Below are 72,089 nucleotides of genomic sequence, written 5' to 3'. Positions count from 1 at the left end.
AGAACATGGGTAGCTAATAAAGAGTTTTAGTTTTCCGATGAAATAACTCAATACTCAATGCTTATTAAGGGTTACTTGTCGGAAAAGGTAGAGTTTTTAGGAGTGGCTTTGAAGCGGAGTCGGTTAAAGATCGACCGCGCGGAAATCGCTCTCGAGCGGAAGGGTCCGCGATGGATCCCTTTTTAATTGTTTGGGACAACGCGGCTGAAGGCGGCGACAGCGGCATTCCATTATTATGTACTCATTTTACAGTTCTTATGACATTCTGTTAACATTTCCGTAGGTGATGTTTTCTAGCCAGCTTTATCATACTAGGTATAAGTTACTTCACTTCACTGTCGCATCTGGCAAAACTAGTGCTGACTGTTATTTCAATGAAATGTAATGACGTGTTCAAGGTAATGACAAAGACTGTTTTCGAATGGGCGACTACGAAAATAAAGACTGTCTTTTTTGCACTTTTTTGTACGTTTAAAGATTAGAAACCCGTAAAGCCATTTAGAAATAAAAAGCTCTAAGTCTAGAGCTGCCCCTATTTTATCTGATTTGTCATCCCATTCGTTTTCTAGCTGCGTAATTTTTGATAACTTGAATAATTTAGCGTTTCTATAGTAAGTGGTTGTTTCTTTACCTACTTTTATTATAAAACTAGCTTTCCGCCCGCGGCTTCGCCCGCGTGGAATTTTGTCTGTCACAGAAAAACTTTATCGCGCGCGTCCCTGTTTCAAAAACCGGGATAAAAACTATCCTATGTTCTTTCCCGGGACTCAAACTATCTCTATGCCAAATTTCATCAAAATCGGTTGCGAGGTTTAAGCGGGAAAGCGTAACAGACAGACAGACAGAGTTACTTTCGCATTTATAATATTAGTTGGGATAAAGAAATTACGCCTAAAATCGAGATGGTTTGCTTGAGCCGAGCCAGGCAACAACGCATTTGTGTTGAAGATCAGTGTTGTAACCTTTTTGAATAAAAAGTAACCTNTGAGCCGAGCCAGGCAACAACGCATTTGTGTTGAAGATCAGTGTTGTAACCTTTTTGAATAAAAAGTAACCTTCATACGGGGGGGGGGGGGGGGGGGGGGGGGGGGGGCGGGGTTTGTGTAAGGTTGTTCATGAATGGAAAATGAATACAATTAATCATCAATCGTTTACCTAAATTCGAAATTTTGACCATTCCTAGACCGAACAGTGACCGGTTCGTATAAAACCGTTTCATGGTTTTGCGTTTTATTATCGAAAAACATTCGTTAAAACTCATTTTCTTTAACAAATAGTAAATCAAATTCATGTTTAAATGCAGTTTATGACATAATTTTTAAATTGTCACTTTTAATATTTTTAACTGAATAACCTGTAAAAGTTAATTCTACAATTTCTGAAAAATCACCTACAAGTAACCTTTTCATTAGTGTAACCTAAAAGTAACCATTGCAGTTCAAAAGTAACCTAAAAGGTTACAAAAGTAACCTTCTGGCAACACTGTTGAAGATTGAAGTGAGTAATCTTATGATATGTTGGTTGGTCCATAGCGGCGTCGAATGTAGTAGCAGTGTAGGCGCGAGGGTGTCGGTGCGCCGGTCGTTAGGCAGACGCGCTAATCTCCGCGCGCTAACTCGGCCGAGGCAGCCGGCTGTAATGATGTCACACTCCGATTATCGATCTCTGATACACAAATTGGGATAGTTGCCGTATCGTGGATTTGATAGATGCTAAGTAAATTAAGGTCTGGCTTCGATATTATAATTATCACTTAGTCAAGGTTTTATTGCAACAAAAGACAGCGCTTCTTGGTCTTACCGGACCACTATGCCTTAATTCGCGAGGAGTTCAATCTCCGCGTGATTACTAAAAATTGTGTGCACGAATTATTTATCTGTATGTAGGTAATAGGTATGGTCCGGGTGTTTCTTTTTATACATATAACATCTCGTTACAAAAACGAGTTTACCTTATTTATAATCATCATGTAAGTATCATTGCAGAATGTAAAACTTGTATAATTTTGTTACCTATTTTAAACCGAGGGTAACGCAAATATCGTAATCGCTTTCATTGCCGTTAGTCGGGTGTCGCATTCGTTAGCCGTATGATTGGCGGAAGCACGGCGATGCAATATTTTAGTGTTTGCTGTCTGTGGACGCGAGAGCTGGCCGCCGGCACAAACGGCCTACTCAATATTAATTAAAACTTGTCATCTCTTTCTTTGTGGCGATAGCAGTTTCTAAAAGGATTAGGTTCTGTTTACATAGTCTAAGGCTTAAGTCAAAGAGCGTTTTATGCGTTGTTTATGACCATTTCTCAAATATTCTTTTATCCACAATTTCATTAGTTGATTTCACTCTTTATTCGAGAACTTGACGGTTTTTAAGAAGGTTTTAGGTATTATAATAGGTACATATCGTCCCTTAGCTAACAACACCGCCTAAGTCGATTTTTGGCGGTTTTGACATTTTAATGCCATTGGATAGATCTGCTCATCGCGCGTCTAACCATTGGTCACATGTACGCCAATAAGAAGCCGTAATTTGAATTTTAGTGACACCGCGCAAGTCGGTTTGCCTCGCAACACCGCTCAAGTCGTTAGTCTGCCATACATTTCTCGTCGTCGGCCGTTTGGTGTAGTGGTTCAGAACGGACTACTATGCCGAGAGGTCCCGGGTTCGATTCCCGGCCGGGCAGAAATTGAAATGATGAATTTTAATTTCTGTGACGGGTCTGGGTGTTACTATGTATAATATGTATGTATTTAAAAAATAAAAATAAAAGTATATATAGCCTGACCAGGAACATAAAAACCCTCGCCATGTTGCGGAAAACTAATGGTACTAATTTCTTTTAATGGCAACAGTAACTGAAAACTTCATTGACATGTCACCTTTCATGTCAGTCTATTGCTGTCAAAGTGTAAACAAACTTTATTTTAAATGTGCGCAATTGGTTTTATGAATTAAATTGCTAAAATATTTTTATAGTCGTGTAAGAAAAGTGGTTCACAATGTGTTAAAGTATTTGTCGAAGAGAAATACTAAGGGNCCACTGTATCGCGTCGTAGCAAGACTCGCATTTATTTAAATGGTCTTGCGGAGTAATCCTTCTGTACCTGTACTATTACTTATTCTGTGGTATTGTGTCGGGCCAATCTAGCTCTTGGGTCTTCGGCTAGATTTGTAACAGGTGTGAACACAGTCGTGTATAATTGTCCGTAGAACTTCTCAACCTCAATATCTCAAGCCCCGACGCTATTCCCGGTCTTCAGCTTGGTCATTTGGCTTTGGCCAACAGACAGACTGATCTCTTACGAACACCTTAGAGCCCTTGCTATGCTCAATCGTCTGTATTACGAGTATATGCGTAGGTCGCGAGTCAAAAGACTTGGAGATCTATCTGTTAAGACGCCGATACTGAGTAGCATCTTCAGATGACTGCAGATCCATGTTTCGTCTCTCTTCTATAAGGTTGTTGATGAGATCAGAGATCTTTTTTGTTTCTCTACGGACCTCTAACGACGGGTTTTAAAAACCTTAAACCCACTCATTTGGACAATTCCCAAGAACCTGCCATTGTACTCTTCCACATTTTTGCAATGTCCTGGCATTGGGAACGATTTTGCAACTCAAGTTGAGCTTTCAGGGTTGGTTGGACGCTGGGCGGAGTGTAGACTTTATCAGTCGACATCTATCGAGATTCGGACTTATATTTAATGTGGCTCTTACCATTTGGTGATTGCTTCCTGTTTTGACCAAATTGACCACACAGACAACATGCTTCTACGTCGACAAGATGAAGTTGATCTCAAATTTCATAGCGTCATTGGGATGCAGCGAAATCTACTTTCGCTGTTTTGGCTTTCTGAAGAAGGAGTTTATCATCCCTCTCCATAAAGCCAGCCAGCAGTTAGCCACGTGCGTTCCTCTCTCCGTACCCAAATTGCCCCACTTCCAGCTCATTGTCGTTTCGTTTGCCCAGCTTCGCGTTGAAGGCCCCCTATCACAATATTTCGCACGTTCATAATCAAACCGTCACTATACGAAATTGGGAGAAATTGAGTTAACATCGCCATCTATCAGCGCTCCGCGAAAAGTGCATGCTGTAAAAATCCCAAGCTTAAAGCTCAAATAGTTCGGCAGATATCACTAGTGTCGTTATGGAGTTTAATGGGAAAACCGGCATTTGTTGTGAGTAACAGTGACACGTTTTAGTAGTGACGGGATCTGGACGGGCACGCTGTGATAGTTATGTAAACTCTGTGTTGAAAAACGTCATTTTTAGCATAAAGACGCTTTTACTCCAAAACCATAAGATAAGTCACAATAAAGTAATACGAAAAACGCCTTAAAACAAAAAGTGACAATATTTCTCTTACATTTTTAAAAAGATTGTTCATCACTTCGTATAATATTGTGCTTATCCAAATAGTGAAATATTAAAACAACAAGAAATATTTTTAAATGACTAAGTAGTTATAATTTTATCTAACAAAAATGCCACCAGTCAATCGAAACACTAGTAAAATCAAAGAAATTATCAAGGTAATTACTACTTTGTCTAGCGTTTGTGGACTATGAAAAAGCCTTGGATTCGATCGAGATCTGAGCAGTGCTACAGTCTCTCCAACGGTGCCAAATTGACTATAGATACATCGAAGTGTTGAAAGGCTTGTACGAAAACGCCACAATGTCGGTTCGTCTCCAGGATCAGGACTCGAAACTCATCCAGTTGCAGCAAGGGGTGAGACAGGGAGATGTCATATCTCCGATACTGTTCAACACCGCCCTGGAAGATGTTTTCAAGCTTCTGAACTGGAGCGGATTCAGCATAAATATCAACGAGTACATAATCCACCTTCGATTTGCGGACGATGTCGTAATCATGGCTTAGACTGTGGAAGATCTAGGCATAATGCTCGATGGCCTAAGTAGAGCCTCTCAACAAGTGGGCCTGATGAATGAGTATGAAAATGAATATGGACAAGACAAAAAACATGTCAAATGTCCATGTAGTATCCACTTATCTGGAGACTCTACACTCGAAAGTTTACTGACCTGGGACAAACAGTCCAGTTACGCAGGTCCAACTTCGAGAAAGAAGTCAATCGTCAATCCAACTTGGCTGGGCAGCTTTCGGGAAGCTTCGTGATATACTCACGTCCGAAATACCGCAGTGCCTCAAGACAAAATTTTGATCAGTGTGTGTTGCCAGTGATATTTTATGAATCTGAGAGGTCACCCAAAAGGTGATGGAGCGTGCGATGCTCAGTTAGTTTCCCTACGTGATTGAATCAGAAATGAGGAGAGCCACAGGAGAACCAAAGTGACCGACATAGCCCGCAGAATCGCTAAAATCAAGTGGCAGTGGGCGGGGCACATAGCTCGCAGAGGTAATGGCCGCTGGATAATGATCCAGAATTTAAACCTACTTCTCTGAGCCTTTTTCCCATGAAAAATCACTATCTAGTTCGTCAAGTTCATCGAGGTCATCAAGTTCTGGTTGTTTAAAGGCTGCCTGAACAAGAGAGTACCTTATTTTCTACGAAGTTGATTTATGTGATGTATTTATTTCTGATCGAGAATTTACATTTATTACTGTTACCATTGGTACCACATAATCCAAATTATTAAGTTTTAAGTTCATTAAAATTACTGATTTTTCTGTGTTAGTTTTATTTAATAATAATCATTTTTTTATTTTTCATCGTCAAATTTATATGAAAATAGTGACATTTCTACCGGAATTAATAATACAACATTAACACGTTTTTAATTGAAAACTGTCACTGTCTCAATTTTAGTGGAAAAGTGACACTATTTTTAGAGAAAAAATTAAATATTAAATAAACCATTATTATAATTTGAAAGATAATTATATTTCCGTAAAAGCCAAATAAGCCACTACTGATCTTTAACAAAAAACAAAACATTTAATAGCATTTTGCTCATTTTGCAAGGGTTTTAAAATTTGAGCATTTCAAATGCTTTTCCTGAAAAATCGACTTTTTTGTATAGTGACAGTTTGATTATGAACGTGCGATTTGATCTACGCACTGTGATTCTTAAGATTTAGGTTAAAGATACATAGGTATAATGATTGTTCAATTATTTTTTAAATAATTCTTAATAATTTTTTTCTTTGTAAATCATCTATTAATACCTTATTTCTTTACATTTCGGCAAACAACACCGCCTAACTCTACAAAAATATCAGTCAACACCGCTCAAGTCATAAAATATAGGTTAAAATAAAGTAAACCGTCAAATTAAGTATAAATAATTATTTCTTAACCGCTAAATAAAGTATTTAATAAGTAACAATAGGAAAAATCCACCGACTTTTTAAAATAAACAGTTTTTTTCGTCTCCTGAAAAGTTGCTAAAAATGACTTACGCGGTGTTGTTAGCTAAGGGACGATATGCATAATTCATAATTCGTTGAGGTCTCAAAAGTCATAAATCTATGACGTGAAATAGGAGCTATGACGTCTCACAAATCGATGGGAGACAAAATTACAATATGAAAGAACAAGTTATTTTACTGCCAAAGAAAGTGCTTAATATATAAACTAGCTGTGCCCGCGACTGCGACGTCGCGTCGTACGCGGGAAAATAGGTACATATGTAGTTTGAATAATATTTTCTGTTATTGCAAAACTTTTCTTGACTGCTCCGCCCCTATTGGCTTTAATAGGGTGATGGTTAGACTTCCTCGATAAATGGGCTATCCAATACAAAATTTTTCAAGGAAACAAACAAACTCTTCAGCCTTATCCTACTAATAATATAATCCTACTAGTATTATAAATGCGAAAGTTTGTATGGATGTTTAGATGTCATGATGTATGTTACCGTTTCAATATTATAGTGCTCATTTGTCCGGTTCCACAAATTATTTTTTTGAAACCAAACGATGGAAATGTGTTTTTTAAGTTTGTACAAAAATATAAACTTTATAATTAGTAACACCCGCGCTCTCGCTGAAAATCAAAATGACCAAACTAAAAAAACCCTACTTACATTGTTCAAGGTGGTGGTCAAAACAATAGACGGTGCATAGAGTAGGTACACAACGTCGCTGCTGCAGAGACGGATGATGCGCTTCCCCAGATTACACGTCGCGTGTGACTGACGCCCCTCCCCCGCCCCGCCCCCGCGGTGCCACTCATTATTCATCCGCTAATCTCGCGCAAGCTCTGCACTTGTCCGGGCTACAATACAATATACACTTGTTTCGGCCAGCTGCAGTGAGCGCTCTAAATAAATAATGGGGGCCAGCGTGACAAGCCAATTAGCTCTAAACTTACAATCAATCCAAGTAGGAATACCTATTACCACTTCCCGTTCCCACCGCTGCAATTCCTGTGTAGCCAGCATCTACAGCTTGACCGCCAATAAAAACCCAACCAGTGAAGGTCAAGTTTGTCCCGGGGGAAAGTTAAACTGTCATTGGACCTGCAACGAAATTAATCAGAAGAACAATGGAGGAGTTCGAAGTTAAGGTTCGACTTCCCTCCGTTGCAAAGCGGATGACAGGTGACAAACAAAGGTTTACCTTTATTTACTAACCTTTATGAAAAGACTAGCTGACCCGGCGAACTTTGTTCCGCCTTAATGGCAATCAATAACGGGATAAAAAGTATCCTATGTCCTTCTCCTGGCTCTAAACTACCTCCCTGACAATTTTCAGCTGAATCGGTTAAGCCGTTCTTGAGTTATAAGTGGAGTAACTAACACGACTTTCTTTTATATAATAGATATGCACCCACGGACAATGCACCGTGGCATATAGCAATTTGCGTGAATTTAAGTTCTCTACAAACCTAAACTTATGTAATACTCTAACTAACTAAACCTTAGTCTGTCTGTGATGCGGGTTACCTTTTAAAGCAGAGTATAATTTTCTTTTATCTGGTTTCTAAAATTTGACACTTGGCTAACTGAAGATTACAAGATATTTTTTCAAGCAATATTGGCTCCGTGCACGATTACAGCGCCAACTAGCGTCCACAACTTTGTGGGCTCTGTCACATTGACATTTAGGTCGTATATTTGTGAAAAAATATCGAAATGAAAAAATAACAAATATTTTCAACTAATAAATTGTTGTGATACCACGATTTGGGTGGAAAAAAGGTTTTGAAATCATTTTGGTCATTCAAATCAAATGAGGTAAGTCCAAAAAGTGTGTTTAATTTTGATTGTGTCAGGGTTTGTTTACTTCATTTATAGTTGTAGTTTTACAGTAAAACAAAAAGAAAAAGCTACTTTAACGGTTTCATTATATAACAGTAAATATATTTAAATGTTTCTGTATCGCTAGTAATAAATTAAATATCGTTTTCAGATCGAAATGAGTATCGTTTTGAAGACCGGGTTTGTGAGAGTTACAATATCAAATTCCAACCACAAACCGTATTTAAAGGAAAGTTGTTGGTATTGGCTGGACTTGAAGTCCGAGATGTAGAAGAATTAAGAACAAAACAAGGGCAGAGTTCAATAATTCACGCTCTCATCATAAGGCAAACATCTGTGCACAACAACTACTGTGACTCATTTTTGTACTACCACGTTGTATAGTTTAGTTATTTCCAAATTGTAAACGGCTATTAAAACAGCCCTATCGAAATACAGTCCACTCTTTTATTTAAGTTCCCAGTAGGACCCTTTTCATGCGATTAATTAATGACATTAAAATGTGTTAAGTAGAATCGCTTTGCCATTGACAGATACATCTGATGACAGAGCTAACATTATTTCTACTTTTGACCACCATGAGCGCTGCGATAGATTATGTCCCCCCCACCTAGTACTTCGCACCCAGCGAATAGGCATTCACAATACTTATTGGTCGAATGGCTCGACACATTCAGCTTAGCTTGTATTTGCTTACGCGCGACTGGCGCGATATCGTAATCGCTGTGTGTCCAGACGGACGGCGCATTGTATGCGGGCGATGTTACAATTTGATACTCCACCAATTCAATGACATAAGGAATTTGTTCCTATTCTACATTGTTGTGATAACCGGTAATCCTGTTCATAAATAAGTAACGTTATTAATGCTGCTTTCCATTAAAATATTGCCTACTTACTACCTTTTTATTCACAGTGTGATTGTAGGTACACTGAAATGTGTTTATCAATGAAACTTCTGTTAAATATTAAATATTTTATTTGAAAACAAACTTCGGTTTATGTATACATAAAGTTTCATGTTTTACATACATAGTCTCCACGTCTGCCTCTACTTAGATCGATTTATTGTAAAACCTTTCTATATTATATTTACACTTGTATTCTATACAAAAACGTGTCAATTTGTTAAGTCGTACTTTACAATTATTCGGTAGATCTTAATGTAAACGTTTTAAAATAACGCCTGAACAGTTATTTATAAATTTATATTAATTAAACACGAGTGGTTAGTTTCTTGAACAACTTCATTTTAAATCGTCATTTTACCCTGGCCATTGTTAGTTTTCATGACCGACAACAATTTTCAATTAACTCCGTCTAATCGTTTTTAAACTATATTACCCGTAGTTGCGGTCAAAAAGTGTCTCTTTGATTAGTAATCAATCGAGGCAGAGAATAAACAAACCGTGAAGTTAGTCCGTCGTCAAACGCGGCCGATCGTCTCGCTTTCGAGCTTCTAACCAAATTAATCACTGGATTGATTGAAACTAAACTTGAGGGGAACAAATACACACTTTCGAGGCTTTAGGTAAATTATTTCAAATTAGAAGATATTTAATATGATTTTCACTTATGAACATTTTTTAATAATGACAAAGCAAATCAAGCTTTAACACTGCACTGGCATCTTATAAGTAATATGCTATCGTCTGTACAGCTCCAAACTTTCGGAATATCACATTTCCTCAAATGATTTGAGTATTTTAGTTTACTAAAGATTCAAAAATTAAAATGTACCTACTTAGAAACAAGTAAATTAGCGGTAAATTAGTCGCAACTTGCAACGGCAGTTGATTCCTCTCACAGTGTAGCTCTTACGAGTTTCCTGTTAGACTGATGACGTCTGATATAACTTCAGTCAGCAGGTGTCTCTTCTTAATATAAATGCTTTGTTCGGAGCCAAATTAATGACAAACGGTTACCACAGTCAGATGTGCTTACATAAATGATAGTAAAAAATTAAAACAACTATCCGTTTAAAAAAAAAACTAACCACTCGCATTATCATCAACAAATTAATCTATTTGGTGAATCGAACTAAAATTCGATATCTTGCTAAATATTACAATCAATAGTCTGCCGTTAAGTCACGACCTTGGTAAACGTATGGCCAACTCTTTGAGGTTTCTTCAAACAAATATTTATATAAAAAAAGCTTGAAAAATCAAGAGGTAGGTAAGCGTTGAAATTAGTAGGGTCCCTAAGATTAGTTGTTCAATAAAAACTTTATAATTTCACATTAATATGCAAAAGAGGATTTTAAATAAACGCTGTTGCAATCATTACGTCGGTTATGCAATGATTGAGCTCTCAACCTAAATGCGGGTTTGATTGACCCGGCGAACTTCATACTGCCTATGTTCATCAGAAATAAGGTAGGATTCCAATTGTGATTTTTTTTTCAAATCGGTCCGGCAGTTTTTGTGCCTATTCAATATAAACATCAAATTTTTCCTCTTTATAATATCGTGTAGACATCATTAGGACATCAGAAGTAATACAAGACTAACCAGAAGTCTAGTGCAGAATATGTATAAGAGAAAATGAAAATATAATATTTTAAATTAACTTTTAAACAATGTCAAATAGCTTTAACGAATACAATGCGTGTGAAAATGCCTCCAATTTAAATTAAGCCTGTCAGAATACAATAGTGCTTTACAAAAACTTCAATTCAACAATTTATTGTTCCAGTACATTGTTGAAATAATCAGTTGATTTATTGAAAGTACATACTACAACCACCTCTAAATAAAATAGAAAATGTAAAAAAGTTCGGACAAAGCTTAAATTGTAGGTACATTATCGGCCTCGTTCACCATCTCCGAGTAAGGTGTCAAGTAGGCAACATGTTGCTAAAAGTCACGAGTACCAATTTATCTAATTTTGCCATCTCTGAATAACGTTGATTAAAGATTAAAGAATAATGTTACTTACTTGTGTAGCACATAAGCAAATGTGCATGTAGGTACTCTTAGCTTCGTCTGTTGAGTAATGCTTTATTTGACCTTTATATGTCAATGTTTGAAGTTTCTTATTTCTACCAATTGAGTAATTTACTTGCCAAATAGTGTTAATCAGGAAGTAGCTTCTTAGAACTTTACTCGGACATGAAAGAGGCCCTAAATGTTATAAGATAAATCAATAAACGACAAATCAGTTCAAATAAAATCAGCTAACAAAATTGTATCCGATTCCTTAATGACATAGTAAACATTCTAGCGTGCAACAGGCACAAGCCTGCGCTCGCACTCGCTGCTTGGCAGAGCCTTTTAAGACACCGGACGAAACTCCATCCACTAACGATAGTACATTAGTTAACTATGGCTTATAACCTTCTATAAGTTTTTCATCTTAAACATTTATCAAATTAGTTATTATTTACAGTCTCCAGTCGGAGCAAACGACAGGAATGTACAAGAAATAAACGTTTGGATAGGTGAATATACATAACATTTCAAGATATTGGTGTCAGATTGATATAACCCTTTACTTGTGGAATCACCATTGGCTACTTTTTGATACTTTTAAGCCCGTATTATAAAGCGATGCTCAAAATTCGATTATTGAGTTCAACCTATAATAATTATGATAACAGCTAGAGTTTGATTCAAGTGCTGAGTGTCGCTACAGAATACGGGCTTCACAGATGGCGAAATTAATGAATCTATAAAAGTTATGTAGGTACTTTGATGATATTTACATGCACACAAGATAAAATAATGTCACTAAATGCAGATCAAATTCTTGCACTTACAAAAATTGTCGATGAATGGACCTGGTTCCAATCTCACATCAATATAATCGGCCATTATTTACAGAGTGGAGCTAGACCAGCCTGTGTCTTCATATGCCACGCTCAGTCAGAGTCAGTGCTCATGACGGTTATTATACTCAGATACATTTGTCATAATACCTATAACATTTTTGCATTTAAAATGTATTTTTAAAAATTCCTTTCTTTTAACTGAAAGACATTGATAACTTCTGAAAAATAACTAGGTAGCCAAAGATCACAAGAAATAAAATAAATTCGTTAATTTGTTTAAGAAATTAAATTGTAACGTACATGACATATTGCAAGTTCGACTTGGGAAGAATTCAGTCAAAATCTTATTTATGAAACGTTAATGCCGGTAAGTGCAAAATAATTTTATTTCCTTTATCAAAGAAGATCTGTGAAGTTATTCGTGGTCGCGCTATAGTCGCCGCGTCGTGCGCTACTACTCGTATAATAAACTCGTATTATTCTGTGGTGAAACGCTAATTGGACGAGCCAATTTGCTCGAGATAACTAATTGTGAGTAACAAATTCTGTTCTTTTTGCTAAATTGCGTTCGCAAGATTAATTCTGAAGAATGCTTCATTTGAATAGTTCTCTAATTGTATCTTGAAAGCTTTAGTTGCAAATGTTTATTAGAAAATTAATTATCGACTAATTTTGAAACCCAATTTAGTCTGAAAATGAACAATTGCTTTCGAGTATTAAATGCTTATGCAAGTAAAGTGTAAATAGTCTGATCTTCTGTCTGAAAACTGTGGCATATGAAGTCACAGATGATCTGTGAAATGCGAGTGCTCTGAGATCTGGCGATTTTCAGCCAAAGTTAATCACAGTGATCTTATTACATACTTTGCTCTTCATAAAAATCTTATATTATAATAACTAACCTCTTTTAAATAATTTCATTTACTTATTAGTAACTCGAAAACTAAGTTTTCGCTTAAAATTTATTTAGACGAAAAATTTCGTAACATTCATTTAAATATTTTCTATGCGCTTCGAGAGTCACTGAGAGTTTACGCACTCGTGCACTTGTATTGTCCGAACACGTAGCGCGCTTCTCGCCGCGTGGGCCGCGGGAGCGGGCGGGGCAGGGGCGGGCCTAGCGCGCGGGGCGCTCGCGCGATCAGCTGGCCAGCTGCGCGCGCAGCAGCCGCGCGTGCAGCGCGCACGCCGCCAGCAGCGCCAGGATGCAGCGCGAGCTGTTGGACAGCCCCGCCGACCCCGTCTGCATCGCCGCCGGCCGCTCGCCTGCAATCACAACGTCTCGTTCAAACGACGTCAAGTAAAGCTTAATTAATATGCTCGAGAATTAGCTCACAAGAGCCTGCAACGGTTATCTATGTTGTGCGTAGCACGAACTCCTGGCGTAGACGGCCGAATCGGTTGAAAACGCCGAATGCATCTCTTGCATTACTTGCGCTGAGCGGTCGCTGCAGGCGTTGCTAGAGATATTTAAATTTAAAATAGGCATGACTGTAATCTGCATCTCTTGAGGTCACGTTCTTGATGTACTCGTAATTATGCGGAATACTAAATGGCAATGCCAGATTTTGTATGGAAGGTGGCGTCTTTTTTTTTTCGCGCGGCCATCGACCAAACTTTGTTTTTCGATTACAAAATAGTGTAATAAATCAAACTTACTACGACATGTATACCTCTAAACTCAGTCTGAACTGAGTTACGAGCGTTAGAAGTTTGATGACTTACATACTAGATTTGCTTTTTGCGCGCAAGTTTTGTATGAAATTGCAACATCTATAAAATTAAAAGAATTATCCTCCAACTCCTAAGCATTAAGGAGTTTTACCTTCTATCATCAGCTCATCAATATGAGATGATGATTTCCAGGAGCAAATACTTGAATAACTTAAGAAAAAGTTTGAAAAACGATATACGTGCCTATAAAATTTGAGGGTTGCCCTTGATTTCCCTAGGATCCTATCATCAGATCCTGACTTGGTGACAATGGGACCACCTCATCAGAAGAGTACCCTATCGAACAAAAAAAGAATTTTGAAAATCGGTCCACAATTGACGGAGTAATCGGTGAACATACACAGAAAAAAAAAATACATACAGTCGAACATATAACCTCCTCCTTTTTTGAAGTCGGTTAAAAACAAGGTTTGGTCGATGGCCGCGCGAAAAAAAAAGACGCCAATTTCCGGCATTGTCTTTTGTAAGAACATACAAATGAGCGTGTAATGGACTTTCTCTTGCGTAACGTCCGTCCGCACAGTCCGTCGTTCCAAATGCAGAATGCGAGATGCATTCCAGAGGCGAGAGCGGGCATTTCTCACGGTGTCTATGCACACGTAACTGTGTTTAATAATAATCACAGAATAGTGACCTAGTAGAAAATGGAATCTGTTTAAAAATAATAGTAACTTCCGGACAGTGATTTTTATAATTTAATAGATCGGAAGATGTAGCGTGGACAGGCCTCCTACTAGATGGACCGACGATCTGGTAAAGGTCGCGGGAAGAGCCTGAATGCGGGCGGCGCAGGACCGTTCACTGTGGAAAACCTTGGGGGAGGCCTTTGTCCAGCAGTGGACGCCATTTGGCTGAAACGACGACATCGCCCAAAGCAAGATATCTAATATTTTCACACACATTGCACAAATACATGCAATGCAATGTGTGTCATATTAAAAAAAATGCATTCAATAGGCGTGCTCATATACCTGTAAAAGGTATTGTAAGGGAACGTCTTTACGCCTAACGACTGATTCAATAGGTGCCTTCAGCGAAGTCTCCAAATGTAATACCTAAATTACAGGATGAGACAGCCCGGCTTAGCTCGAGCTCCTCGCGGCCAGAGCCGAGTTGAGCGAACGAATGGCGACGCTTTGTGCGCCAGCAGCATCCGCCGCAGAATGGCGCCTGTATGAATAAATTACAAGCGCTTCGGCTATGTTAACATTATAATTAGTACGGTTGTACCACTCACGGAGGGGAAAATAGTTTTAACCACTTTGTGAATTAATATTGCGGTCCGTTTCCTGTTTTACTTTGTCTCATGCGATGTAGTTATACGCCCGTATTCACAAACGATACTTGCTTAAATGGAGCAGCAAATTGAATGAGCGTTGAATAGAGCTCTGTGATTGGTTGTGTGTCACCCTGTGCGTCCACGCGCACTGTGAGACCTCATAGTAATGTTTGTGAATACGGTCTCGTAGTTCAAAAGAGTACGTTTAACAATCGTGCGTTCCTCGCTGCACCAGCGGAAGAGGGTGGTACCATAGTAAATACAAATGAGTAGGTCATCTTCATAGAAACGCACCGAGCGCGGTTTGTATGTGAGCGCGCCAATACGTATGCGGCGCGAACGCACACACTGACAAAATTTTGCGTGGATTAGGCGATTATCACACTGTGCCGCGCTCCGCCGCGGTGCGCGGGACGACAGATTTAATCATTGTATGCAAGTGCCTCAGTTTGTATAGAAAACACGCGCGGCACAACACACTGACAACGCGTCTGCGCGCGGGATTTTTTATATGAAATCGCGCTCGGTGCGTTTCTATGAAGATGACCTACTCATTTGTTTACTCTTGCGGTACTGACCGTTGGGGCAGGAAAGTTCTCGAGTGGCGACCACGGGTTGGAAGACGTAGCGTGGGCAGGCCTCCTACTAGGTGGACCGACGATCTGGAAAAGGTCGCGGGAAGAGCCTGGATGCGGGCAGCGCAGGACCGTTCATTGTGGAAAACCTTGGGGGAGGCCTTTGTCCAGCAGTGGACGTCATTTGGCTGAAACGAACTGACCGTTGAGCACGTGCACGCGCACGGAGGCCACCTCGGCGTTGGAGGGCGAGCAGGAGTAGCGGCCGGAGTCGGCGGGCGCGGCGTCCTGCACCAGCAGGTACGACGTGGTGGCGGCGCCCTTCTCCGTCACCACCGACACGCCGCCGCGCGACGAGTCGTACGAAATCACCTGCTTCACAACACATTTACACCGTTACACATTTAGTCGTACAACAACTAGAAATTAATTTAACTAGAAATATAATACTTCATTATTTTTTATTTATTTAGGAATAGTACACAGCACAGTATCAATCAAAATATGTAGTTTTTTTGAGCCATCCATTTATGAACCAATTAACCATGGTTTGCGTTTAATGTGCTTGTACCCGTTAAGTCAGTGGTTCTTAATCTTTCAGTCATGAGGGACCATTTTACCAAATTTCTGTCTTGTCAGGGGCCACCTCATAATCATAATCGGTCAAAAGTAAACCAGTTTGACTGCAAAAATCAGTTAAAAGTTTTTTTGACTAAGGCGTGCAAGTGCACTTCGTGGACCACTTGGAATGCCTCCAGGGACCACCAGTGGTCCGCGGACCACCGGTTAAGAACCACTGCGTTAAGTGATCATGCCTACCTTATTCATTAAAATAGGCATTTCATGAGCACATAAATTCACGCGAGAAAATATTATTTGACCATTATCTTATTATCTTTGGTTTAGAATTGGAGTTTAATACGTATTTTAAGATGAATAATGTGCTGCACAGTTCCAGGCCTGGCTCACTCCGCGCGGTACATCCGTTAATTACCTACAGCGAAGCGCCCCGCCGGCGGGTATTATATCAGTCGAGTGTCACGCGCGCGCTCGTCAGGACGCTGGCATGCGTTGTAGTATGATTATAATTCTATGATCGAAGTATTATTTAAAAATGGACATAAAGAGAAAGAAATATTGTGCGGCGTTCGGGTGTTTAAATTCGAAAAGTAATCTACCGGATTTATCTTTTTTTTTCGCTTCCCAAAGATGCTGAAAGGTATGTTGGCCATGTAGGTAATCAATAATTCTTAGGATAGTATAGGAACCTAACCTACTATGAAGGTTTTCCATAATGACTGCATACTTACCTACATACGTACCTCATTACAAATAAGTAGATTAATTATTTTTTCACTAGACAGCAACCCTAACAGCGTAAGAAGAGTTCAGAGGCACGCGATAGAAAGAGACAAAACTTGTAGGTGAATAAAATTGTAGGTACGTAGTGCTGTGCGAGCTGAATTCCACTGTATCGCGTCGTAGCAAGACTCGCATTTATTTAAATCGTCTTGCGGAGTAATCCTTCTGTACCTGTACTATTACTTATTCTGTGACAGTTCGAAGGGTTCTAAAAGGATATAAATAACAAAGAAAGGGCTTAGGTTTTACGACGGCCGCAATGAAATATTTTGGAAAACCTAAGCTCATTTTAGACGCGTCAGGAGAGTAAACCGAGCTTAGAGCAAAGAGGTTTTTAGCGGAAATGCCCAAGAATTCCAATTTCACATGTTTGCGGCGTGTGCAGCGGCTAGCCGGTCAGGGCTGGCAGATAGTCGATACTTGAAGCGCTCGCAGTCTCAATGTGAATAGGCACACTGCACTGCTCTACTGACAAAGTTAATGATCTATTTACATATGTATAATTGCTTGCGTCACTCATGTCTATTTTCTAACGACACCGATTTTAAAGTGTCCTCACAATCGCAAGAAACATGATTTTCAGCATAATTTATGATTTCTCTATCTGGTTACTGCATCTGGTTTCGTTCTAGTTCGATTTGAAATATCTAGCAAATTACATTTGTACTTAACTGACCCGGATCGGTGGATCGGTGGCACCTTGATGTCTACTGCTTTATTCAATACTGTTTGCTAGCTATTTAATAATTTTAATAAGGGAACTGTATTTACTTAAGATGACGATACTGGACGTGGGCACACCTTGTGGGCACACCTCAAGTGGGCACCACACCGGCAACTGCCTTAACTTCGTGAGCCACGCCTAATAGCTCATAACTGGTACATTAATATTCAGAGGCGGCGCGGCGTGTGCGCACGCCCAAGTTTAGGCCGATTCCAACTAATTACAAGTATCACAACTAATTACTCGGCTCCAAACAACTGCCGTTAGTAACGCTAATTAATATCACCGGGGAACCTTTGGTACTAATTTTTAATATGAACTTTGAGTACAGTTTATGTTCAGAATGTGTAATGTAATTCGTAATTCCCGTGAGGATTATGCTAATCAGTTCTGTCGCCGCCACTCGTTAACGTTTAATGTTTAATTTGCAGATACGAAGAAGCTGTTCCGGGGTGCCTGCCAAATAATACCATGTAAGTTATAATAATTTACTATTGTTTAATACTTTACTTTTGGTTGTTTTTAATTAAACAAAAGCCTGCGAAAAACGATATTGAGCATACATAAACTGTCCTTTTTTGTTTAATCTGGTTGAAACTTATAAACAACAATCACTGAACGAGTTGGATTGTTACGCGGTAGGTAGTTTTTATACTCTAAAATACGGAGTAAAACATTTTCTCCATAGATATCTATCTTGTTTTGCTTTTGAATCTACTAAGACAAACAGAGAGTCTTATAAGATCACGTAACCTTTTCACAAGTGGTACACTTACGAGTCTTATTTTTGTAATGGTCAAAAGAGACTCACATCAAAACGTGTCGCTTTGGAATAAAATGGTGCCACGGAGCTTTTGTTCGCTTCGAGTTTGAAATAATGTAGTAGGTGCGTTAATTATTAAAGGTGCTTACTTACTGGTGGGTCGTAACTCGAGTCATAAACGCACGCGTACGTACATGTGGGGGATTGTAGGGGAACCCGATTATAACGTTTTTGTTGGAAAATGTTTTATGAGCTGAAATGGCCTATTACAAAAAACGTGGAATTCATCTGTTCTTTCTGATACTTGGATAGTTTCGAACGTGGTCATATTTTTATATTGTTATAACTTTTAGGGTTTCGCACCCAAAGGGTAAAAAAGGGCCTTGTCTGTCTGTCACCAGGCTGTATCTCATGAATTGTGATAGACAGTTGAAAACGAACGAACGAACGAACGAACTTTCACAGATGATGTAAAATAAATGCCTGCGTGGGGCTCCCATACACGAAACGTGATTTTGAATAATGGCACGGAACCCTACGTGCGCGAGTCCGACTCACACTTTCCGATTCACACATTTTGTATGAATCGTGGAGGTTTATCATTCGGCAGAAGTAATGTGATTATTTTTAGAATTTATTAAAGTGGAAAATCCCGGCAATAAGCATTTACTATTTGGTGCTCACAGCGTCGCGGGTGGCGAAAGTGGGGCGAGAGCGGGTAGCTATTTGAATTTGTATTGTTTTAATGAAGTGAGCGATTACCACGCTGCCGCTCGGCGCCTCGGTACTTGTGGCTCGGTATAGCCAGGGCATTAACAGCCTACCACTCAAAACAACAGGGTCATCGACGCTAAAAGTTGTTTGTTTCTTAGCCAAATAGGTGCAGCCATAGGATATAGAGAGATGCCAACTAATGCGCTGAGTTCGAAACTCAATGTCGCATTAGAAATTGACACGTACAAAGTAATCAAAATATGTGCTCATTATCCACTGCGGTATCAGTACTCAACGTTCGAATAATCTTTAGTACTACGCAAGCAATGTAAACTGTTTACGTTATGACGTCTGCAGCAATGTTTTCTGTTTTTGGGCATATTGCTGCGACGCCGGCCCCGCCCCCTTGTCACATCTCCCTTTAGTTTCTGTGCTTCACAAAGCATTCGGTTATTAATTTAAATTTTACCGAAACGTCTGTTAAGTGTTTTGGTGTGTCGTCGATTGCGTTGGCCGTTTCCTCTTGGCTGGAGCCAAGGCGTCGGGTTCCGCGCAGATCGGCTCATCTATCTGCCGTGATTTGGAGCCCAGATTGGATTGTTTGTTAGTGCTGTTTCATCACTAACCTTGCATCAGAGATTGAACTCATTTCACGTGGAACTTGTCACTTCCGGAATTAACATTAACATTGTGTTTGTGTAGTAAACGATGGGGGGGATAATATAGTTGTTTAAAACGATATATTAACTCAGAAATTCATTCTGCAATATAAAGCCATTTTCTTATGACATTTTAATACAGGCTATCTCGAGTATAAATAAGCCTTCTACATTGGCAAAAGTGTAAGCTTTACCTATTAAAAGTTATTAGTTTATGCTGAATAACTAATCTACTATATAAAAATAAGTCGGGTTTTCCTCCCTGACGCTATAACTCCAGAACTCACGAACCGATTTCCACGGTTTTGCATTCGTTGGAAAGGTCTCGGGCTCCGTGAGGTTTATAGCAAAGAAAATTCGGGAAAAGGGGGTAAAACGGGATCCACGCGTACGAAGTCGCGGGCGGCCGCTAGTTAGTTATAATCCTGTATTACTTAAAGCCGCCTTGAACACAATGACAGTCTTAGCGGCTTACTTATTCATTTAATTACCTACGTTTATTTTGTTAATTTCATTATGTAGAGTGTTGTGTCTGGCAATGGCAATAACTTTGCGTTACAACAATAACACGCAATTATGCTTAGACAAATAGTTTATACAATTGTTCCATTCAAATGGCCGACATGAATGGGACAAGCTAAACTTCTTACAGTTGAAATATTAGAGGGCAAGTCGTTACAGTGCCAATGCCGCGGCCTCATTATGCTACAACAAAACATTGCCATTTGTTTTGTCTAAAATAATGGGCTGAACTTGGTATGAAACGTTTAAATGAAAATTATCATTTAGAGTAGAAACCAGATACACAACAGACAAAGAATTATACTAGGTAGAAAGAAGTAAAGTTTCTTCCTTTGTTTAGAGCATCATATTACAGACAAAATCTTTTTGACTTTTCATAAAAAGGTAATGAATTTTATAAGAAAAAATTGCGTAGCTACAGTGTACAAAAAGGAATGCAGGAAATATGCTCTGCTTGATCAATTAAATATCTAACCTTACATTAAAATATATTACGGCTATAGTTGGACCAACATTAAATTAACTTTTGTTTGTGTTTCTTAAAAAGACCGACTGCGGTATCATATTGATTTTTCAGTAACCCATTCCACGCCATGTGTGGCTAAGAATCAAACCAGAACGTCCAATCAGAAAGGACTACTTACGCGTTATTTATACTTTAATGCCTTTTGGAGAAAGTTTCATTAAAAGCAATTGTTGATTTTCAATCCCAACCCCGCCCATCGTTCGTGGAAGGGTAAATTAATGTTGGTCAAACTAATAGCACTGGTTTTCCAAAGGTCAGACGAACTTGTCAAAGAGTAAACATTGGCCGAGCTCATAACGTCATCGCCTGACCGTTGAAAATTAATTTAGCACTAAAAGTAATTGAAAAATTGTGTCATAATTACTTTTTGTCCGCTCACCTCGTCCTCGTGGTACCAGAAGATGTAGGCGGGGGGCTCGGGGCTGAACTGGATGAGGCACGTGAGGTTGATGGTGGAGCCGATGTCCACGTGCAGGTCGGGCCCGCCCAGGATGCGCGCCGACGGCACTGTGGACAAGCGAGCCTTTAGCATTTTTGTTACGACGTTTTTGTTTTCACATTATTGTTACGTGTGCAAGTGCCCTGTACAAACTGTTTTTAATGTTTCCCCGGCAAGAGTTGTTTCAGTTTTATTTATTTATTTATACTTTAATGCCAAATAAATTTGAACATAAGGTGAACTTAATGCCTTTTAAGGCATTCTCGACTAGCAGTTTTCCCATATTACCATCAGTCTACGTGATTACTATATGTATATAGAATTGACAAGTGTAAATAGGTACTTTATTCAGTTAGTTTAGAAAACACAAGGAAATTCATGCTTTCTTCGCCAAGGAACAAACAAGTAAATTAGATTTCATTAGCAGTAGGCGCCGCTAAGGTTGCTCTAACCGATCTGATGCGTATCTGCCCATTATCCCTGCGGCAGTAAATTTCCTCGGCACGAAGTTCAGTACTGGCAAACAATCTGTCTTATGGTTAAGATATAACGTGTGCGACAACTTAGGTTTACTATCTAGGTAAAACACGACTTCCCATCAACCTGAAGCATTAAGAGAAAAAAATAATATTCCGAGCACTCATGTAATTGACTGAACAATAGCGATAGGCCATTAATATTCACTCGAATATTGATAAAAGCGGATTTAAACACCCATGAGACGTGGTGTAGGTAGACCTTTTAGGCTCAAACCCTTCCTCTATTTTACTATCTAGAAAAAGCTTTTTCCTGTCTATTCTGAAACTACACGTAACATTCAAGTGAAGTTTTTCACTTGCTTGTTTTTCTTGGAAATGTAAATAATAACTCTACCAACTGATCCTTCGTGAAAATGTTCAATAGATCCGTGTCACGAGATTAGAGGTGAGTTTGGAATTAATTAAAAAGTAATCAGGAGAACTATGCCCACGTAAAATACGATTAATGTGGCTTGAAAATTAATTTGGTAAAGTTTCACATTCCTGTCGCAAAGTTCCGCAGCCCTTTTTACTGAGAAACCAAAGGGTTTTCTTTCCACTTTGTGATCTGAGCACTCTTTTTAAATATTCTAACATGTATTGATAAAATAATCTCTAGAATTTTTTTATGATTTACTTAATGAGTTTGTATCGATACGCTGTATTATTTGAGCAGATTATGTATTACACAGCGGCTGCTATGTTGACTGAAAATGCTTTTCTTCTTCTTTCTTTCTTTCTTTTTCAGCCAAATGACGTCCACTGCTGGACAAAGTTGAAAATGCTTTAGGTTAATTATAAAGATATATTATGTTCAATAACTGTTTACTACGTAAACAATTATAACAATTTAATTGAAAACAATTTTTGACAAGTGAGGAGAGGAAAAAACCTCTATTGCCCGTTATCCACCCGCGTGGTTCACCTAGGTATACTACGGGAAACTTTTTTTCCCGTGGTTCATCAGAAGGTCCATATTTTACATTGTAGTAGGTATTACGAAATAATATGATTTGAACATGCTTTGCCAAATGCCAATGTACTAATTCAACATTCAGGAAAACACACATGCCATATATCTATTAAACCTACCTAGTTGTAATAGTTGCACTCGCTTTCAAAATCTGTTCTGGCGCATTCAATATCTGCACCTGCAACTAGATTTTGCCTATTTTTCACAACTTAGAAATAGAAATGTATTATGCAATACGGCCAATAAATTCAAAAGTTCCATAACATTATGTTAATGCGGTATTACAATAGTTCCACGCAGTTTGCGTCATTCGCGGCTGGCGTTTAATTCACAAGAGCTGTACATTATGCAGGGAAGGGGAGGGGTCATAGTGACACGTTTGCAGTTCGCCGTCCTCGTTGCGGGAGCGAAATCGGTTAAGATCGGGAAGTTAGTTCTGCTGATCAACTTTAAACTACAAATTTCAACGTCTTTGCTACGAAAGAGACGCGCGGCTACATACGCTGACTACGACGTAGCAACGAATAGGAGCGCAACTACGAAAACTGCTACGACATGAATGAACCTTGCATAATCCTACAAAATTGATGGTGAAAAAACTTCAGGAATGGCTGACTACTACCTGTTCAGGAATTCCTTAAATTTGCATATTAATGTATTTAACTACAACCTGAATAGATAAATGTAAGTACGAGAATTCGCAAATAAATAATTTTATTTTTATCTTTGCTTTCGTTTTATCCACACCATCTTTGTAGACATTTTGGTAGTAATATAAAAAATAGGTAAACACTGGGTATTTTCAAGCCAATTTCGGCTTAAGAATGCGTAATCTTATTGAAAACCACTGTCTCTTACTTTAAATGTGGTTAGACATAGCTCATTTAATTATTATAACCTACAAGTCGAACTCACGACACTTGCAGGTAAAGTAAATTGAGCAAAAGTACTTCTCGTTCATACTCGTATAATTCCAAATATGTAGGTTCTACCTACTTAGACTCCATTCGCATGTTTAAATCGGTCGAGCAATCAGCTTGAATACTCCGTTATGAACTCTTCCGTTTTATTAAATCAAAATTATTTCCTAGTTTCAAGGAAAATCGTTTCCATTTGAAAACGAAGTTCCAAATGTTCCTCCAGTTGGAAAGTGAAGCTCCTGATTTCAATAAGAATGGAGTAATTTGAAAAACTGCATCGTTCGATGGCTCGCGACGAAAATATATTAACGCTTTGAATCTCATTTCTAACGATAAATCGGCCAATAATTCAGCCACTTAATACTGAAAAGCCGTTGAAAATAATTTCCCTGACATTTACAACATTTTTAATGCAATCATGATTTCAAAATCAAAATCAAAAATATTTATTCAGTTTCAGACCACAAGTGGCACTTATGAACGTCAATAGAAAATAATAAAAAAAGAAAAGGTAGCCCTTATGGGGCACTTTACATGTCTCCTTATCTTTTGGGCCCTACCAGCGCTTCGAGACAAACATATGGCAAGTGCTGAGAAGAAACGCCGGAACAAACTCAGTCACCACTTATTGCCAGGAATTATCTAACGGTAAGAATAGTCAAATTTAAGTACATCAAATATGTGCAGACTGAACTGACCATTTTATCCGTGAGTAGTACCTACACTACTTTTAGGAATTTATAGCCTAAAGCTTTCTTCGAAAAATGGGCTATTGAAATAGAACACAAATGTTTTTCAAATCGGACCACTAGTTAATGAGAAACAAATTCTTCAGCTTTATAATATTAGTGAACTTTAGATTGTGTACCTAAACAGTTGTGATGTCTACTTTGATGTTAATAAGGCTACGATAACCGCCTCTGTGGTCTAGTGGTAAGACCACCTGCTTCAGACGCAGAGGTCCCGGGTTCGATTCCCAGTGGGGGCAGATTTTTCTGTTCGGTTTGGTTGATGGTAGGGTTTGTTCTAAGTCCGCCTGGCTAGCTACCACCATCTTACCTAAGTCTGTCGCCATAACAACAATGTTAACAGCATTGTTGTGTTCCGGCCATAGCCAGTTCCTTCATGGTTGAGGATTCCGGGTGAAGCTCGCTTCCACCTTCGGCCTGATTGTCACTTACCATCAGGTGAGATACAGGCCAAGAGCTTCCTCGTTGTGGATAAAAAAAAAAAGATTCAATGGTTCAATAAGTATTTAAAAAGATGACTCAGTTGTACGGTAATAATATAAAAATTAAATAACAATAATCAATAAGGATTAAACTGGAATCTGAGCATTCGAAAGGTTTTCCGAATATTTCCTAGGACGCCGCGTGAAATTTATCAATTTTCTCCGGCGACTGGGCGCAGCGCTGAATAGCGCAAATGAGCTCCACAAGTCACGGAACTTATTTTTACTCCAATTACTCGGAAACACGCCGTGAACACGTGTATGAATACTTTGTCCAATATTTTCTGTACAATATGGTCAGTAAGACCAAAAAATACAATATGTTATTGCGGTGTAAGTAGAGTCAAAGTCAAAATTTATTTATTTGCATAGAGTCATAGACTATTTAAATAGTAGGTACTTACGAAGAGTAGGGGTACTTTATACAGATTCTTCATTACCAAATATGTTTCCAATGAATAAGGCTGCAAAGATTTACAGCAAGAGTGGTTTTAAAGTCACAACTTATGAGAAACTTTAGTTTTGTTCCCCATCGGCGGGTGGTTATTTTAACTGTCTTGTCATTTATTTTCAAATAATTATGAGCATTTGTTAAGTTCCAACTGTTGATGACATTAACTCGCAATGAGCGTGCAGAGTCGCGCGCGGCCGAAGGCGGTAATTCGATAACGCACATGTGCCAAGCAGTGGCAGCGGGTGACGTTAAAATTTCATTTGTGGTAAGAACCGGGAGCTTGTAATAATAATTGGATCGGGGTTGTCTGTCACAGCTCACTGAAAAACGCCAGCGTATTCGGACACGCATTCGTCGAAAATTAAATTTCAATTTGTGTTTGAATTCCAATTACTTATTTGTTTGCTCTACTAAATTACTAAGGCCCGATTCGACCAAACTTTTATCCGAGAATAACTCATGGTATAACAACTGACACATTGACATTTTCAGTATGGGAAATATGTATGTCATAATTAACTTTTAAAAAAAATAAAACCGACTTCAAATGCGTGAACACAAAAAAAAACTAAAAATTAAAAATATTGCATATAAAAAGTTCATCCCCAATTTTCCACCCTTGGGGGTGAAATATTTTCTTCAAATTCGCATGAAATCACCCTTTTGATAATACCTATTCAACAAAAAAATAATCGTTCAAATTGATTTATAATCGGCGGAGATATTGCGTATAAAAAAGTTCATCCCCAATTTTCCACCCTTGGGGGTTGTTTTTTCTATTATTAAATTTAAATGGGACCACCCTTGAGGTATTACCTATACGCCGAAAAAAGATTTGTTCAAATCGGTTCATAATTGGCGGAGTTATCGCGTAACAAACATAGAAAAAAAAAACATACGGGTCGAATTGAGAACCTCCTCCTTTTTTTTTGAAGTCGGTTGAAAAATGTCGAATAACTGACGATTTATTCTGAAATTAATATCTACTCTTGTTTGGTCGAATCCACCCTTACTCTTAGTCTTTAGTCTAAGTTGGCTGTACTGAAGAGGCTGTGCGCTACGGTCATGCCAGTTAATTCCGTGCTTTATGGTGTCTGTCGTTAGTACGTAGTGCGAAAGGTGTTCGCGGAGTTTATGGAAGTCGTAGACGCATTTCAAGACAGTCAACGCTTCCTATATTCTTTTTTGTTGGCTTAATTAAGGAGTTCGATGCAATGCCCAGACAATTAAAACTTAAAGAAAGAAAGAAAAAATGTTTATTCAGTATCATCGACAATACACTTACAACAATACTTAACATTATTTAATGAGTAGATAGTTACAATGATACTGAAAAGGTATCCACTCAGCATGGTGTCGTAGTATCTCAGTAGATAATGACACGACGCTTCGTACTATCGTGCGTCCAAGTCGCTTGTTATGACTGCATGAGTGTCTGTATTGCAATGAATTTAACTTTTACGATTAATACGATTTCTTTAAAAAAACAATGCAAAATCATTCAGGCCATACTAGGAGTGCAGTAAAAATATAATGTTGATCATGTTAAATAAAAAACAAGCACTTTACTTAGAGATAGCAAAAAACCGCCGCGGAGTCTCATTTAAGAAATAGTTTTGCGTGTGGTTCCCACACCGCGTGCAGAGTGGGCAGCATCGTCGCCCGCTTACCGCCGCCTCTCCCGTCGGTAACTACGTCAGCATACATTTAGCCGCCGAGGAAGCGCAGCAAAGAATAATTTACCGTCTACGGCGAAGCACTTTGTTTGCGGGGTTCGCAAAATTTGCGTTGCGGGTTAGGGTTGCCGACGACAGGTATTATTCACAATAGTAGTTTATTTTGCAAAAGTTTACAAACATTATACATGTGTAGGTCTCAGTATGTCCCCAAGCACGCATTAAATACTTATTGGTATTCGGTTCAAAGTTAAACAGGTAATTCATAACTTATTATCTAATAATCCAATCAGGGCACCACGAGTTGCCGAATGAGGTAATTTCAAATAATTTATTTATAAGAATATGTGAAGTGTCGAAGTTTAATTCTGAAGAAGTACTTAGTAGTTAATAATATGCTATTATTTATTTTAGTATAATTGATGGTTTTATAAAGTGGCATTAAATTGACTTTTGATATTACAATTGTAGCTTCTAAAAAGTTATTAATTTTTTTCCTTTAATTAAGTGGTAACCCTGATGCAAGCACGAATTTGCAGCGCTGCAGCGCACTTACGCCGCAAATTGGTTTAATCGCCCGCTCTTTGTTGCATTAAGCGAGCCGCGCGAATGAAGGATCCTCGGCCTGATTATGACGCGATAACTTTTAATTGTCGCCGCGCTGCGTGCTGGCTGCCGCGCTCCTGCTGCGAACGCAGACCGGGCTTCGGATGTTATTCGATGCTCAGCTATTTTGGGAATGCGGCCATTCACTTACATAATGTTGCAAGTGCGGTTGCAGTTCGCTTAATTAAGGTTTCATAGCGGCAAAGCAGGCATATAGATACATATAAAATAATATTATTACTTTTATGTCAGGAGAAAAAAGTAATTTTGAATACATACCTAATTGAAAAGTAAAAGTGTCGGAATAAACAATTGACTTATATTTTTTCGTCAATTTAAAACAATCTGTACTCTTTTGCTAAAACCTGCAATTATTTTGCTGTTATAAAGTGACGTTTAGTGTGGAAATATCACTTCAATTATATGTATTTGCATCTTCCTCTATTGTGAAATAGGCCTACACTTCTGTTATGAAAACAAAATATTACTGCAGGTTTGGTTTTACCAAATTTGCCTTCGGCTTCATATTACGTACCTACGTTGTCTACTTTCATAATCTTCGAGCACAAATTTTAGACATCTTACAGCTTCATACACGTGTTAAAATTATAACAATCTCCTATGATAATAAGCGCTTATGAGCTGAGCTGTAAGCAGCCGCGAGCGAAGTGTTATTGGAGCAAGGCGAGCGAGCGCGGTGAGCTGACGCGGCTTATAAAGCTTGCGCCGCTTATATTAGCTACAAGTTTGCAACTTGCGAGTGTTGCCATATTTAGCGTGATAAATGGATGGAGTTTAGTTTACTTTGAAGTTGCGTCTTCAGGTCCGCACACCAGGCCAGCTTCTCGTCTCGTAGTAGGATTTTATCAGTAAATATACTGGTCATCACAGAAATCGGCCCACCTACGTTTTACAGGAAAACTCGTTTCTACTGACACGATCATGCTGGTGCCCCAACAATATTGGTATTATTTGAAAGCCCAATAAATATCCTTAAAGAAAAACACATTTAATTTCATAATAAACGATTAACATAAACGCGATATACAATAAATGTGACTTGAAAAAAGACCTCACTTTGGGCTCACCTCTGGGATCAACTAGACCAATTTTTATGGTTATAAAACCAAATAATGATCTCACGTGTCCTCTTTAACAGATGGATAGCGATTAATCCCAACTTAACAGTTTTATAGCCATAAAAGTTGGGTCAAGCGTAATTACCTATTTTTTGAAGAAGTGACTCTGGATTCTTCTACAGACACATTTTTGGGGTAAAAACCTTTCCTTTAATGAAATGAAGTTTAGAACTAGGCTTTTAAATGGTGCCAATATTGGTGGGAAGTGGGGATGCATACGTTTGAAAGTGCTTGTCGCGGGAGGTGCGATTTTTCTGATGACCAGTGTAGTTAATTTAAAAATTTTCGGCATTGAATTGCGAGGCACAAAATTATAAATTAAATTGTGTAATTATCAGAAGCTTTCGGTAGCGGTTGCCGGAACCGCGAGCGCAGAACAACAGCTGGTACCGAGAGCGTTCGAACGATCTCGTTAAACGGCACACTCTATTAATGAACCTATTTGATTACGGCTTCACTCATTCCAAGAACTTCAAAGCGAAATAAAAGCGGCCGTGTGCGGAATTCAACCCGTTACTATGCAAATACGAAACACCTATTCCTTCAATGCGAAACCAACTGCTCCTCCTTGAACTTGCCGCTATTGAGGAAATGAAGAGCTTTCGCACGGATTATTTAAAAAATGCATCCTAGTTAAGTCGGTATTGTTTGACACAGGGCGGCGAAGTACCTTGTAAACCTAATAAAATAAAAGTAATCTTTCTACATAAAAAAAACATGTTGATTCACATAGAAAAATTTATGCAATTTTTTTCACATCAAGTGCGAGCTCTCAATCTTTCCGTAACGTATAACACGCACGAACGAGAGCTTTCACTGCAGTGATTTCAATGTGATGTAGGATACATTAATTTTTCATGAAATTTAATACATATACAAAGTAGGTTCGTTCGTTCGTTCGTTTCAGCCGAAAGACGTCCACTGTTGGACAAAGGCCTCCCCAAAGTAGGTATATTAAAAAAACTTTTACCCTATCAGTGTTTTATGTCAAAAATTAGGCAAGGCACTCGCCTCGTCAATCATCTTATAAAGGTATTCTTACACCATAATTACTAGTACTTATTTTGATCTAGTACTTTTAGCTTATAATAATTAGTCCGTTGCAATATTAAAAGCATAAGCCATAGTACAATTTGTTATATCTTAAGTAAAAAATTTAACCCCACAGCAAAGCTACTTGAGACGTAAGTAACATAATACGTCTCTTTAACATAATTTCAATGTAGAAATTCGGATTCAATTTACCTCATCGAAAGCCGTTTCAAATTAAAGTTAAACAAACAAATCAGTACCTATTAAAAGTTGGCGTTGCGATTGGCTCGTTCCGCCCCGCTTCGTAAAGCGCCACATGATTTCGGAACTCGCTTGAAACTGTAAGTAACGCTAACCCTGTACTACTGAAAGTTTCATGGCTACATCAAAGGTAATAAATATCCAATGTTGACATTGAGTCTTACATTATTTTCTCATATTTTTTGTGACCTGATATTTTGCTTTCAATCATAAATTGCAACCTAGTGCGGAGATTGGTGCAGTTTCGATATACGGAGATTACCAACATACGAGCTCTATCATCCTCATATCATAAGGCTATTGAAAGGGTGGATACCCATTTTACCAAATTCAGACAATCGGGTTTTGGATTATCTGTATTCATAAGGGGGCGTCCATAAATTACGTGAGACAATTTTGGCCATTTTTCAACCCCCCCGCCCCCCTTGGTGAGATTTGGTGAGATTTTGCCTGACCCCCTCCCCCACCCCCCTAATCTCACGTGATATTTAATAAAATGCCTATTTTGCAATGTCTATGCTTCGAGTCTATTAGATTTATATGAAAAAATCAGTAACCCAATGTCGTGCCACGCGCAGTGCAGGGTTCCGTAGCTTCCCGTCGTTTAGTAAGACAAGCAATTGCTTCAACCTAAGACCAGTTTTTTGATTCATAGTTAAAATAACTAATTGTTAAATTTTGCTACTAATGGTTAAATATTAATAAAATGTAAACTAATAGTTAAAAAATGTCCTAAAAGTCAAGTTAAACATTGTTATAAAAACATTATTTTCTGTTATTTAACCACTTGTCATTTGACATCTGTCAAATTTGACTATTGGTTACTTTAACTACAAATACATAATATTTTCATACGTATGTAATGTCATTTTTTAGGGTTCCGTAGTCCTGACAAGGAACCCTTATAGTTTCGATATGTCTGTCTGTCTGTCCGAGGTTTCGCTTGGAAACTATTGGCACTGGGGAGCTGTAATTTTGTGAAGGTATGTATATTAATCACGCCGACAAAACGGTAAAATAAAATGTTCATAAAAAAAATCTAGGGTAGCTCCCCTGCATGTAAAGTGGGGATGATTTTTTTCAAGGAAAACTATAACGATTAAGATACATTACTTGGTTTAAGAGTAATAGTCATTTGACTCATGTATTATACAATTTCTTAAGCAGTAAAAATTCCTTAGAAGAAAATATGAAAAGTGACTTTAGATGAAGTAATTGCTTGCTTCTGAAATATATTGTGGTAACGACAGACAACTACGGAACCCTACACTGCGCGTGGCACGACACGCACTTGGCCATTTTTTTACGCAATAGCGATGCCGATGACGTTTTTTTTTTAATTTCGAATTTTCTTAATTTCGACATTTATTCTGCATCTTTAGTGTTCACAAATGCAGATGGAGGCATTTTTAGTTTAATTTGATTAGACGGTTTAGAATAAATTGTCATTATCATCATAAAAAAAATCATTTTTTTATACTTCAATAACCCAGTTTTCTGGCAATTTTACTCTATTTCTTGCGGGAAAAATTACGTGATATTTTCCGAGACCCCCCCTCTCCCCCACGTGAGATTTAGTGAGGTTTTCGTTGACCCCCTCCCCCCCCCTAAAAGTCTCACGTAATTTATGGACGCCCCCTAACCACATTGAGCGAAGAGAAACATTAGAATCCTAGCTCTCGCAAAATGTATAGTTGTTCCTGTGGTAAGCCTTCTTCCCGACCATGTATCGATACAAAACTCGCGCCGTATCCCCCAAGACTGCCATCAACATAATAAAGGCAATATCTCAAAAGTAGCACGACAAAACTCGCGCCAATAAATCGAGCCAAAAGCAAAAATATGTCGCCACTTTTGAACCTTCTAGCCTTGACTTTAGGATGAGGAAATAGCGCAAGTTGTTGTTGGGTGTAGTCGAGCTAGTGAGGTGCAAACTGCCGGCATCCGTCAGCGTCCGGCCGCGCCTCCCGCGCCGGCTTTGTGCCAACATGCCAAAACAAAAAGTCTGCGTATGACTATTTGTCCTTCACTGAGAGCATTTTGTTCATAAGCATGAGTTGACAACTTATACATACTTGTGACACAGCGCTCGTTAAAAAATATTAACCAGAAGGTACCTTTTACTGGTGCCGAATAAATAGCCACATCAGTTCAACAAGTTACAAGGTGTTTTACTAAGGTTTTTCTTCTAAATAGTGAATGCATTGGTTAGAATGTTTTGAATGAATTGCATGGCTTATGAAGTACATCTGATTAAAATAAAGTGAAACCATCGAGCTTGGTAATCGATACCTATTACAGTGTCAAACACACGTTTTATCGAAGCCCTATCGTATTTCCAATTTGCATTGTAACAGGCTTTGGGGTCGTCAAAATAAATGATACCTATTGCTGACCAATTACTTAGGTTTCTACCACATGGTGCCTTATGTTCTGGCGTAACAGGTACTTACTCCTATGAGATGACGAAATAGTTTATGTAATTAATGATAAAAATGATCAGTGCGAATTCTTTCTGGGGTAATAATTTCTTTTATTTCCTGCTGCTCAAAATTCAGTAAATTAGGAGATAGAGGGTAAAGTCCCTTTAAAATGTGCATTTAATGTTTGCTCAGCTGAGAATGAATTTCTCAAGGATGCATCTTAATAAAAAGCCGATTAAAGCACCGGTGTGTGCCTGCACCTGCATGCGAGAGCGATGAGCACTCTTAGCCCGACAATTGCCAGCCAGCACGGCAACTAAATGGCGCAAGACGAAATAACTAGCAGTTAATAAAAACTGTTTTATTTAAACTAGTTTAAGTGATATAAGGGTTGTACAGATCCCATTAAAGTTTGCAGTAGTGTAAATATGTGTACCTATTGGTGGGCACAGTTAGTATTGCCGGTAGCTGGGAGTAAGTTACCGAAGTCAAGCTACCACCGCCGCGGGTGGAGGCTCTCGGAGTTTGACATCTGAATGTAAGAGCACTTGCAATAGCTTCCATGAATATTGCTTTATCTGTGAAAATATATAGGGGCGAAAATGACACAGGCGAAGCCGTGGGTAAAAGCTAGAAATAAATAAAAACGGACAGTTAATGTTCCTGCATAAATACATGATTTAGGACTTTTAGGAGTTAACAAAAGAGCTCTGATTTCTCGAATCGCATCATGCGGACAGCGTATGGTGCATTTCCTTTGGTTTGCGATTGTTAATTCACTAAATATAAATAGGAATTGTAGACCAAAGGAAAAAGGCAGCGTTACATAACCGTGTACGTAATACTACGTGTGAACTATGTGTGCCTATGCCGCCTCGTGCGGCAGGAGGTGCTATTAATAGGGCTCCTTTATACACGCGGCCGCCGCATAAACAGGGTTGCGATTTCTCACTATTTTACATTTTGAGTAGAAAACTTAACTCAAAGTGACGCCAAGCGGGGGCAAACAGGATCGTGGGCGATGTGAACAAATGGGCTAAGTGTAAAGAAATAATTTACAAGCCAACGCTATTTTCTCATATCAGCTGCTGAGTGAGCACAGTAGGACCTTTGGGAGTACTGCAAAAGTGTCCTGAAATCGAAGTATTCAGTAGAAATGCAGACAAAACAAGACATTGAAAGTAAGTAATTTACTACTGGGATATAAGTACGAGTAAATACAAAGGATCAGCATAAAAATACTACAACGGGTTTCCAATAACGTCAATATCCTTCTTTGATGTTAAAGTTAATCCCATAGAGGGTTAGGATGTGAACTATATTAACTGTACTTTGGAAAAGTAGCTACTGAGTGACATCAAGTGTTTTCGTAACGGTACAGAGTTTGGCAGTTTTCAGAAGAAAACACTGTTTTTTAATTACAAAATGTAGTCCGAGTTCATTGAATGGTAGGTTGATCCATTTCATTGTAAAGTTATAAGTTTTGTATGTAAGGCACGTGTGACATTCCGTCCATTTTTTTATCAAATCAAAAGTTCTCGTAAATTATACATGTAAAAGGAATTTAAATTAGGCTAATTCCAACGGCTTAGGTTTCAGTTTCAAAGTTCGAATCAAACTTCAGTGGAACTGGTCGCATGGCTCATCGGCACAGCGCACCAGGCCCATCTATTCGTGTGCGTCCGCCGGCCCGGCGCGGCGCCCGCAGTGTCCCGCTCGCGCTAAGTACATTAAGCTCGCGCTGAAACTTTTCCCCTGTTTACGTATTTTAAATCTGGAACAGCGCTGTATCCAGGTAATGCGGTGGAGCCCCGGCTTTACTAACTTATGCGAGGATTTCGCTCGTCGTTTGCTTAAGGAAAAGAAGGAAATGATAGATAAATGGATAAAATAATGTTTTTCCAAATTTCAAATGCCTTTTTGGTTAAAATAAATTACCTATATTTTCCGACAAGAAACAATGTAAGGCTCGTAAAGTGCGGCATTAACAGTAGTCATGATTAAATAAAATCCATGCGATGGAAAAAGATGATTACATAGTAAGGACAGTGGAAACCTCGATGTAGACAGAAAATAGCGTATGTTTGTTTTAAATAAATTAAGATACATCGTAATGGTATTCTTGAAACAAAAATAGTAGTAGCAAGTAGCAACGGTTGTCTTCGGCCAATAAATAAAAATCCTAGATCGGATGGGAAGCTGCATTCAAGGCACGGATAACGTCCGTCGCGGTGATCAAGACGAATGCTCGCTCGGGCGGACGCCTCCGCATGTAGTCTATACACAGGCGTGCGAATAAAGCGGGTGTACATGTGGTTACCGGTGGGTGTGTTGCTATTGAGACATCAAAAACTATTATATTCATTAAATTAAGCTTTGTAGGTAATGCCCAGAGGCTAAGCTCTTTCTAAGTATACTAGCTTTCCGCCCGCGGCTTCGCCCGCGTGGAATTTTGTCTGTCACAGAAAAACTTTATCGCGCGAGTCCCTGTTTCAAAAACCGGGATAAAAACTATCCTATGTTCTTTCCCGGGACTCAAACTATCTCTATGCCAAATTTCATCAAAATCGGTTGCGAGGTTTAAGCGGGAAAGCGTAACAGACAGACAGACAGACAGACAGACAGACAGACAGACAGAGTTACTTTCGCATTTATAATATTAGTTGGGATGACAAGTTTCGTTAAAGTCAAGACGTTAAGCAACAATCCAGATTCAACTTGTTGACTTTATTAGATACTGAAAATATACTTGCTATACATAACAAACATACTTACATTGTCGCGCGCACACCTCAACTACCGAGAGGAACAGGTTGAAGAAGAGAAGGAGTAACAACGCAAAATCAAGTTTTAGGGTGAGAGGGAGAGATATTTCAATCAAGTATATTGAAGATAAACTTTATCCAGTCAGGAACGTACCTGTTTCTTCATTTGAAACTTTAAAAGTTTAGAAGCGAACTGTTCCAGCATCTATCACCGAAGATGAATCTGGATTGTTATTCAGGTATTGTTATACAAGCCGCTTCACAAATTGCACCCGCCTCCACTAACAGATAAAACTCCATGCTCGTTCGGTAGCGAGATTTAAAGTTTCGCCCAATTTGGCTGCAAGTTGTTTCTATAATCTTATACTTAAATCGATCGTAGGTAACTTTTTACTTGGTGAATCTGAAAGTATTAATGGAATTCTACATTAACATATGTACTTTGTTATTAAATAACAATTTTTCAGTTGATGCAATCGGTTTTTTTTTCAATAATATTTTATGGGACCTAACGTGGGGCTTAAGAGTTCAGACGGGTAAAATAACAACCCAGCAGTTTTAGTGTGAGCCAACACTGCAGCGTGCTTCATTCACCCCCATTTGGCCCGCGCCCGGTTTCTTCCCCACTACACTCGTTCGTTATTAACAGTTGCAGCAACAAAGGTCGGCTAATGAAGCCGAGTGGCCGCTTGTCCGCAGCTTCTAGCAACTTAATGGATGCAATACTGCTGCATAACTCGTTGATGTCTTTTACTATTTCTTTTATATTACCACTTTAGCGTGTTCTCACATCCATAGAGCCTTGGCGGGCGTCCAAGTGTGTACCAAAACGGGTCGTTTTCCACACTGCCCTAGTGAGGTTGGAGGCCATGAGAAGATGTTAGCGGTTAGCAGCCATCAGACGTGGCTTAGTAGTCCAGAATAAAGCATTACCTTATATAAAATTAGCCGATGGCACAACCGCACGAAGCGGTCAGAACCAAATTGTATGCATATAAAATTTAGATTTTATATTGCATAATCATCTACTGAACGCCTGACAAAATCTTGTTTAGGTAGGCCTTATTTCGAAAAATAATATTTTACCTGATGCAGGACGCATAGGTACATCTACATTGTACAAAGATATAGGACCGCTATCCTAGGAGAGCTTGGCTGTATCCTTGCTCATACTTTTTATAATTAACAGCCGTCCCGTGTTTCACTCGCTTTCTCTTTAATCGAATCGTTACCACATTTTTACTACGTAATAGTTTGCTACCAGCTACGTATTGACATGAATACATTATATTACAAACGGATAAATTTGCTATCATAAATTGATCAATGGACAACACGCATAAGTTGTAATATTAAGTTAAATTATGACTTAATTTAAAGTTTAGATCACACACATTACACAAGTTTTTATTTCACCTCAATCCATCCAGTATTACCGAAGATAGAGCCTCGAGAAGTTTACGGACTTTTTAAAATTTTCAAATATTTCCAATATTCGCGCGTGACGTCACAACATGATTTTGCAGCCCCCGCACGTTAACCCATTTACCACTTTTTGTCTTTTGCCAACTAAAATAAAATTTTACCTAACTGACAACTGTTGTTAGTTGTCATCGTTCAATCACATTTCAAACTAGGCGCTATAAAAGTAACCATTATTATGCCACCTATTTCCAATTTTGTGCACTATGAAGCCATTTTTACATTTATGCACTTAAATATAAATTTTCTGGAAAAATAACCAAGTTTGTGTCTCTGTGCTCAATAACAAGTAAATAGTCCAGTTATTTGTTAATTTTACTTGGAAAGCTTTCCGGAATTTTTGAAAATTGGTGAATAAATAGATTTCGCTATGTTCTTTCCGAATTTTGTGACCTCGTTTATAGCCGCGAGCGCGCCCGCCTTATTGAAAAAAATCCACTTTAAAAAAGGTTTTTGATAACTACTTTTTTCATTTTATAATTTTTGGGACATAGACAAGCTAAGAAGCTTTGATAAATGTGATAAATTTCATGAAATGTAAGTTAAATAGATTTAGAGTTGTGAAACAGTCAAATTAATGTACCTGCTAAATTGCGAGTTTTTTTTTCTTTGATCATGGCAGGACACGCTGCCGGGTGTCCTAAATATGCTGAAGTATAAAAAAATTCGCGTTGCTGAAGTATACATTTCTTTTTGTCTTGTTTGTTTCTACATTACATAATTGTATCCTACTATTATTATAAATGCGAAAGTTTGGATGTCTGGAAGTTTAAAATAAAGTAATGTAATGTTTATTTCTCACCACCATATCAGATAATATTATGATAACAAACAATCAGGAAAAACAAAAAGTAAGAATATTGGTGGGTTGATACCTGAACTAGGAAGATTCCTGTGTCTCAAGTTTGTTACTCTTTCACACAAAAAGTACTCAACGGATTTTGTTGAAACTGTACAATATTATTGTTTGTAACCCAGATTAACATATAGGCTATAATTTATGCCGATCTGTGACATTATATTTCACGCGGGTGAAGCCGCAGGCAAAAGCTAGTCGTGAAATAAATAGGGAAGTTTAACCCACTTGTTACTAGCGTTCTTTTAAAAGAACGCTAGTTTTTACATAATTATTTTTACTAATGTGGGTAGTTTAAACAATTTTAATATGCAACATTTGAAAGATGAGGTGTGTCGCAGTACTGTCCAAGTCTTATAAGTACACTGACGTAAATAACTATAAAGTTTTGGAGCGATTGTTTTGAGATAAATTTATCATGACTGATTTAAGGTAAGTGATAGAAAAAGTTAATTCCGTAATAAGTGGGTTAAGGTTCTGAAACGTGGTCGCTTACTATGGGCCTCATAAGAAGGCTCAAGGTCACCCAAAGGGTAATGGAGCGGGCTATGCTCGGGGTTTCCCTGCGTGATCGAATCAGAAATGAGGAGATCCGCAGGAGAACCAAAGTGACCGACATAGCACGCAGAATTGCTAAAATCAAGTGGCAGTGGGCGGGACACATAGCTCGTAGAGACGATGGCCATTGGGGCAGAAAATTTCTTGAGTGGCCCACGGGCTGGAAGATGTAGCGTGGGCAGGCCTCCTACTAGGTGGACCGACGATCTGGTAAAGGTCGCGGGAAGAACCTGAATTCGGGCAGCGCAGGACTGTTCATTATGAAAAACGTATGGAAAACCCTTTGTCCAGCAGTGAACGTCATTTGGAACCACGAAATAGGAAAGAATGTAACTATCACAAATCTTCTCTAAGGCAGCATTTTTCCAATTTCGCAACGAGCGCGGCAATCACACTTAACTAACAGACTAACAGAGAGCATAGCGAAATCTATTTTAATCACCAATTTTCGAAACTCACGGAACACTTTCCAGGTAAGCACGTTAATTTGTACCAAACGATTGGACTATAATTAAATTGATATAAAAATTTGGGTACATCTTCTCAAAAACAAAAGAACTGGTGCTAAAAGGGTTAAGTGACGTTTTGACATTTGTAGAGGGCCTTGTAGAAGGGGAGGCTATGGTGCTGAATGTGGATTAACTCGAGTGTCATAGTAACTTATTAGACTGCTAAGCTTGATGATAAAAAGAAAAATATTTTATTCAATGTACATAGTCTGGTCATAAGTTCTGTCATATGATAATAACTTTTGAATTTTGAATGAAGGTTTCGAAAATATTTTTTACTGAATTAGAATTAAAAAGAAAGAATGTGCGATAGTTCGAATTTTATTTTATGTGTAGTGGACGCATAAAGAAGTCCGAACTGTAGTTGTCACGTTGCATTGCTACTCAGAATGCAAAGCAGATTTTCGTTGTGCTGAAAAAATTTAGTTTATCTTTTTATTAAATGATAGGTATAGGTGTACCAAAATCTCATGGCAAACAAAATTATTGGAAAAGTGTGTCTCTCATATGGCAAATGTCTATGGCTTTATTGAACTGTCAGTCGCTGCAGAAATTTTGTAATCTCTTCATGCCTATTTGTTATTTTTGTGAAAAAGTCGAAAAAGCTCAAGCAAGTCATATTGTTTTCAATGTGTATTGTAAAATAAGGCATAATTCAAAATCAATCTTTGATTTTAAAGCGCGTCGTTGAGTTGACAGTAAGTTGGAGTGAAATTGGATACATTTAGTTTATTACCTAACTGCGTCAGAACGAGGGTTTTTTAAAATATTATTCTTATAATAGCTGCTTTATCTGGGGTTTCAGGTGTACCTCACAAATTGGTGCAGAGGAATGGTGAAAATGTTATGACCATGTAAATAAAATTGAAAAAGATTTCATCAAGTAAGATGTAAGATAGAATAATTGAAATGGTGGAAGAGCAATTTATAAAAATAACTCTTTAGCTTGATCATCTATTGAAGAAAAGTGGAATCCTTGGAATCGTTTTCTAGTTCTGAATGAAGTGATTAGTTATAAGTATGATACGTAATAAAATTAGTTACATAAAGTAATATACGATTCACTTATTTTTCAAGACATTTTCCTATTATATTACTGACGGGATTGCTACCATGTACCTTAGTTTTGAGTTTCCAATATTTCGGCACTGTTGCAAGCGCCATGGTCACGGAGTAAGGGGCCATCTATAAAGTACGTCACACGAATTTCATGATTTTTTGCCCCCCCCCCCCCGTCCTTGTCACAGGTGGTCACATTTCTGAGACCCCCCCCTTCCCTAGTGTGACGTCACATGTTTTGCATTTTCACATCGAAAAATTATTAAATTAACAGCAGTTCCGAAATTACTTTTAATTCCATTTAAATTAAGTACTTTTTTTATGAAATCAACATTATATCAAATATTTAAAACAATTGAAATGTGATGTCACGAAACTTAGGACCCCTCCCACCCCTTGTCACACTATGTCACACTTTGTCAACCCCCTCCCCCCCTCTTTACGTGTGACGCACTTTATGGATGACCCATAACTGAAGAAATTAAAACCAGACATCGTTCAGATGTGCGTTCAAAAGACCTGAGATTTAAAAAAGTCCCACGTTTTGTTTAAACAGTAAGCGAAAAAAAAGTGACTTGAAAATGGAATACAAAATGATAAGGTATGGTAAATGATAAATCTTTATCAATGAAGAAGCAGAAGTTCAATTTCATGTGACCTCCATCTAGGCTAGTTTCTATCGTCACTCAAAGTTTGGCTGCGGTCTCAAATTTGGGTTTAATTGAGGTATTTTTTGGGTGAGAGGCATAAGAACTAATGCCGTTTTATACCAAAAATTCATACTTAGAGGTAATCAACCAGGTACAAAGTATTTCCTTGTATGTTAGTCTGCCACTCTTTAGTCTGTGTTCTGTCCCGAAATCCCCGCTTCGGCTCCCCTACTAACCATTCTAACCATTGTACACAGATAATATCTTACATGCAGCTTTTCATGTTACTACGTCACATTTTCTAAATCCGCGCGGAAAATCGCTCCTAGCGGAAGAGCGCACTTTGAGCTTGAATATTTCAGTCATTTTTAAAGATATCAAAAAAGTAAAAATACAGTATTCATTCTAATTTTTTGTAGTTTTTTTTGGCATCTTCAACAAAAATTGTGCGCCATGTCCATTGTATATGAAATATGAATGAAACCTTGCAACAATGCGGTCAACTCAAAAGTTTTCTAAAGTAACCGAAATGCGACTTTTTAACTGAAACTGGGTAGATAGTCACATCAAACTAGCGCGTTAAAACGGACGTCAAATAGATGCATTCTCTCATTACGGCGGGTGGCGGGCGCGGGGAGTCGTTTGAATAATTCGTCAAATTGCAGCAAAAACCCGCGGCGTGTGGCCGTGCAACGCCGCACTAAAATTCATACGCGCGAAGTTTTTACGGCTGGGAAGGCACCTGGGTGTGCTCACTTTTTAACAACAAAAGAAGAAACGGGTTTCCGACTGTAAATTGGAATGAAACCATGCCAAATAAAATTTGATAAAATTTTGTTAAACTACGATAAAGTTTTGCTTATTTCATTACTTATTTAATATATTTACAATTTGCAAACTTACCCGTATTTACGAATGCCAATGTGTACATTTTGCTTTAGGATTGTAAATAAAAAACTCTGTGTCTATTTATTCTACAAAAACTTGTAAAAAAGTTTACGGGGCGACATGACAATGAGGACGCTGACTATCCATCGTAATACTGCCCTGTTTTACTTAGTTTGCAAGAATAAATATGTGCAGCAAAGGTATTTGCGAAATATTGTGAATTGCTTGTGCTTCTCAGAATTCTAATGCAATCAACTGCAATCACCGATCAGTAAAGTCGTAGGGAAATGTGGCGTCTAGTCGTGTTCCTGAATGTAGGGCGGCGGCGGCGGGCGAGGGCGGGCGAAGGCGGGCGCTGACGCCATTACGGCAAAAAATGGAAAGTCTCCGATGCACTCGCACTGTCTCGTGACAGAGGTGTGCTTCTATTTCTAAAGCCTTTTAAAATTTAACGCCTTCAGTGCACTCAACCTGAAAGACAGGTGTGCTAAAATGTTAAAATCATTTTGAAATAATGCTGCGAATATTGCCTTTACTGAATAGTTATGTTTTGTAATGAAGTTAGAGGATATAGTTGAAGATTAGTTTTTCACCATTTTATCATTTATTAAGAAAAATTTTAAATAAGGCCGAAAATTTGGACAGCCTGGTAATCCACCGAAATGAATACAGGCAGCGCCATCTATTTGATTAAGAGTGCTCCAATAAAAAAGTATACATTAGTAACAATATCTAACTATTATTCATACTAATAACACTTGAAAAAGTTTAACAATCCAACTACGAATATAAAGGTAATAAAGCGGTTCCTTTGTAAATAAAGCGTGGCCTAATATAAGTTAGCGCAAACAACCGGCGCTGGGCGCGGCGGCCGAGGGCAGTTTACACGGTGCAATTTTATTTAATCTGTCGCGAATCGTTATCTAATCGTCCGCGAGAAAATAAACAGTCTGTATTTTTGATCTATTTTTTTTATTTTATTTTATTAGGGACAACAAACAATTGTACAAACGGTTTTACAAAAAGTCTTACAGATATATCTTAAATAAATGCACAACCAGCACCGTTATCCACGGATCTACTTAGTTTTAAAGCGTTAGGAGCGCTTATTTAAGGTCCTGTTGGGTATACAGATATCTCATTAGTATTAATATTAACTAGAACTAAATCAGAAATAATAATACCTACCTTAAGCGATAATGATCGAAAGCACCTAAAGGGCATTTAATAACATAATAATTAACTTAAAAAAAAAACCGACTTCAAATGCGTGTTGGTTCATAATCGGCGGAGATATTGCGTATAAAAAAGTTCATCCCCAATTTTCCACCCTTGGGGGTTGTTTTTTCTATTATTAAATTAAAATGGGACCACCCTTGAGGTATTATCTATACGCCGAAAAAAGATTTGTTCAAATCGGTTCATAATTGGCGGAGTTATCGCGTAACAAACATAGAAAAAAAAAAACATACGGGTCGAATTGAGAACCTCCTCCTTTTTTGAAGTCGGTTGAAAAATATACTGCTCTATTTCATGATGGATTCTACTGCGATGAGTTAAATGGGAAATACTTGATTAATCATATTTCCTTTACAAAATGAGGTAAACTTGTTTAACTATGCTGAGTAACAAGTTTCGCGCACTTGTATAGGATTAGAAACTCACTGGAAGACGAAATGTAATATTAATATGCTCCTGCGAAGTTGTCCTCTCTGGTTGTATTTCGCGAAGTACGGAAATTGTTGCTGCCGTTACTACGTAGATCGGCGATAGGGTTGCGACGCAGGCACAGAAATACAATATACTTACCTACTAAATTGGTTTAATTTTGTATTTAAATTAAATAGGCCTTAGCAAGTTCGATATTGGAGTAAGTCAAAAGTAATTACGTTATATTAAGTTATAAGTTTTTAATTACCTAAATGTTATTCTGAGCTTTGTTACGTCTTGTTTGAATAGTGTAATTGGTACTACCGTTCTATTCATAAATAAATAAATAAATAAATGATTCCACAACAATTTACGTAAAACACTCTATTCATGTGAGTGTATAATCTACGGGACTATTCCCACCTGTCGCCGCCTTCTCACCGCTGCAACTAGGTACAGTTTGATCGCCAATAATAAACCCAACCAACGAAGGTCAAGTTTGTCCCGCAACGAAATTAATCAGAAGAACATAGGGTGGAGTTCGAAGTTAAGATTCGACTTCCCTCCATTCCAAAGCGGATGACAGGTTGAGTGTATCATTAGGAAACTTCTGCATGGTTTAAGAAATCTAAGTAAGTATAACTAACATATCAGTGTTTGTTGTGCTACATCATCCTGCACCAGGATGATGTATTAAAGCGTTAATACTGTTTGTTACCAGACCTGTCAGGCCGTGCCCGGGTTCGTTCCTTACTAACTAAATAGGGTGCAAACTTGCTTGTTTCGCGAAACTTCGCGAAAGCGGCCAATTTTGACGAATCCATTTTGCGGCTTGCGCAGTTATTATTGTGAAACTTCGCGCGCTTTTCCCTCTCATTCCGTTTTGTTTTCAACAACTTTTCTGGTAAATTTTACTTCATATTGTTTTGTGGGAAACCACATTTTGGGACATTTGAATAAAAATGGTTTGTGTTCTGACAGTGGTATTTTTGGTAAATATTTAAAATATTTTGACTCTAGTATACCTACGTACCGAGGATACGACAATGAAATGAAATTTAGATTAGGCTCAGATGCGTTGACATTGAATTGTTGCTTTTACTTTATTTTTATTAGTTTGCTTTTACGAGTACTTTATGTGCAGCGTAACTTAACAACTTTATGACAGATTGTTTGAATATTTTACTGATCCCCGTCCCTTCAATGTTCTTAAAATCTGTGGTTGTATGTAGTAGATATATTAGGAGACAATAGTGTCCGTCTACCTTGTTCTTAAGAAACAACAAGAAAGTCGGATTTTTCAGGTTGAGCCAAACACGATGTTAATTTTAACCGGTGTGTAGGCGAGGCCTTAAGGTAAGACCAGACCAACGCGTGCAGCCGGCGTGCACGATGACGATGGCGATGGCGACCAGACAGCGTGTATGAATTTGTAGCGATGTGTTCACATCAACGCGTCCTGTCATTGGTCGCGGCGATCTATGCAGCGTCTGCACGCAGCGATCAGCGATCATCGCGACATTTGTCACTGTGACGTTTCTGTTTTTTTAAATCGATGTAATAAATAGTAAGTAGGATCTGTTAAAAAGTTTTTACACAATTAAAAATGAATAAATTATTCGTAACATACCACTAGTCTGACCTACTTGAATGATAAAAAAGGTTTTAGAATAAAGTATCAATATCAGAATTTATTTTTATATAATAAACAAATTATTCTAGTTTTCTCGAAAACCTGCTTCTTCAACTTCATTAATAAAATTGGGATATTATCTGCAGAACAAAATAATTGAGAAGTACCTACATGTCTGCAGCTTTCTCAAAGGCCCTAGAGCAATTCTAAGTATGCCATAAATAAAAACCTAATTAATGTCATCAAACGGGTCAGTCATTAATTTAGTGCCAATAAAAATACCTAGTTGATCAAAACTGATGTCTTTTTGTATTTTTGGGTTATTATTAAAGACAAAAAAGATATTTGGACTATTATGTACTCTGTGGTTTGGGTGCATAATGTAATTTCCTTTGCCTTAAAAAAAGTAAATGTCAAGATGACTGTTGCACCAAAAATGAAAATGAAAATTGATATTGATAGATGTTGTGTTGAGTTCTGTGTAGTTTTGTGCGATTTAACGATAAGAACGACAATGGTCAAATTTTTTCCCTCAAGGAAAAAGATGAATTGGTTATAATCTTACTTGCCCACAAGGATACTGTACGAGCACGTCAGCATCGACCGCGACCTACAACCAATGCCTACAACATGCTAGCCGACTGGCCCATGAACCCTGAACGAACGTGCACCGTAGGCACTCTACACCGACGGCACATTGGACTGGACACATTGAATTGTGTACATTATGTAAATCTTGTATACCTATAGCAATAGCATAACAGTAATAAACCAGATATCAACCGTCCGCGTTGTGTTTCATTTCCCCCACTGAGGCCAAGAAAGCCTTAGTGCAGTCCTCCTTCCTATCAAACCTTTCTTTAAATCTAATTAAAAGGTATTGTTAGGGCTCTAGGGACTACAAACGAAGCCAGAAATATAGCTTGGTTATGAGTAACCAATAGGTACCTACTACCTATACCGCATGTAATCCTGTCTCATTATATAATATATGGCCGCCTGAATAAACTTGAGTGAAAAAGTGTTTCCATTGTCTCAATTGCATCAAAAGCTCAAAACAAATCATTTAATTCAGTTTCCATTTTGCCGAATAGGCGTGATTGACAATATGCGTGACAGTTGTGGTGACAGTGACAACCTGCACGCGCAGTGATCGCCATCGCGGTCGCGGCAGTGTGAAACAACTTTTGCACGCGCAGTGGTCGCCATCGCCATCGCCATCGCTGCACGCGTTGGTTTGTCCGAACCTTTATGAGCGCAGGGCGAGCGCACACCGGCCGCGCGGCGCGTGTCCCCGCGTCGTTGTTTGCGCGCGTCAAATTGCGCAACTTTCGCCAACACGTGGCGACTGCAAGTCAAACTGAAACTGTTTGGGTATAAAACTGGTTTGTATCGTGTTTCTCGCTGATTAAAAAGGCTAAAGGTATAATTTGCTATTTTAATTGTTACTTTTTCGTTACTAAAACGATATCCTTATTTGATCCTAATGACATGATTTCTATTGGTCAAATAAACGCGTTATGATTACACTAGCTTTTGCTCACGGTTTCGCCTGCGTGAAGTTTAGCTTGTCACAGATCGTTATAGCCTTAATGCTATTTTGATGTAGGTATAAACAATAATACCTACTGTAAAGTTTCATAAATATCCGTTCAGTAGTTTTTGCGTGAAAGAGGAACAAACATAGGTATATCCATACATCTACACAAACTTTCGCATTTATATTATTTGTAGGATGTAGGCGTGTGGTTGACATGAGGGCTTTCGATATTAAGGTTTTGGACTCTTATTACAATAACAATACATAATAAAGTCTAATATCAAGGCACAAACAAATCGAAATAAGTAGATTCGTCCAGTACGAGTGAATACTCCATACTCTCCTTTTTCTAGTCGCTTAGCTTTCGATTTGTCCAAATATTCGTATCTTCGCGGCAATAGACATGTTACACGCGAAGACAATTTTCTGGCTGTCCCATCGCACCCGTGGAGGACGCCTGCTTTAATATTTGAGAGCAGGACATCCTGTGAATAAGGCATGAGCTGTACTGCGACGGAATTTATCGAGTTACAACCCTTCTGCGGGCGGCGGCGCAACTACCACGTTGCTAGACCGAAACACTTTACAGGGAGGTATACAGGTAACGAAAGGTCTCATGCATCACCACGAAAAAAGGACGTCAAATAAGAACAAGGTTCGTGCGCTCAAAGAAATGAGGAAAACATTTATGTTGCATATTTTTTCGTCAGACCTATGCCAAATAAATAATGTTATCCCATCAAACACGAAGCGGTCGTATGAGTCCGTCGTAACAATTTATTTCTATTGTCTCGATTGGCAAATAAAAATAGCGGAAAATGCTGTCTAAATGCCCATCAATGTTATTGCTAGAATAATGGCATTTTTGGTGGTCTTATGTACCAGGAAAGGAATGGGATTATACAAGCATGCCTTCTAACTAAAGATCTAAAGTGCACCAGCCTGAATTAACGATTCGATCTTTAAAAGTTGTTATGTTTTGCTCTACAAACTATAATTATTTTTCAGGTTTGAGTTGCGAAACGGTCCTTGTGCGAACAATTCCGACGGTTAATTAAATTCAATGGGCAAGTTAGAACTAGCACGACCATTAACATAACCTACTTAGGTTCCATCGATTGTATGAATTATTGAGTAGTCACCGTCGCGCCAAGTTCTCAAACCCCTCTTAATTATACATTATGTTTGTTTGTTTTATCCTTGATAACATATTTACGCGTTCTCGATGCTACCGGCACTACCATCGTCTCGCGACTGGCTCACAAAATAAAAGAGTTAAGTTGGGCATAATAGAAGTCAACCTGCGAAGGGCGGCCTGTCCAACCTTTTGATTTGCGAAACGTCACGTCGTCGTTACGTTTTTGTAGTCTTCAGTCTACTTCTTGCGAGATTTTTAATTATACTGGCATGTCTCATTAATTTGGATATTTTTTGCTGGTTAAGGTTGTAGTAAAACATATTTTATTCATTCAGATCAGTCAAAAGTTCAGCTTCAGAGACGATTTTGTTAAAGTTCTTAATGTAAGAGTTAGTCAATAGATTTATAATAACTTGTCTCGAGGTTCAGAGAAATCTGGTTTGGTTTGCCATGTCTTTCTTCATGATTAAAAATTGAATATGTAATTTTAATGAATATTTGACCACCAAAGTGAGCTGATGGGCAGCTGCGTTCTCAGCGGAGTCCAATGTTATCTTTACAACGAGTGACGCAGCTCTCATTTGCATACCCCTAATAAAGCACAATCCGAGCGTTAAAATATTTGGCCAGCCCGACGCTAATGTGAGCGAAAATTTACCAAAACAATATATGGTAATGTCAGTTGAAATCTGAATGTGGGATAGCAAAAAACATTTCTTACTTTGTGTACGAAAGTAACGTGAAATATTTTATACTTCACACAATTATTTCAATGAACAATAATTAGGTACTATCTTAATCATTCTTTTAAAAGTAAACTGTAAATAAAAATGCAGGAATAATCATAGAAACAGATATTAAAAAAACATTGATTAAAAATGTTGTAGACATGTTTATGTTGAAGTCAACTTATTAGCAATGAAACTTGGCTTACCCTTAAAAGTAACAGACGGTACATGGACTACATAGTTCCTACTAGACCTACTATTGGTACAACAACAGACAATAACTTTACATTTAATGGTACAGTATATTCGAGAACTCCTTGTTCCCAGCTAAACCCTATTACAAACAACTGGGTTGTCTTCACAAGTTGGTAGATCAACAAGGAGTTTAGCCAACAGATATGAATACAGTTAGTCCTCTCCAAAGAATACCGGTAGGTACATAGGTACATTTTAAATTAAACGCTGATACACTAAAGGATCCCTCATTTATTCCATTCTTGAACGTTTGAGTATTAATGTACCTACTTAAATTATTGCAGGAATTGGTATAATAATAATATAAGTTGATGAATTGACTCTCTTCTGGTTTCATCTAATCTTACGGAGATTAATGATTAGCGAAAAATACTTATTCTTAACAATTTACAAGTGCTTTTGAGAAGACCAACATTTTATCGGTTTTAGTTTTATATCAAAAGAATAAAAGAATTCAGTTTTGATCCGAACTTGAATCGGATACTAATAGTTTTACGATAGTTTGGAAGGGCCGCACTTTTTGTCCCCCGAAACTTCGCACAAATAAGTATAAGCATTTATGGGTATAAACGTTTTGTTGCATTTCTTAATACTATTTCTTATCAGTACTTCGAAATAATATGTTGTTACGGGCTGGCAGGCTTTCGTATAGGTACATCTTTTATCCTTTATTAATGTTAGTAGAACAATAATTATGACTTTAAATTATAACACATCTACACAGAATAATGAGTCAAAGTTAATTTGAGCGCCTAATTACCGCGTTTGACATTCAAAATGTAAATGAGAGGGTAATTGCATGCGCGCGCCGTGCTGTCTACCGGCCGGCGCGCGCGGCGAGGTTGCCTCCGACGACGCGTACTATATGTATTGTACTTCAAATGTAAGCCCCATAAGGGCTACCTTTTCTTTTTTTATATTTGACGTTTATAAACGTCTAAACTGAATAAAATATTTTTGATTTTGATTTTTTTTTATGCTTTTCATGCATACGTTAAAAGTATACGAAGTTGAAAGCAGGACTAGAAACTGTTTAGCGCGTACTTGTTGTATAATGAAGAAATATGAAAATCATTATGGTTAGAATCTCGCATAGTAGGTATATTTGCGAATCCGAATTGTAAATGTTTTAACGCAACTTGGCTCTTAATCAAGGGAGTGTCTAAGGCACGAAAAATACTAACCTTGATTAAAGGTGGAATCAAATAAAGAAAAAATATTTTCAAAAAGTGTTATTACTTTTACACGATCCTACATTTAAGTAAGTTAGTTTTCATGAACGGCGAGCCTTATCGCGGGATCGGCCAGGATCCCGGGACCGCGGGATACCGGGACGGCGGGGACGCGGGATGGCCGCTAACTTAGTTTACACAGGCTTTACGGGCTTATTGTGTTTGTTCAGGTAGCGTGCGCTGTGAATGGACGAAAAACCTTCACAAATGCTGGATAATATATCTCGTGTAAAAACAAACTTTCAACTTGATTGTTCGAAAACAGTTTCACAAGTTGAAATAGGATATTATAAGGTCATGTCTTTTGCTTTGTTAGTAATTTATTTTGCGAATGATGTAGGTAGTGAGTAAATTAAGTTACGTATTTAATTTATGAAACGTTTTCAGATGAGGTAATCACAGGAGAGCAAATTTCCTAAAAATATGAGTTCTAATTATTTTGATAATGTTAGGTTGTCGGTCAGTATTGGTGTTATTAATAAATAATTTGTATCATGGTGGTTAAAATATCAAGCTGTACCAACATGAGCAAAGTCCAAAAGTATTTCAGCGTGTTTACAGTGAAACTGTAACAAAGTGCATCTGTTGTGCATTCGTGAAGCAACGAAATAAGTTCAGCAATAAGTTATTGTTGTTATTTGTTGTCGACGGAGCGGCGACTCTGAGGCAGAGACGAATCGATTCCGGAGACAATACCTTTCTACTGCACGACATATTATGCTCGTATAAAAGTTGCGAATACATTATTTTGAAGAATCGCCATATAGTCTTGTTTAATTTAAATAATTTAAACTTTTATTGTTTAAACTTTTATCTTGTATCTATTGTTTTGCCAATGTCATGTCGTGTCTGAAAAATCGTGTCGTACCTATACAAACCGCAGACGCGCGACGAGCGACGCCGCGACCTGAAACGTCCCGGAAAATGTACGGCGAAATTGTTTCAAGCAGAACGGTATTCCGTAAATGTTGTCTCGCCACATTGTTTACCCGCGCTATAACTGAGAAACAATTCCACAGTATCTATGAGGCAGTTCACACGACACTAAATTGTTTAGGAATCCAAATAAACGTCAAAAACTAAGTTTGTAGTTACTTGCTTTGGTGTGTGTGGGCAGGTAGGTAATATTATGTGCTTGTGTTAATTCATGCTATGCAGAGTTGGATCTCTATAACGACGCTACACATTTTACTGATTTTAAGTAATGTCAGCAGTCTCTGGTGCATCATACCGTGAATCGAATCACGAAAAGGCGTATCTAACAAAATGGTGATATTGAGTTAAATACACCATGTTATTGAAAAACATGCATTTTATAACCTCAAAAAATATCGTACCTAACTGAATTATTTTTCAGGAAGCCAGTAGGTATTGGCAGGTAAAAAGGGCCCGAAATGCATTTTTCATACTTTAAATTATCTTTAAACATCGCTCCTGTAAAATTGATAAAAATCAGTTACGCCTTTTCGTGGTTCGACCCACGATACGTTTACCTAAGTCGATACAAAACTCGTAATTGAATAGCAGAAGTACAAACACTTTTTTTATCGACTCGTTCAGAAATGCAATTTGGTAGCAGTAAAGTCCCTGCTGTTGGGCCGCTTGATTGCGTTACCCGCGCCCAGCGACAGCCGTCAAAGAGGCTGCAGGCGACGCGTAAGTGAATCAATCGACGATTGCAGCGCCAATTTGTATCTCACCGCTTAAAACGATGCTTGCAAACGAGTATTGTAAGTGTTAACATTTTTATGAATGGCTACAAGTAAACAAAACATTGGTAAGTATTGAACTATTGAATATACTTACTATAGTCCGTGCCAATTAGAAACAGCCAATTCTTTAAACAAAAATATTACTCACCTTGAATTAACTATTTGTTAAAGATCTATATATATAAAAGAAAGTCGTGTTAGTTACTCCACTTATAACTCAAGAACGGCTGAACCGATTTAGCTGAAAATTGTCAGGGAGGTAGTTTAGAGCCAGGAGAAGGACATAGAATACTTTTTATCCCGTTCGAAATTAAAAAAAAGTCTGCTTATTTATTGCCATTAAGGCGGAACAAAGTTCGCCGGGTCAGCTAGTTTTATATACTTAGGTACTTTATGTACACAATGGTCTGATGCTCGTTTTCACTAACAATCCCTAATTTTTAAGTGACCGCTTTGATAACAAAATTCCTGTTATGTGTTACTATAGCGGTCACTTAAAAATTAGGGATTGATGGTGAAAACGGTTTTGAGTCAACTAAAAATCGCAACTACTTTTGCTTAGTTAAAACAGAATTGTTCATAGAGTAGTGTAAGAAAAGATCATCATATTTTTGTATTCGAAAGTTAAACTCAAGGTTTGAGGATATCCACAAAACCAGGTAATCTTAAACGTACCTAAACTTCAGAAGTAGAGGAAAAATCTTAATGGCCATTGTATAAAGCTTATAAGATCCGGTAAGAGGCAGCTGCTGCCGAACTGATGTATGGTCTATGAAAGACGACCAAGAGCATTCTATATTTTTATAAGTTCATGTTTTTACGAAAATTGTACTAAATTACTTTTTGAATTGCCGCTATTGAACAAATCTTGTGCGCATTCTGTTTTTTCTTTCACCGGGGCCTGGCAGCGCGCCGTTCAGCAAGCAGAATAAAGTCACTCTATAAACCAACAAAATATAGCGCCATATTTTCCACTAGCTTTCACACAAACCGCTCTAATATCAAAAAGTTTTTTATTGGAATAATTCGAGTGTTTACGGTTCCTGAAGCCGAACACGACAACCGAGTTAGTCGACACTCGACCCGACTACTCCGGTACTCGGGGTCGAGTGTCGACTAACTTTGAAGGAATGGCCTAGATTTCCAATATTCCAAACTGCTGACCTGATTTTTTCTGTACGAAGTAAGTGATGAATATTTTACTTTAAAGTTGAGCGTAAAATACTTCATGTTTTCGAAACTCATACCAGCGACGATTGGAAAAGCGAAATGTTCTGAAAGTTCTGCTGCTGTATTATGAAAAAGTAAAACATCGTACAGCGTAACCCTCTTGAAAAGCCTTTATAAAATGAAAACTTATAAAATGAGGTATCACCTTTTTTCAAACAGATGATGACTTATGTCAGTCTGCTGAACTAACGAGCCAACTTGTGAAATGGAGCGAAACTTGCTGTCACAAAAACTTGAGGTGTGAAAAATAGACTTTGCCACGTTGCAGTGGCACAAACTTTTTGCAAGATAAGAAGATTAAAGGGAGCAATTACTCGGCGATGCGGCGTATGAGGTGGCGCAGTCACAATGCAGCTGAGTGATGCGCCTCATTCGTCGCGCGCGTCCGCCGCACGCCTCGGAGCGTTCGCGGAAACGTAGTCATTAATAGTTTCATGCAATATCGAAAATTTGAAATTAATGCCACTTGTCCAGCTTCCATCACAGGCTAAGTCATTTAAATGTGACAATTCTGCTTGCTTATGGCGGTGTACTTTGTTTAATAATAAATCTACTTCATAGAGAATTAATGAAAAGACCACAATGAAGTGCATATTTATTACTATATTTACTATAGAAAATGCTTTTATACATATATTACGAATTAGTGTTCTAAGGCAACCGTATCTAATCTATTTTGTGGGGAAGAACCAATGGTGATCCGGCTCGAAGGACCAGCGTCCGTTGTGGTTGCTGCCAGCGTTACATTTTACGCTAATGCCCGCTTTGTCAGACTAAGCTTTGACTTCAATTACACTTGCTGTTGCTGCAATGCTGCGTTAAGGATACACGGTTAATCCTTCACAGACGTTGATTATTGTTATATTATTAACTAAATTCACCTAAGAATAAGAATAAGCTTTCAGTTAAGAATAGGAATGGAGTTTAGGTTCAATGATTCATAACAGAGACAGAACATTGCCTATAAAAGAATAGTATTATGACAATGTTTCGAAGTTATTTTATCAATATTCATCTTCAGCTTTTCAGAATTTGGATTTCATTACCGCTCGCGAACACAAGGCCGAGCGGTATTACTCTGAGTGGTGATTTACACCTGTAATGTTCGCTGCTTGTTCAGACGTCCGCGCGCAATTTATTGTTCTTTTGCGGCGTTTACATAACATGCAATTGCAGCTAAGCACCAGACACAGTGGAAGCCGTTGTTACAGCTATTTTGTATATTTATTGTATGTTGTTGTTTTGTCTATGATTACTTTGTTTGTAGCAAAATGTTGTAACAAAATCTGACTCTAGCACTGAATACTGATAATTTATTAAAGTCCAATGATAAAGATATCTACTGAATTAGATGGTACCTAGCGGAGGACAGGAAAATGATACTGACATTCCAAGGATAATGACACAGCGAGTTCTTTATGATGAATATTGATATGTGACTTTTAATATTTGGAATTTTATTACTTTTACTTTTTTTTAGATTAAATAAAATAATCACATAATTTTATCCGTAAATCTAGTCTGTGTATTAGTGGGAAGGTAAAAGGTTAAATAATACATTATTGAGTTGATTAATCAAATCAATGACATCTGCTACCACAACTTGCTGCAATGCAAGTTATGTGTAGAAGTATTATTGCGGTATTTTAGTACCCTCGTGGCGGAGCTTTGTACTGACAATCAAATTCAGACGTTTGTTTAGGGTCGTTTTACTGCTTTAACTAGCACATTTACTGTGCCAGCAGCTCATAAACGATGTATGCTAGATTGTGCCGAAGTAGAGTATCCTGGCGTGCATTTTTCAACGGGCCAAGTGGAGCATATTTCTCGGTGCACTGTACGCTCTGTTGCCGTTATCTATCTGGATGAATTACTTTTATGAGCATTCTTCTTGTTCTGTGATGTAGCACGCAATCAGTGGCAGCGCGAGCGTCTCCAGTGTTATTTATACGGTCTCCGCTTCTAGACGTGCTGTTTTGTATATTTTAGACGGATTCGAAATTATTTCAAATGCTACCATTTTGAGAACCAGTTTAGTCATTTTCAATAACACCAAGATTACAGCAGATTAAAGTACTACTATCAGTGTTTTAATTTAGTTATCACGAATTCGATAGAACTGTTTTACTTTGAAAATTGTGAAACAGCTAAAGTAAAGTCCGGCAGGATGATTTGGAACCAGTTAGTGAATAGTTAATGATGGGATTTATGTATTAGTTATGGTATTTGAATGATAGATTAAAAAATGAAAAGAAAAATGAATACAATAGTTTTTCACTTTCCTGCTCTAGTTACATTTTTAGCGTGACGTTTAGCTTCCTTTCCAGCGTCACAATAATGAAGCGTTACAGGCGGCCATAAATCCGCGCATTTGACGTGTTAACCTAATGAACCGGTGCACGCTACTCGGGACCATCAATTTCCCGATCCCAATCTAAGTTTGGAATTCTAAGCCGTTTGCCGAAGCTATGCGAGCAATCTTGCATATTAGTATGCTCCGGGAAACCGTGCTGTGCTAATTTTGACTCTATAACTGTCAGGTTAGAGTCGAGTTACAGTTGTGCAGGGTGGGAGCGTTGTGATTCGGTACATTGTTCGGGCGCCTCGTTAGCGCCTCCTGTCTCAGATGCCTTGTTGCGGCGTTCGTTAGTTATTTGTTTATCGTTAAAATTACCATACATCCCTATCTAGATGGAAGGCAGGCACTCGGGACGCCGCGCTCGCAAGTGGAAGATGCTTTGAAGTCACTTCAACCTTAGCATTACTTTAATCAACAGAGCAGCCAAATTGATACATCGCGTAGAGGTTTATTAAACCCTAATTATAGGTATTGTTACTATTAATTGCTAGGTCAAAAGGGTTAAAAGACATACCTACCTACTATAATAGAAATTACCTACTTAACGGAGTTTTATGAAAGGTATTAACATGAATGATCTATACTAATATTATAAATGCGAAGGTAACTCTGTCTGTCTCTCTCGCTTTCACGCTTAAACCACTGAACCGATTTTGATGAAATTTGGTATAGAGATAGTTTGAGTCCCGGGAAAGGACATAGGATAGTTTTAAACACAGGTTTTGAAACAGGGACGCGCGTGATAAAGTTTTTCTGTGACAAACAAAATTCCATGCGGACGAAGCCGCGGGCAGAAAGTTAGTGAGTAATAAATGGTTTTCTTTTGGACTTAAGTAATTCGGAAAATGTAGAGAAAGAAGATGAACAAATTGTGTGAATAGATATCCTGAAATTGATGTAATTTTTTCTACATAACAAGCTATGAAGCGTATGATTAAATTATGGTAGACCAGCATAAAAGTAAGACATAGTAAAACAAAACGAATGAAGGAAATAAGGTGTCAACATCAAAGGATCTGAAAACTGGGCAGTAAAAGTGTATGAAATGCGTAAAATACTCGTAAATCTAAATCTAAGACACAACACGACGAGTTTATATTAACACGTTGACTGCCAAAGTAAATTTACTAATTCGCCAAAATTGAATTTTTTGCTAATCGATGTGTAATGGCTTGAAATGAATAGTTATTGTTAAAAAATATTTTTTTACTATTTATATTGACATATTATACCCATAAAAAAAACTGTCAGCCACCCGTGCCTGACGCGGCCCGAATGGTATAAATTTCAGTCACAGCGCCATGTCAAGCATTTTGTCAGGCACAACAAAATCACGTTTCTGCGTTTTGGCGGGAACTACCGTGTCGCATCGCTTTCCTCGCTTTAGCCCTCGTGAATACTATCGCTCTGTCCGGTTGCTGTCGGTCAACTGTCAAATTTCGGTCGTGTAAAGTCGAGAAAGACAGCAAGTTATAACTTACTCTCTTCAAAGCCCTAATCAGCCTAATTTTTGTCTGTAATGTTTCAATTTTTTACACAAATAATAATTTTAATAATTATGGTTAATAATTTATTCCGAAATATATCGTAAACTTGTGATTTTATTAAGAATTTCAAATATTTGTCGTGTTTTTACTAAAATTTTCATTCAAACCTGTGTTAATTTTTATTTAGGTACAAGAGTTGCAGGCCATGCTGAACATACTTTGTTGGGGGCCACGTCAGTCATTTAAAATAGGAAGTAACGCATTAAACGTGCCAGGCGGCCTACTGCGGTCGTTTGATTTAGATGCTTCAGTGTCAGGCTCCAGTGACTGACATGGCCCGAATAGGTTGCATGTTTGTCAGTCACCGGTGACTGTCATGGCAGCCTACGTGTTAACGAAAGCCTGCCCTTTGTTGTTTAAATAATAGGGGATTATCCCTAATGAACTAACGACTGGTGAAGTAAGCGCCAAGAGTTATTCTATTTTAATCCGTTAGCGGTCATTTAGCTAAGTTTGCGTGATTTGCAGCTAAAGTGGCGTTCGACGATAATTAAACCGTGAAATAACTCCGGAATTATGCTAATAGTTCCAACATTTATATGCAAAAGCCTTGGCCTTAGCAAATGGTCGTGTCGAAATCATCTGTAGACACTTCATTTCAATTTTATTACCATTATATTCACTGGTACCAATACACGCATAGTAGGTATTATGAATGGAGTTCGTAAAAGAAATAAAGCCGGCGACAATATTTAGGTACTATCATTTGTCATAAATCATAGGAAAATACGAGTGTTGAATTTTCAACCGACTTCAAAAAAGGAGGAGGTTCTCAATTCGACCCGTATGTTTTTTTTTTTTTTTTTTTTTTTTTTTTTTTTTTTTTTCTATGTTTGTTACGCTATAACTCCGCCAATTATGAACCGATTTGAAGAAATCTTTTTTCGGCGTATAGGTAATATCTCAAGGGTGGTCCCATTTAAATTTAATAATAAAAAAAACAACCCCCAAGGGTGGAAAATTGGGGATGAACTTTTTTATACGCAATATCTCCGCCGATTATAAACCAATTTGAACGATTATTTTTTTGTTGAATAGGTATTATCAAAAGGGTGGTTTCATGCGAATTTGAAGAAAATATTTCACCCCCAAGGGTGGAAAATTGGGGATGAACTTTTTTATACGCAATATCTCCGCCGATTATGAACCAATTTTTTTTGGTCTCAGTGTACTGCCTACCTTCAGTGGTAACATCAAGGTAATAATTAGTTAACTAAAAAGCAAGAAATAAGTAAAATTTTATAAAAAAAAATAAAACCGACTCCAAAAAACCTACACTAAAACGTAGAAAAATAATTACTAATTACCTACTTATTTATTAGGACGAATTATTAATATTTATGTAGGTATACCATGATTGATACTTTTGGAGTCGGTGCAGGCAAACTTTACATGTTTCATAATCTTGGCACCGACTCCAGAAGTATCAATCATGGTATACCTACATAAATATTAATAATTCGTCCTAATAAATAAGTAGGTAATTAGTAATTATTTTTCTACGTTTTAGTGTAGGTTTTTTGGAGTCGGTTTTATTTTTTTTTATATCCTCGTACATTCAGGACAGTGCGTGCGGTGCTATGGTTTAAATAAAACGACATAATGCAATTTTTTTTCACGGTTGACAAACTGCATAATATTTTTTTTAGCTAAAACTATTTACCATATTAAGTGATGCAGCAATTTTGTACCTACCTCAGATCTTAATGTTAATGTAATTTAATCCACCTTTGATCAGATGCTGCTTCTGTCATAAAAAATACTCTTGAGATCCGTGTACATTTATCATCAAATTAGTAAGTGATACTTGTATGAGTGCCGTAAAAATATTTTGACTGCATTGACGATTGGCGCTCGTGTGCCCACGACCTAAGGAGGCGCCTGCAACATTTATGTGCGCGTGCGGCCGATTTATGCGCGCCGCGCAGCTATAACATTATACTGCTTGTTTAAAACCGCGATCCAACAAATGTCAGGCTACCGTTATCCAGCTACAACCCGTGTCCGACGTTATCCAGCTACAAAATAAAATAATAATCAATAGCCAAAACAAATATTTTGAAATCATATTTGGTAAAACCTAGTAAATACCCGAAAGAGCATCAGTCTGTTGTTTTTGCGACTATTCAATATATCTACCTATCAACTACTAATGAGACCTAAAAGTTACCTTTATGGCAACTAAACGAAACTAAAAAGTGAAGTAAAAAATGAACAGTAAAATAATTACTATCTCGATCACTTTCAGCAAGGCTTAATGTAGCATTCGGCTTTCTTAAAAAATCCAAGTCATGTAACATATCACTGTGACGTAGCAAACATATCAGAGGAGCGGGTAGTAAAAAACGCTCGTTTGTCCGACAGCCGCGAGATACGGGCTGATGCGAGGCCGGTCTGAGGCGGCGTTATCGACGGACGCCGATCTAACTAATCAAAAGAAAACATAATATACCTACATTTACATGTTTTTTCACATTTTGGTACATAAAGTAGCTGACACGTTGCAACTTCATTCTACTTATTGCCTTTAGTTCCGGTATGTTAGTTAGTTAAGGTATGCCTAACTACTTCTACGCCCCTTTGGTGCTCATGTTTGCGTTAATTTTGCAACTTAAATCTTCAATTTTGTAGCATTATTAAGTTAATTACATGTGGCATGTCTAAACAGTCGAAAATTCTGTATTATTCTATAATTAAGCAGGCTAAACACATTCACAAAGTTTTGGCACCTGCAGGAGAACGCTGTGTCACCGCCGCAGGTAATTAATATTAGAATGTAACTGGATATATTCCATGTATGAATATTGAGTGGCGACCACGAGCTGGAAGACGTAGCGTGGGCAGGCCTCCCACTAGGTGGACCGACGATCTGGTAAAGGTCGCGGGAAGTACCTGGATGCAAGCGGCGCAGGACCGGTCTTTGTGGAAATCCTTGGGGGAGGCCTTTGTCCAGCAGTGGACGTCTTTCGGCTGAAACGAACGAACGAACGAACGAATGAATATTGACATAATCCGTAACATCATTCATAATTATTATTCTCATAATTTTGGTGCATATATTGGCCTGTGATACAAACGTATTTGACTCGTTGTTGGATATAAACACCAATTGGATTCCAAAACCCTATTGTTACAAATTTGTCAATTATGGGTGAATTGAAACTTGTAATTGCGGCGCGCTCGTGTGCTCGCGCCCGTCCGCCCTACGCGCCGCCCGCCCGCGCGACGCGATACGCTTTACGGCGCTGGAAAGTGATTTATACCGAACGTTTTCTCGCTTCCGCGTCCGATAGTGAGAACACACTTTTTGCTACGCACTTTTTTAGGATAATCTCTGGGTTGCGTGCCTCAGACCAGCAATAGAGCTGAAAAATTACAGCATCCCTGACCCGAAAAATGTAACTAAGCTCTACGTATAACACAATTTAAATTCAAATTGTTTATCACTGCAAATAGGCCCCCGGGGGGCCTTCACGTGATATTTCTTTCTTGTTTGAGTTTCCAAATTTTAGGAAAAAATATAATACGAGAAGTGATGATATTTATGTGTTCTTAACTTGGTTTAAAATAATATGTTTACAAAATATGTTGCTTTCTTAAGAGCAGTTTAATTATGATATGAAATCCAGTCATAATTGAAAGTATGTTACGGTATGTTATTTATTTATTCAATAATAGAACGGTAGTACCAATTGCACTATTCAAACAAGACGTAACAAAGTTCAGAATAACATTTAAGTACTTATAAATAATTTCACTTAGGAAAACTACCATAAATCAGATGCGATTATTTTCACAGTAACCCAGACATTTTCATAATTACGCTTACCTAGACACGCATAGTTATTCCACTGGAATAATGGAATAATTCGAAGAAACAGCTATCCCAAAATATACGGCAGCTATAAAACACAATCGTAAACTTTAGAGACAGGTTGCTTCTAGACAGAATGACTCCTTAGAATACTTGATGCTCTCACTTAATATGACACCTCTTGAAGATTGCACCTCTTTCTTGACTTTATGGTAATGATAATAGTATTTTAAAGCTAAAGTCATACTACAACGTCGCACCTAAAGCAAATGATCACTCATTGACGCCAAATATATGTATAAACATGGATAGGTTTTCAATTTGTCATCATCATCGTCATGATTACAGCACATAAAACCACATCTGAACATGTCCTCCTGCCGCACATTATTCTTACGACCTTATTTAGTTATTAAAAAGGTATAGGTTATTAGTGGTGGCATAGATCTTAATTTAAACAATCTTCAATCTTAGGCTCCAAGTCGACTCGGGCAGTGTGGTGCCGGCCTTCGGTGTATGTAGTTCAGTATTAAATGGTCGTTCTTAAAATAAACGCCACCCAATTGTGTCCTTAGAAAGCTCTTAGGTTTACTTAAGATTATTTCATTAGGCCCTTGGATTAATAATAGTCATCGTAATAAAGGAGGGTAGAGCAAAGTTAACTAACAATTTTATCTACAAGTACGAGTAGCTTAATGAAGATAGCCAATTACTTACTGCTTGCCTGTGTTTCATAAATAAATTATTTGTATTTGTACTTATTAATGACCTTTTACATTATTTGGGAGACCGTTTTGTGGTACTCCTTATGTAATGTAACTTAAGCCTCTACAAAGAGCCTCATAACTTATAAATATTATAGTTACAAAACTAATAAAAGCTGCACTTAAGTAGTTTACCTATTAATTGTGCGTTATGTATAATGTATATGAATAAATAATTAGAAAACAAAAGGGCACTGTTTATGTTGATTTCATGTTTGGTGTTTAATTGTAACACCTTTGGATGGATGGATTATTGAATCCATGAAACTCACCAATCATAGCTGTCCGTCGTTAGCCTCGGAGAGAGTGAAATTAAATTTAAAGCTAGTGTTTGCTAGCTCGCTGTAAATTGATATTAAAAGCTAGAATTAAAAGTCAGTTGTCGACTAATTCGCCGCAGCGGCCGCGCGTTGGTAAAATTTAATCTTTTTGTTCAAACACCTAATTAAGTACTCTGAAGTAGATTCGCCGTATTAACTACTTAGTGATTTTTTGTCTAAGTTTTTAGTTGAAACATATTGTGGGGAATAATTCAATACTAGCTATATTTTTTGCAATTATCGTTTATGGTAGTGTCTTGTCTATAAAAACTAGGTAATTCATCATTTATGGAAATTAATTTATAGTATAAGAATCAGTCTTTCTGTATGCATTCTGAAAAAATCAGGAATCTTAAATTAGGAACTGTATCTGTTATACGAGTATTTTAAAATGTCTATGTGAGACAGTCTGTTAAAACTAACAAATATCAGTAAGTAGGCAACAATGACTACATTTATCAGGATTAAAGAACACTAACTAAAATCGGAAGCATCACATTAAAATATATTAACAATACTTATCTGAACTGTATACATGTAGATACGTCACAGACCGAAATTCATGCAAACGAAGCCACGGTTAAAATAATATCGCTAACAGCCTAGATAACCACGAGAAATTAAGTTAAACCTAACGCTATATTAATATAAAGATCTGTTTAAACCATTCGTCGATAAGGAACAAAAATGGCAAAAAATAATCACAAAATATTGATCTTTGTCGAAGACTAGCACTATTAAACATTCACCAAGTTTGATGCAATAGAGTTACAGCGTATAAAACAATACCCTTCAGTTCAAACAAGTTCGCATGGAAAGCTAAAGTTCCTTAATACGAGTTAGCAGTCTATGAGTGAACCCAGCGGATGGTGATTAGTTCACATTATGCCTCGGTAACGAGGGGAGACATCTCCGGCCAACTAACGCCTTGAATACGCTCTATGTCATGAAGGTAGGTTTCATTTTCCGATGGCACATCCAACCATTTAGACGCATATTACATTTGCATAAATAATAAAACTTTTAACTTTCTTCAATAATTAAGAAGATACACAACTTTAACATTAACTTGTAACACCCACACAAAAACAAATATGAACAAAACTCAAAACTTTGTCTTGACTTTAACCCTTTTGCATTTATTTAAAACTAGCTGTGTCATTGACTTAGCAGTGCGCGTTTTCCACAGTAAGACCTCTCATTTGTATGCGACGACGTCCAGTAGACGGTCAGACTCTTTTTAAAACGTAGGAAAGGAACTCATCATTTACTTTGTTGAACTGGCTCGTAGCTCGTAGTCTGTCATCGTAGAAACTGTCGTAGCAAGCACCGTAGCAAGATTCCGTAGTATAGCAGGGATCGTAGACATAACTAGGCGTGTATCAACATTGACGGGCACTTAACTAACAGACTATAGGTTTCTTTCACATTCATGTCAGCCTTGCCTTATTTTTAAGGCGCAAGGGTTTTGGAAGCGCGACAAAATCAAAATTATTGTAACTATTTATCGTTATCTTTGTGTTGAAGTTAGACCATGATATTCAACATAAAAGGCTTTCAAACAAATAACTACATTATAACCTATACACTAGGTACTTTAAGTCAGCCTTTTGGTTGTACCAAAGCAGAGTCAATCAATTAACTATTGCAGGACGAGCGGGTCTAATACCGTAGTTTTAATCTCGTCCCGTCCTGGCGCGCGTCGGCATTCCGCAGCGAGCAGGCGTTCGAGAATCGCGCGAAGTATTCGCACGACACGCGTGAGAGCCGGTTGACGTAACTATTAGTACACCAAAAAAAACAGAAATATTTCAATATTCATATTACGCTGCTATAATATTTAGCATCTAACGTCAATTGTTTCAATTCACGACTTCAATTCAATTACATCTACTTTGAAACAGCAGAAGGAAAAGAACTCTTCCGCTGAAGTTTTAATGTGTTCCACTAGAAGTTGGCAGTTCATTAAAAGTAAAAAGCAGCACAATCCCGGCCACTCGCTTGATGGCTAAGCAGATTAAACGCCGCCACAGCGCGTCGTGGCGCAGCAGCCCCGGGCTCACGTGCCCACTATACTCGTATACGACTCACGACAAACGATGCCAACTAATTAGTATTGTCGATGATACTGAATAAACATTTTTTCTTTCTTTCTTTCTAATTATAAACAGGAATAGAGCATAATATAAGTAATAGTAAGTCTTAATATTTTTTTCCATTTGTTAATTTTCAGTGTTACTCTTAATTCCTTGCAAGTAAAGGCAGGCAAATCAGTTGAAACATCGCTAAGTGTATACCTTTGTAGCTGTACATACATTGTTTGCTTACACATACGTTAGCCATAAAGAGAGACTACTGCATTCGTCTCTTTAGTGTGAAGGAACTTTATTATTGTTTTTGCAAATCCACACTTGCTCGCGCCCGGGCTCCTCTCATACTTAACGGTTTGTTTCCGAGCTTTCAGTTTGAATGAAGGCAAAGTTTTCATTTCGATATTTTATTATGAGAAAGCAGTCAGACTTTTTGTTTTAGAATTCGTAGGCGCCAGAAATTTTGTGGACCTCTCTGAAAATACTTATTAAATGATACACAGTTTGGTCAATCAATTTCAAAGAAATTCAGAAGCTATTGTTCACTAAATCGTTCGTTCTAACTGAAAAAGAATTTATTCAATTAAAATACTGAAAAGTAATTACTGGTAAAACAATGCGCTGACCACCGTTCGCGTTTCCATCATCCACCGAGGTTTAGCTGGCGCGAGTGTATTTACATATATTATAAATGATTTGCTCCCTATTTAAAATATTACATTCGTGCAAATTACATTTAAATAATTTCCGTTCTTGTGAGATAATAATACTACTTGTTAGCAGAGTAAATTTAGGATCTTCGAAAATTTTGGCTTCTGTGTCGGAACGAGAACTATGACGGCCAGTCTATCTGATGTCTAATCAAGTTAACTTGAATCCCATCAAAAACAATACTTGTGAATGAAAACACGTGTAAATTAAATTATTTAGTGCGATGGCCAAGTCAATAATTTATGTAAAACGTTAAAGATTTCCTGGCCTGGACTTGGTATTACATGGATCTCACAACTTTTTACCGTAGAACAACTGAGTTGCGAGACTTGGTTTTTTTGACAAGTATTGTTTTTGATGGGATCTCATTTCTTTTTGTATTTTGTAGACAGCAGTTATGTATCTAGAAAACTGGACCGAAATTGAAAAATTTTACTCGACTTGGCGGTTGCACTACCGTGCCCCCAAATATTTTAGTTTTTCCTTGATTCATACACCAAACACTACTTATATTCCAAATTTGAAGCTTCTAGGTCTGCTAGAAGTGCCTTAGAGTTTTGATGATCGGTGAGTCAGTGAGTGAGTCAGTGAGTCAGTGAGTCAGTCAGTGAGTGACAAAATTAAGTAACTTTGACCCGTTATAATTCTTAAACTACTGGTTCAAATTGAATGAAATTTTAAATATACCGTGTCTTTACAATGCCTGCATAGCTAATGAAAATTCAGCCTTCTAGTTTTATCCACAACGAAGTTACAGGCGGTCGAAAATGGCCTGAATTGCTTCGAGAAAAGGATGGTACGGCCGTGCCGCTTTTTTGCTCGACTTGGTGGGGGCACTGCCGTGCCCCCAGAAACTATGCAGGTACTTATCTGTGTTGACGCTAACTATTATCAAAGAATTAGACATTCAATAAATAAATATTTCAAGTACATCCTGGCCCACTGCTCGTCTTTTCTGGAAGCAAAATAAGTTCAACACAAGTCCGCGGATGTAAACGTTTATTCGCTAACTGCCAGTGCGCCTGACATCTACCGTGAGCGCTTTCGACGTTACACTCTTCGCTTCTCAATTCCCAACAGAAAATTATATTTGAATGTGTAATATTAGGTCAGAATCTAAAACGGGAACCAAATGCACGTACTAAATGATGTGAGTGTGGCTCACGACCGCCGCAGCTGTTTGGCACCCTTATTCCGTTAAACCAAAGGCGTCCGATCGCTTTCTAAATTCTCTATTATTTCCGTGATTTTTTATCATAAAGACAGCATCCTTGATACACAGATTGCGTGCCAGTAGCAACAGCATTCTCAAGACCTTAGCCAATAGGTATACATCACCTATCTGGAAGTGTCTGGTGCTTAGGGTGATTTAACTTATTTATTTTATTCACTGTTAATGAATCTGCTTGAATTGAATTTATTTATTTACTTTTATTTATTTGGTTTTAATTGATTTAATTTAATTTGATTTTTAATTTATTGATTTTTAATTTTTATATTGATAATGATTACTAACATTAGCATTTAAGGTGTGTTTACTAACCACACTATGAACTATGAGTTGTTCGAAATAAAAACTTTTTATTTATTTATTTTTATCGGTGTGATGGCGATTGCCAAGTCCAGTCGCGATCGCACTGCGTGACAGAGCCCCAGGCCAGCATAACGGTTAGGGCGGTAAGCGATTTGAATTCCGAATAAAAGAGTAATAAGATGCAGTGCTTTGTAATATACGTTAACCGATTGTTGGAGTGTAGTCGTGAAAAGTTAGTGTCAGTATTAGAATCGGTTCCAGGAATGTGTGCATATTATTACTCAAATTAGCATATGATTCACGAGTACATTATTAGTACTAAAGCCGCAAAACACATGTATTTCTGTTAATCATCAGCTCTACTTTCTAAGAAATGGGACTAAGTACGTAGTTTGTTTTCTACTTTACTTGGTTGTTAGAAGCTTTTATTAATAAATAAATTACCCATTTATGCACTTAATTTGTTGTTCAATATGTTTTAGTTACGAGTAAGTACATATGTGTTTTGGGGATGAATTAAAAGAGTTTTAGGTCAACCCTGTAACCCAATTAAAATATTATTGGCTGTGGTATATCATTGAAACTTACCAACTACATTTATTGTTTTTCTTTATACCTACCTCGACTACTTCAAAGTGGCAAGAATGTAATAATGTTATTATTTACACTGAATCATGTTTCACCAAAGATTTGTCAATTTCACAGCAACGAATTAAATTATTTTGTCCTGCAAAGGTTCTTTTGAATTAATAATATGTGCCGGCAATTCCCGACATTATCCAGACACGCTTCCACCAGGACAATACTCCCCAAAGTGCTACATTACGTCACGCCTCCTCCTACCCCCCCTGCCTCCCCCTGCGACGGCTCTTAATATCAGAATGGATGGGATTCAATTACCACGATTTCATTTAACAAAGGTACAGGAAAGTGCAATAATATGTAGACACTTTCACATGGCGCGCGATTTGTTAGTGGAATCAATAAAGTTCTGTACTCAAATTGGGTTGGCCTTTGATATTCTTCAGATATTATTAAACTTGACGCGACTAATACAATGAATCGTGTTAATTAAACAATTATTATGACTGCTCGTTATTCCATTTGCTAAGCTAGCGTTGTTTGCAAGAACTTTATGGCATGGTAGCGTCAACGAGAGACAAACTAATCCATGAGTCATCTGCAGGCGGTACTGAGAACAAGTGCAAATAAGCACCTAGAAGCCTGCTAGAAGAAGCTCAAGAAAAGTCAAACTGCTCAAGGGCTTAGCAGATGAAGTAGCCAGATGGGTACTGTAGAACACCATGGCAAGAGTCAGCGGCCCCACGGGACGCGCTGTGGCCGTCACCGTGACCGCCGCTATATTGCCTGCAAGTGCGGATCACACGTTGCAGTAATTATGGAGCTTGTAAGGCGTGAAATGACGCCCGCCCTAGGCGCATCGGCCCGAGCGATCTCGATAATATTCAACAGATAGGTACTATTTTTAAGTTTGGAAATAACTTTCCTGAAATGCCTAAATGATTACTTGCTACTACTACAAAACTTCCTTGATAGTGATGTTCCTCCCATCTAACATTTAGGCTGGGTTGCACCATCTTACTTTAACTTTGACAAACGTCAAAAATCTGTAAAACTCCATACAAAATACACCGGTTATCGTTATAGTTACGGTCAAAGTTAGGGTGCAACTCAGTCTTAATGTTTCAAAACGCTTTTTTGGATAATTTTTAAGTCGGTTTGAATGAAATTAAAAGCATACCTTTGTATGCCTGATCTGGATATTGAACTGTCTAGATTAAACCACAGCTGTGTACACGAATAAAACTAAGTAAATTACACGAATTGCAATCAGATTATTGTACTAGAGTACACAGACGACATCACTTTGACGCGCGTATCGATTTCATACACCGTCCGTTGTTTACAGCAAACAGAACGCGGATATTGAAACAAACAACGATAAAAAACAAACCGAATGGAGGCTGATGTAATTAACAGGAGTGTGGCGGGAATTTATCGCTGTTATTAATTCACTGGAGCTGACACAGCCGGATAACTATAGAATAGGCCTGGATATATTTGGCGACAATAATATGAAAAGATCAAAGGCCGTGTTATGAAGTGACTTTTTTGCTAAATCGAATAAGATTATCAGCAGAAAGATTTATCACAGCGGCAGAAATCAACAGAGCAGAAAGGTTCTGAGGTGGAGAGAGCGTGATATTAAGCTAAAAGTAAGAAGATCACCTGCCTTACAGTCCGATGTTTCTATATTGCAAAACACTGATTCACTGACATCTCAAATTAAATTATTTAAAATAGTGACTATACCACCATTTGAATCGTATATTTGTTCTTACAATAATTATTCCGTTCAAGATATCACATGAATTCAAATTCAGCCTGTATATCTGTATTAAGTTCTGTATCTGGCTGTTGTTTCTAGTTGAATTTCCGCTTCAAGTTAAGATGATAAGACGCTCAGCTCGGATGTAGCGGATTGAACACGTAGGAGTGTTGCGTGAACTAAGTAATACAACTGCTGGGGCCCGGCAGGCGGAACTGGCTAAATTGAAACAGATGTCTGATGGCAGCACAAATGCACAATCAACACTAGTAAAGTAGACTCATAGATATCATCTTGGGAAGCTGATGCATGCGTAGTTATTTTTAAAATATAGTACTTATTGGGTTACATATTTACATTTGAGATATTAACCTTACATGTTGCATCAAAAAAAGCTAAACCCTTTAAAACGTCCACATTATGATGACAAAAAGAACAAAAATCATTTTGTTAGCCATTTTAATTCTTGTGCTGAATATGATATATTTGTATTATGTAGTGTGTAGTATTGCCTGTTCACAATTAAAATAAGTGAAGTTGCTGATATCAATTTGCACTAGTATTGACATTATGAAAATAAACTGCGCCGTTTCCTTGAAACGGATATCTTCATTTTGTGTCAAATTACAAATTACAGTATAAATAACATTTGACATAAATATTTCTCATAATATTATAATTTACGGCATCATGGGACATATCATGCGGGATAATAAAATTATGAGGCTTAAAACGACACAACAACTCTCATGACTTAACAATCAACTCCCCAAGTACTGAATAAATAAATAAATATAAATAAAATCGTTTATTGCAAGAAAATTAATTAAATTTGTCAGATTAATCTTGGACTCCACACACTTGATTTGCCATGGAGGTATAAGCAATAAACCTCTTGATATTTTACATGTCACAAAACCACCAAGCACGACAGTTCTACGTAAGCTCTACAGAGCTCTATAAAATGAAATAAATGGTAAATCTTTTGTGAGAAGCGGTTTCTTATTTTATGAAATAGAGTTTTTAGGCTTAGGTATTTGGTTTTATCAACGATGCATGCAAATTGCATATCAATGAACACTGTTAGTAGCGTATAAATAAAATACAATCTTGAGTCACAAAACACACCAGCAACGGTTAGTGACACTCATTTACCAATAGTGACGACCTAGCATAACTAAGCCATCAGTATTGGTTATTCTTTGCACGCGAGACAGACCTTGGTCAGAGAACATCCTCTGGAACATCTCGTTGCAATCTGTTGAAATAATAACATGTCAGTAGTTTGTCGTCCTTGTGTATGCAAATGAGTATACCTATTTTTAATTGTAAAAAATAAGTGCAAGAGAAGTAATGTCACAGAAAAAGCATTTTTCCACGAAATGCATTGCTTGTTGACTCCTCGAAATTCGGCTCGGTTCCCAAAAGATTTCAATCGACGTCGTCATAACTCCGCCGGTAATAAGAAGTTATTATTAAGAATTGAATCCGGGGAATCCCAATTCCTAAAACGCTGGCGCGCGTTCAACTGCCCGCCCGCGTCCGCTCGGACCAAATAGGAATTGCATTTTCTCAGCGGCGCGGATCATTCGTATTCTTTCGGCAAGTGCCTAGTAATGAGATTATTCCGCGTCGGAATGGCGCAACGAATTCTCTATGGTATATTTTCTATCAGCCCGATATTCGGTTACAATGGGGCCCGCATTGATACGTATTCGATTCTGGTCCGTTTATTTAGACAAATACAATCGAGGCCGTGATGAATTCGCGCGGTCCGGTATCCGGCTTTTATCTCTGGATTTACAACAAATTGCTGTTTTGGGCGCGAGCAACCCGATTAATTCAAAGCACGCCCATTCGCTCCAATAAATATGTTAAAATGTGCCGTGACAATGGGCCGGTGCCGATTTCGCATCGCATTTTCGAGCCGCTGTTTGTCGAAATTGTCGCGAGGCTTGTGCTTCGGCGGCGGAATGCAAACATCGCGGCGCGCATTCGGCGTGCGGCCCGTTGCCTCACACGCCCGTCTCGGTTAGTAGCGCATAAACGGCCATTTCTTAAAAGCCCATGAAAAGACTAATTGAAGCACCATTACACACCTTCATGAAGCAGTATACGAGAAAGATCGTTATCACATTATACATTTTGTTAACCTGTTCACAACTTCTCAATTTCCCTTTGTTTAGTTTGAGTTGTACAAAATTTACTCCGGAGCCGGGACGAAAATCAGCTTGCGCCTACTTTGAGATTTAATGCCTACCGCAAGATCTTGAGTGTACCTATACAAAACAAATATGTAGGTAAATGTAAGAGCATAGAAAACTTAATATGTAGGTACTACTTAGTAAGAGTATAATGAATCTTGAAACTTAAATTAAATTTTCTCTTGCTTGCGTTTTACTGCAAAGCCTTTAGAACTGGATATTTTTATTTATTCAGACTTGAATTTAGAGTAAATTGACTTTCAAGCTCAAGACTCAGTCTCGGCGACTAAAATAAAACTGCTCGTGTAAATTGCGAGGAGTAGGCACACGCCAACCTTTGCTCCTTCAGATTGCTAATGTTGTTGCGTTGTTATTCTGACATTTTATTATTCAATTGTAGGCGCAGATCCCGACAGCTTGGGGAAGATTATTTCTTTGTGAACGTCTCTTTTACATCTGAGTAATAAAACGCGACAGATGATTGACAACACACAAGGGCATGTCGTGTTTTCCACTTTCGGTTCATTCAATGTGACACTTATTTTGTTATTAATTTGTATTTACTTCCCTCTTTGGAAACAACGAGGATTGTACCTACTCGTACGCTTTGTCTAATCTTTTTTATGCAAATCATAATTATATTATACCTACTTCAAACAATCTATAATTTCTTGAAACTTTTACGTTTTGAAACGCCGGTCATACGCTGGTAAATACTTAAGTACTTCACAACTGATGAAAAGAGATTTGAAATAAGTAGGTAATTATCGTTTCGGGGACTAATGCCAGGTTCCTGGAATCGTAAGCTGTCCTGGTTACGTAACAAAGATATTCCGCAAAAAGAAGATTGATTACCGACGATCCAAAACGGTCGGAGTGAGATGGCAATACACTGGCGGCTTTGCAAATGACAGTTACCGTAAAGGTGAGTTTCCACCGGTTGGTTGTCACAGTCGCGAACGTTTGCGGTCGACTGCGAGTCAGAATACTGCTCTGAGACACTAAGCTTACAACCACATACATATTCAGTGTCGACGTTCGAGCATAGATGCGCAGCCCAAAAACAATGCACTGGTAGATTTGCACGCGGCGTGTTTGCGCGTGCAAACGTTTATGATCCGCCAGTGTGGCGAGGGCCTTAATATACTGAAATGAAATTGTGGTAAAGAACTCACCAACAACGTGCAGGGTGACGAAGAAGGAACGCACGGGCTGCGTGGAGACCTGGCACTCGTAGACGCCGGCGTCGCGCTGCTGCGCCCACTTGATGTGGAGCGTCCAGTCGTCGGCCAGCGGCGCGTGCGTGGCCTGGAAGCGCTGGTCCGACGTGTACGTGTAGCCGCCCACCGTCAGGATGTGCAGGTCGCGGTGCCGGATCCACGACACCTGCAACGGAGAGAGAAACATTATGACTACTAGAGATCTGATGTTTTGCTGTGCCTTTGCAGAACGTCACATGTATACCTACCTCTATTTTGCAACAACATATAAATTGTAATGTGACATGCAATAAACGTTTTGAATTTGAATTTGAATTAGATATTTCACTTGGTCTAATTACATCTTTGTAAAAGAGGGCAGTTGATTAACTCCAATTTTTTTTGGATTAATTTTTTTCCAGACCCAATGTCACTGCGACCATAGGACATGCAGAGGTGGGAATAGTCACGTTACATAACACAAGGTTGGTTGCAAAGTTCATGTTGTTTGACTCTTACTAAAGTAGTAACTCTTCAAATGCAACTAGGTGTATTTACATACGAACGATGCTTAGTGTTCGGTGAAAGTATAAAATTCCTTTATTTTCCTTGCACATTTTGGAACTTAAGTAGTACCTAGCAGCGGTACTTAGTTTATTAAACATATTGTTAAAAGCTAACATACTCATCAATCAACTCATAATTAATATCCGATACTACGAATAACGAGTAAGAATAAAGCTTCTAATAATAATGCTCAGGTTTCTCTAGAAGTGCTGGTAAGACAAAAAAATCATAAGACGTGCAGGTACTCGTAAATGCCA

The 72,089-nt window shown here is 38.0% G+C and overlaps 1 protein-coding gene across 1 annotated transcript; it reads right to left on the bottom strand.

Moving 5' to 3' along the window:
* Positions 1–13,070: 13,070 nt before the first annotated feature.
* On the bottom strand, positions 13,071–71,473 carry LOC114364301 (zwei Ig domain protein zig-8). The gene is made up of 5 exons (XM_028320405.1): positions 71,242–71,473; positions 69,082–69,120; positions 21,181–21,323; positions 15,750–15,921; positions 13,071–13,224 (listed from the first exon to the last, which is right to left on the bottom strand). Exons 1-5 carry the CDS (start codon positions 71,471–71,473, stop codon positions 13,100–13,102), a joined length of 711 nt encoding a protein of 236 aa, XP_028176206.1. The 3' UTR covers positions 13,071–13,099.
* Between the last annotated feature and the right edge of the window lie 616 nt (positions 71,474–72,089).

The sequence above is a fragment of the Ostrinia furnacalis genome, unplaced genomic scaffold, assembly GCF_004193835.3.
Source record: "Ostrinia furnacalis isolate ACB-3 unplaced genomic scaffold, ASM419383v2 OfSCF7368, whole genome shotgun sequence".
Taxonomy (NCBI): Eukaryota; Metazoa; Arthropoda; class Insecta; order Lepidoptera; family Crambidae; genus Ostrinia; species Ostrinia furnacalis.
Note: the sequence above shows the minus strand (reverse complement) of the source record. Positions and strands in the feature narration are given on the sequence as shown.

Coding starts and splice junctions, on each gene's coding strand:
- LOC114364301 (XM_028320405.1), bottom strand. CDS start 71,473: ATGTTTCTCTCTCCGTTGCAGGTGTCGTGGATCCGGCACCGCGACCTG. Junction 15,922..21,180: donor ACGAGGTGAGCGGACAAAAA/GTAATTATGACA, acceptor TGTGTTGTGAAG/CAGGTGATTTCGTACGACTC. Junction 13,225..15,749: donor GCGCGTGCACGTGCTCAACG/GTCAGTTCGTTT, acceptor TTGTGATTGCAG/GCGAGCGGCCGGCGGCGATG.